Source organism: Juglans regia, chromosome 3 (genome assembly GCF_001411555.2).
Source record: "Juglans regia cultivar Chandler chromosome 3, Walnut 2.0, whole genome shotgun sequence".
Classification (NCBI taxonomy): domain Eukaryota; kingdom Viridiplantae; phylum Streptophyta; class Magnoliopsida; order Fagales; family Juglandaceae; genus Juglans; species Juglans regia.
The window spans coordinates 30,424,219-30,496,307 of record NC_049903.1 but is presented as its reverse complement, the minus strand read 5'-3'; the positions used below and the strand labels follow the sequence as shown (position 1 = coordinate 30,496,307).

Below are 72,089 nucleotides of genomic sequence, written 5' to 3'. Positions count from 1 at the left end.
GTTAAAACATGAATAGAAACTCGAAATGAATAAGCAGTGTAGAGAAAAATCTCATTCTCATTGATATGTTCTTGATACAAGAGCTACTGTTGTATATAATATATATATATATATATATATTACAAAAAGTAGAAAAGAAAAGTTCTAAAAACTAACTTTTAACCTCCTATTTAGTTACAAGTAATCGACTGCAACTTTATGGACATGAACATGGTTTAGGCAGTACTTTACATGTTGATTTCCTGACATTGCTTTGTGTTCAGCCATTTATTTCATATATGATCCATTGCTTTTCTGTGACAATACCTTCTTCTTTTTGCCGTTGCTTTTCACTTCTCTTCTGCTGCAGTGTGCTTTATTTTAACTTTGGCTGCTACATGTATTTTTTGGTCATTGCAGAGACTTCATATCTGCTTTTGCTACTGCATACATTTCTTTGTGTGTTGCAGCTTTGTTGCTCAGTATCCTCATGTCCTTCTTGCTTGCAATCATCATTCTCTTTATGTTTTATTTCATGAGATAATACCACATATGAGTCAATTTGGCGAATTAATCCTTGCAACAAGATCCACATTTTCATCCATCAATTACCATTCTATCATTTGGAGCTTGAGATAAACAGGTTACCAGCTTGAATATGCATAGATCTCACGTGCCATCACTTCAAAGAACCGCTTTTCGAAGATAGGGGAGTGGAGATCTTCTTCAAGTACTTCTCCAATTCATTAACTTTTAATACAAACATCTCAATTGAGATCTTTAGTTAATGGACTCATTTACGACGAGAATTTACTCATTTTTGTTATGATTAATCATTTTCATTACAAATAATTAGTTATAAATATCAATTTTTCTTGAAATATAAGTTAAGTTCCCTTTATACCCAAATAACTAGTTATAAGTTACAAAGAAAACCTGCACCACTCATGTCTTCCAAAGAACAAGCCAGTATGTACGTGTATTTTCAAGAGTTCCTACTTGAAATTGTAATCCAGGTGTTCAAATCGAGTTAGATATAAATTTAAAAAATTAATAACAAAAGACACAAAGCTCAATAAATTGGCTTATGACTCAGATCCAATCAAAGCAACTTTGCTAACTGTTTACACCACCCAAATTGGATAAGGAGATAAAACACTATATTTATACTGGGTTATGGTGCCAGCACAGCTTCCATATTTGGCAACATAATGTGCCAACATACCTATTTGTGCAATAGTTGACCACACCACGAGAAGAAATGAGGAATTTAGGGCATGCTTGGGTGATAATGAGATGACGATTATATGAATAATAGTAAAATAATTTATGAATAATACGTAATAAAATGATTTAAGTTAAGATGTTTTATTGAATTTTGAGAAATGAAAATTGAATAAATATTATATAAGTTAAAATTGTTTGAATATAATTTTTGTTTTGAAAATTGAAAAAGTTGAATATTTAAAATTGAAAAATATTTTGTGTTTGAAAGATGTTTGAGAAGAGAATTATAAAAAATTTTGAGATGAAATTTAAGTAGCCAAATATAGCCTTAAACAGCTCTTAAAGCTCCTAAACACTCTTGCTAAAACTTCACCTGCAGCAAGTTTCAGCTTTTAAGGTATCTCCAATGCAATGGGCCAAAGTTGGAGGCAGGGGTGAGCTAGTTCGTCTCCCCTCTGGCCCTTAGACACTATAAGAAATTTGATCTTTAGAGACGAAATTTTTTATGGACGTATTAAATTTCATCCCTAAAAGTACTTATTTGGGACGAAATTAAATTGTGTTTCAAAACGTGGAAGCAGTTTTGGCTTCGTTTGAACATACAAATATATGTTCAAACTAGACTTTCTGGGACAAAATATAGCGTCTAAAAAAACCCATTCAAACAAGATATTTAATCATTTAAACTAATTTTTTGATGGAAAGTTATAAATAAATATGGCAGGAATGATTCTGCTATACTGTTCAGCCATTCCCATACACGTTCAAAGAATATTTTAATTTATGTTCGAATGTTGACATGTTGACATAACTATTCGAATAATAGTCGTGGTGGGAACATATACACAATTGTGCCCAGGGAAAGTTCGAAACCATTCAAACGCTATATTTAATCATTCGAATGAAGTTTTTGGTGGAAAGTTATAAAAAAATCTGGCAAGGATGGTTGCTATAGCGTTCGAACGGTACTTTTATGTTTGAATGGAGTTATAAACCGTTCGAATTGTCATAAGAGGCGTTCGAACGGTAGCATAGACAATCGAAATAAGTTTAATTATAAAAATTTATTGAAAGACATTCAAATATTTTAAAAATAAATATTATTTAAGTCTATGAATTATCATTTTCAAAAGATAAAAATCTACCTATACGGATTTATTATAAATTAAAATATATCATATATGTCGTCCTAAGAATTTTATATAATTAATTTAAAAATTAATTAATGACTTTTGTTATGGTAAATAAGAATTTGCAATTAAAAAAACATTACCTTCTAGGGAATGTCATTTTTTATATTATCACGAACTGGTAAGTAAAATAAGGAATATGATTTGTTATAAGAAGCAAGCTAGCTATATATAACAAATAAAAAAGATATAATAATTAAATCGACAACTTTCGATAAAAAAACAAAGGGTCAAATAAAAAATAAAACTACTGTGTAAGATTATCCAAGTTCTCCTGGATGACAGTAATGTGTCCCTTAATCTCTTGCAGTCGAACCATGATGGGCACAGTGATCTTCTCCACAATTCTCTCCATGTCCTGGATCAAAAGTGTTTGATGCTCTGCAAGCAGGAATCGCATCTCCGTGGTAGTAGCCCCTGTAGCCTATCTATCAACATCGACATCAGTAGAAGCTAGATCACGCTTTGTGCCACTATTTTGTGCCGCTGGAACATTAATGCGAGCCTTCCGCTTGTGGCCCTCACTCTTGCTAAAGGTGATCTTGTTAAGGGGGCCGATCTGTGGTTGCTTCTGCTTTATCATTAGCACATAAACCCCAGATTGGACTACGAGGTTAGAGATCATCAATGCATATTGTAGATTACCTCCACTAGAATATCATGACTCAGATCGGATGTGGATGAGAAAGTATAAAGGCAGATCAATCGGCTCTCCTCGTACTATCCGTAACATAAATCGAGCCCGTTCAATGCCGAAGTTAGTCTTGTGTTTCTTTGGATCAATATTATGGGAGACAATCAAATTCAGCACTCGAGAAAATGCAATACAATCAAACTATTTGATCACCTTGCTGCCATCATATGGAGGATCCGAATCGTCATTCATCAACTAACAAATCTCATCGTGAGTGGGACTGTCGTCTGCTGGAGCCTCATCCTCAATGACATCTTCACCATCTATCGGTTGTTGTGCAGGGTATGCACCAAGCTCACAAGGGATCCTAAGAAAGTCAACAATAATGTTTACTAAGATAGTAATACTCACTCCTCAAATAAAAAACAAAAAGGACTCCTTATTAGCCTCCATCTGACCCATGGTCCGATAAAACTCACTGATCATGTCAGGATAGGCCACCCCCTCTGCTGACAGTTCGAGCTCCATCCTCTATCAGCTATAATAGATAATAGGCTCCCATCCCAAGCAAAATCACAGAAGTCTTCCATAATGATCTCCCGCTCAACCAATATCGGCCTCCTCGACTTACTAGTTTCACCGCTAGGTTGGCCCTCCCTTCCACGTTTCCTTCCAACATGTGCCATTAATTCACTATTCATAAAACAAATAGACAATGAATATAAATAAAGTGGAAAGTTGTACAATATTATACTAAGTACTGTTCGAATAGAAAATAATACATTCAAACGGCTTAAAAACTGTTCGAATAGTTTTTGCTAAACAGACATTTTCTAGTTCTACAAACTTTAAATGAGTTTTTTTATTTAGCAATCAATCATGTTATATATATATATATATATATATATATACACATTTACAAATAACTAATCTAATAAACGAATCGAGTCGGATAGAATCAGCCTCAAGCGAGTTGCCAAGTAGTCTTATTAATTTGAAGATCTAAACTTCTAATGACAAGTTCATCTATATCGTACACATATATATGATGATCATTATGAAAATCGCAGTTTTTTTTTTAATAAAAAAAATAGCTTATGATTTTTGTTCTATTTTAGCGGCAAAATCATGAAAAACACCTAAAAAATTGTCAAACCCCCCCCCCCCCCCCCCCAACACCCGGTGCGTACTTCGATTCCAAATATTGTGATTTAGGTATTCCCCTACAAATGAATTTTGAAACAAAAAAGTTTTTATCTAGGGGAATCTTAAAAGGCATGCATTTTTTTTTTCAACCATTTATTTTCAAGAATCAATTTCTTAATTTAATAGATTCAAGTCACGTATTGCAGGACAATTTAAGTTCTAGAATCTTGCCTTAATGAAAAATAGTTTATATACTTGCTTATCACATGCAAACAAGAGTGTTATGATCTTGAAGGTCAAAGGGTTAACCAAATTAGTATTAAACAGTCCTAGTGCTTTTAGATCAATGGTTGGGTCTTTAACAATTAGTATCAGAGCAAGGTTCTACATCACAAGTTCAAATCATGGAGGAGGCGACCTATAGGCTAGATTAAAATGCAATTTTTAAAGAATCAACCATTGATCCAAAAGCCCTAGGACTGTTAGATACTAATTTAATTAAGCTTTTAACCCTTAAGATCATAACATTTCTTCATTTTCTCTGACTTCACTGATGACTCTACTACTCCATCCAAGACAGAGGGGGCTAGAATCATGCTATGTCTGGAGCTAATTTATGGTCAGATGCCTTTTACTTTAACTAATTGGAATCCAGCTACTTTTCTTCATGCATACAATTGTCTTGGTGGTCATGGAAGGGTGAAAGAGAACGACATGACTGTGCCGAGGGAAACTTGTGGAGAGTACTCTGGTGTAGGGAAGCAAGATGGGACTATGGTGGCGATACTTACGATGTTCTGGCCTGCAGCAGTCAAGGTGGAAGTGCAGACTTATCGAATTAGTGGGACGGTGGCTCAGAAAACCTTGAGAAATGTAAGGTTCTACGTCACGAGTTTAAGTTACGAAGGGGCGACCTATAAGCTGGATTAAAATGTAATTTTTAAAGACCCAATCATTGATCCAAAAGCCCTAGGACTGTTAGATACTAATTTGGTTATGCATTTAACCCTTAAGATCATAACATTCCTTCATCTTCTCTGACTTCACTGATGACTCTACTACTCTATCCAAGACAGAGGGGGCTAGAATCATGCTATGCTTGGAGCTAATTTATGGTTAGATACCTTCTACTTTAACTAATTGGAATCCAGCTGCTTTTCTTCATGCATACAATTGTCTTGACGGTCAAGGAAAGGTGAAAGAGAATGGCAAGATTGTGCCGAGGGAAACTTGTGGAGAGTACTCTGGTGTAGGGAAGCAAGATGGGACTGTGGTGGCAATACTTATGATGTTTTGGTCTGCAACAGTCATGGTGGAAGTGCAGACTTATCAAATTAGTGGGACGGTGGCATAGAGAATTTCTTTGAGAAATGCATTCGGCCCCTCCTCGAACACAATATGTTTATCCGAGTTGCTTATTGGTGTTGTGTGTGTGGTGCGTGATGCTGTTGATATTGCAAGACGAGAAGGCATTCCAAGGATAGTGAACCTATTACTACGTTGCAGTGTCAATATTTTTCTACCAGCAGTTGATCTTCTTAACATGTTTATTATCGATTTGGTGAAAATAATGGGTGGTGAAACTTACTGCACATGTGGCTATAATGACAAGAGTAGAAAAGTGGTGCACTCATTGAAGTTGGGGCATCCCTACGACGGAAGGTACACTTCTCTTGCGAAGGTGTCGTTGAATTCACGTAATCCAAATGAGGAAGTTGTTGAAGTTTTTAGGCTTTGTAGAATCCACAAAAAGGTTGAGTTGGGTGAGGTTACTCATAGAAAATTGTGTGAAGTAGACCCAACTAATTATGGTTAATATGTCTTGCTTTTAAACATATATACTGAAGTTTTTGGGGCTTTAGAAGAACAAATTTTGAACAAGATGATGCGATTCTAAAACCAAATAGGGAAGTGATTCTTGATGAAAAACTTGGAAAGTATAGGGATTTGGCTAAAGAAGAGAAGTTGTTTGATGAAGTGCTTGGGAGAAGGGTAAAATCTGATAGAGTCAAATTCTTGACTTTGATTACTTGTGCTAGGATGTGTTCTTTGCCAAATAAGGCTGTAAAGTTTTGTAAGAAGATGGGCGAAAAGGGATGCGAGCCTACTTTGATAATTTGTAATGTATTTCTAATTGTGTATGGAAAAAGGGGTATGCCTTGGAATAATATTTTGGATATTCTGGCTGGCATGAAGAGTGCTAAGGTTTATCCTAGTTTGTAAACCTATAATATGCTTATAAACTGTTGTTGGCATGGTTCATTGTATGAAAAAGAAGCTGAGATTTTTGAGGCGTATGGGGGATTACTTGTATTCATGATTACATTGAATGGGGTTTTTTTTTGAATGGCAAGAGAATTCTAGAATTGGAGGCATAGAGTTCTCCATAGGTGAAGTGCCAGCTAGCCCTCTTGGTGATCTGCATATGTGATTTAAATGGGTTTGATTTAAAATCTCAAGGTTCAACAACACTGTTTTCGGTAACAAAGCACATTTGATTGGGGGAGTTAATGATGAACCATCATTATCACTTGGGATTCATATTTTTGACCAAACAAGAGGCGAATTGGTGAATCCTATTGTGTCAGGTTCTACCCCAAATGATTGCATATGGTTTCTTGAGGTAAACACCCAATTTGTTAGGAAACTAAGAAAAATATTGGAGACGAAAGTTTTATGGAGAGAGAGAGAAAATACAGTAAGCCATTCAATCAAATTTAACTAATGGTGTGTGGTCATTAGTTAGCTACAAGTTGTCAGTATATGTAGTGGGCTTTTCCTTTTAGAAAGACATGTTGAATTTTAATCAAAAAGTTACTTTTCCTTTCCTACCTCTCTCTCTTCTTCCCTGGAGGTTGCTCACCTCGAAAGAGTCTGATTCTAGAAAATTATCGTAAGTATTTGAGGTGTGTTACCAGGTGGAACTACCAAGTTTCATCCGAGAAGAGAGACTGAGAGGGAGCTCTAGATCTATTTTGTGCTTGGGGTGCATGGTACGACTGAGCTCCTCCACCCTGAACGCAACCTTGTAGATCTGAGATATGTGCTTTGCAACTGCAAACATAGGTTTGACAACCTCACACTTTGCAATTGCCAGGGTATTCGAAACAATGCTATCAGTTTGTTATAAGAGATAAAGACTCTGGCGATTCTTGTAAATGGCTTTTTCGAGATATGGACCCCATAGAAAGAGATAAAGGAGCATGTAAGTTTGTGGTTGGCTAGTTGGTCGTGGAGGACATTAGTGAGAGACTTTCATTGGGTGTCCTTGTCGTAGACTATGGGATATTGAGATTTTTTGGACTGAGAAACTAGGGCTTGTGATTTTTGGGGATGTTGGGATCTCTAATATATGACCGAGTTGATAGGTTTGCAAGTCTGATATGCAACTTAATTTGAAGAGGGAGTGCCAGGCGAAAGTTAGGTTAAAGGAGTGGAGGAAAATGACAAGGGACAAGGGTGTCGAAAAGAAAATGAGGGGCAAACCAGAAAATGAAAATGAGTTTTTGATGATTGTTGAAAATGGAGGAAAAAACTGTATTTTGAGAATGGGTTTTCGTGGTGAGGGAAGAAAGTCGACACCCCCACCGGGGTCAAACTCCCATCTTGGGTGTTGGAAGTAAGTGTAGGGATTTTGATGGTGGAGAATGAGGTTTTGCAGGTAGTGTGAGCCACCAAACAGATTGTTTTGAGGTCCTTCTTCCGGACGATAACTCGAATCATTTGGACCTTTATCTTTTTCTTCCACCGTAACTGCATCTTCTTCTTTCTGCATTTCACAGATTCAATCCTCCAACTGGTCGTCTTGAAAGTTGCTCACAATTTCATTTACATACTGTCGGAATACTTGGTGCGTTTCATTGTGGCTGTCCCAAAAATCATTCAAATGTTGCTGCAGAACTTGATAGCGTTGCTGAGGTTGTTCCACCATCTCCTTAATTTTGAGTGATGATGCAAACATTTCTTCCATAAATTTTGATAGCACAGAGACTGGTGTCTCTCTGATACCAACTTATAACACACCTCAAATACTTATGTTAATTTTCTAGAATCAGACTCCTTCAAGGGGAGCAACCTCCAGGGAAGATGAAGAAGAGAGAAAGAGGTAGGAAAGGAAAAGTAACTTTTTGATTAAGATTCAGCATGCCCTTCTAAAAGGAAAAACCCACTACATATACTGACAACTTATAGTTAACTAATGGTCATGCACCATTAGTTAAATTGGATTGAATGGCTTATTGTTTTTAAAGAACATAAAGACGATGGGCCAATGCCCAACCCACAATTACATAAGTAACTACGAATAAGGCCACAGGCTGTTACAAACCATACCGAGCCCATCATTACTTCGATCCACAACTGTTGAGATGAACTGAAGTGTGACAGTGAGAGGGAGGGGATTCCTTCATGCACATGGTGGAGGCACAAGGAAGATAATTTCTCATTTATTGCCTTCAACTTTTAAATGGAGAGATTGCAGCGAGAGAAATATGTGTTAGGAACTCCCTCACCTCATTTTGTAAAGGAAATGAGTTTTTATATGCAAAAGACATATTCACAAGTGGAAAGCAAATATGAGAGACTATTAGGATTTCAAAAGAAAGTTCCATACACCACATTACTATCTCACTATATAAGATATGACACATTTATCACCAATCATCTAATGGTGATAAATGTGCCACGTTTTATATAATAATATGAATGTAGAATAAAAGTGTGATGTATAGTATTATTGGGTTCCAAAACTATTTAATTTCCAACTTTACCAAATAAAAAACGGAAATAAAGAACAAAAAGAAAGGCTTGCCACTAGTGGAGCTTCCTCGAGTGAATATGAAGCAATTACAAGGGCATGCTTTTTATGTGGTAATTGTGATTATCTCTAGTTTTCCCTTGTCGTTTTAAATTGTGTTTATTATTTATGTATTAAAAATGAAGAATATTGTTTGTATAAAATATTTTTAAATAAAAATAAAATTGTTTTCGGCCACTATGATTGAGCCGAATGAAGCACGCACCCTGAATGGGCCCATGAATAGTTTAAAGCTGGGCCTAGCCCAGGGCACATGCACCCTCATTATAGGTGGCCAGCTAAGAAAATAAAGAAAAAGTCTTTCCGCGTGCTACTTTAGGAATCTTCATTTCCTTTGTTGACGGGTTGTCGTTGGCCCCTAAACTTACGGCTTAGGGACCTGAGGTCCAGAACACATTAATTTCCAGCTGTATAAAACCTGGACACTTCGAGAAGGGAAAATAATAATATAGATTTATAGATATAACACTATAAAAAATAATAAATAGCAAATTATTCAAGTTTATATTAGAATTCCCTAATTCATTCTCTTATAGAATTCTTATTGGATTAGTTAATAATTAAATTCAATGAATAATTAGTTATTAAAGAGTAAAATATACTCATATTATATTAGTCAAATTCTAAATATTTAGAATTTAGTTACAGTGACTTTCAAAAAAATTTTTTAATTTGAAGATTACTGTATATACATCAAATACATATTTTATTAATTATTTATCTTTCCTTTTCTTTCTATCACATATTTTATCACAATTAATATATTAACTTGACTTAGTGATATATTAATTTAATAAGAACATGATTATTAATTAACATATAATAAGTAGAATAATAAAATATGATAAAATTAAATAAATTAATAATTAAAAAAATTAAATATTTTTGAAATTAAAAGTTATTCATTACCATATAATGAATAAATGTATAATTTAATGTGGAGATTTAATGTGAATAACCAAAATCAAATTTATCTTATATTATTTTATTATTATATAATGAAAAAATAGATATTCCAATGTGGAGATTTATGTGAATAGAATAGTGAAAAGTCAAATTTCTCTTACATTCATCAAAACTGTCCTTTAACTTTGGCTAATCCAATGATAGTGCTCTTATAACTCTAATTTATTTTAATAAAATTCTAATTAGTAAAAGAGTAATGTTCTAAATATAATAATAGATTGTGTAAGCGTTGTGTACTCTTTTTTAAAAGAATAATACCACATCTACCGACAAATGCTAGAAAATACCTCATTTCAATACATATAATCGGTACAAATCATTGGTGGTTATATCATTTTTCTTTTGAAAAAAAATGAGGTTTATTATTAAAAATTAATTTTTTCATAAGAATTATATATATATATATATATATATATTCTTTTAAAATACGTGACATTTGGATATTTTATAACTGTAAATATTATTTCTCCTAACAAAAAAATTATAATAAATAGCCCTGTATTTTAAGAATTTGAACTTGATTAAGATATGTTAACACAAATGAGAATTTTTTTAATAAACGAATTAATTAAGCTTAAGAAAATCTTAGATCCGTTATTTAAAGAAATCAAAATCATATGTACTTATTCAACTTGTATTAATTTGCATAACTTTGAATTTCTTACATTGCAATAATAATAAAGTATTCACAAATATAATTGGATTTACGATCCTAATTGCAAATCTTATTGAATCTTCATAAATACGATCCTAATGTACATACAAATTATAGATGAATTCATTCACATGTTATATTAGAAATAATTTATTTTGTGATATTTATAAGAATAGTTTATTTATTCATCAAAGTCATAGGTAAATCTTTTTATAAGATATATGTGATCTACTTCAATTACCTCGTCATATCATGTGATCACTTGACGACTGAGTGGAGGGAGAATCAGTCCGATTTCCCGTATTCTACGCCATGTATATACCCCAACCCTATCATGAAACCCATGAACACTTCTTGCTTTTCTCTTCTAATCAATAAAAAAGAAAATTATACTTATTATTCTCAGACCACACATTAATATATAATTTATTATTTTTATTCATATATTTAAATACACATATTTACACATAAATATATGTGTTTAAATAAAAAAAATATAAAATATAAAATCTCATATTGATGTCTGGTGCAAGAATAATAAGTAGTAATATTTAGAAAACAATTACCCAATCAATCTAACTTTAATCTCATTATTGAATAAATTGTAATCTTTTTAATCACTGTTTAGATTTGTAAACTTTAATTTGAGAGATAAATACGTGAAATGAGCACTATAATATTTATTGAGTGTTTAAATAATATAGAGCGATACTATTATAGAGAATTCTTGTGTCTCTCTTATTTGAAGTTGTTTTTTTTGGTTAATGAGTCCAAACTTAGCTTCTAAGATAAAATTTAAAGATAACAACCCTAAAATTAATGTATATGAAATTTTAATATAAGAAGTGTTATAATCATAAAAAAAATTTCATAAAAATAAATTCACAAACTGAAACCATACGCTAAAACTGTGTTTGAATGTTAAACTGAGCTCAGTTAAGTTGAATTCTTTATGAATAGTAGTGAGTTGAGTAATAAAGATAATTATGTAGGATCTATCTAAATTGAGTTTAAAATATGTTTGGATGTTAAGATGAGTTCAGTACTTTTTATGAGAAATTGAAAAAAGTTGTGAGTCTCACGTATAAATATGTTTTAAGTTTAAAAAAGTTGTGTGTCTCATGTGTAAGAAGGTTTTGAGTTGATATGCATTTAGAAATTTAAGAGTTGAATGTTTAAATGTTAGATTTAGTTTAAAATTAGATTGAACTCAGTTGAGTTCAATAACCAAACGAAGCCTAAATCTATTTTAAAATCTAATATATTACATTAAATTATATTAATTTATAAATTTATTTTTACCAAGAGTTAGCATGATAACATATGATCAGATTTTCTAAATAAAAAATATAGGTTTAAAATCCATAACCTTTTTATAAAAAAATATAAAATAAAAAATTTATTTTTAATAGATTTAGTATTTTTTTTATATTACATAGATTTTATTTTTAAAAATACAATTTATGGGGAGGACCGGAGACGAGTCGACATGGACGGTGAAGGCAAACATCAAAACAATTTGAACACGTCAGTTTCCATTTGAAATCGGACGGCTCCAAAACTTAAAAAATACTGATAGAACATTCTCGAATCCTTAATCCTAACACTATAAAAATTGCGCTCAGCTACGTTCTTCTTCCACTCGTTGATAACTTGATACCCTTGCTAGCTCTTTTATTCCTTTTTTCCTTAGCTTGCTTTCAGATTTTTCTTTCTTCTCTTTCGATTCTGTTCTTTCCATTCCGTCGACAGAACCATCATAATGGCCGGCAAAGGAGAAGGCCCAGCAATCGGGATCGATCTCGGGACCACGTACTCGTGCGTGGGAGTTTGGCAACACGACCGCGTCGAGATCATCGCTAATGACCAGGGTAACAGAACAACGCCGTCCTACGTTGGCTTTACGGATACGGAGCGTTTGATCGGTGATGCGGCCAAGAACCAGGTCGCCATGAACCCTATCAACACCGTCTTTGGTGAGATCTGAGCTCCTCTGACCTTTTTTTTCTTTCGCTGTTCTTAGATCTTAATTGTTATGTTTGCTGCTATATGTCTACATTCCAGAACGCATGTAGATCTAGCTTTCTTTCTGTGTGATTCCTTTATTATTTTTGGCATTTTGAGCTCGGGTTTATGCTTTTGACATATTAGAGAAAATTCTTTGTTTGCGTTCGGTAAGTTGATATTTGTTTTAGGCTAATTAGTGTTTCTTTATAATCGTTCAGATCTTCATTGCTGAGTTTGTATTCGCATGGATTTGTTATATAGATTAGCACTGCAATCTATCTGCATAATAGTGAAGAGTACTTTTTTTATTATCTCGTTTTGAAGAGGTAGTTATTCATAATCGAGCATTTGTCACCTTTTTAAATGGATAATTGTATTGTCTAGGAGTGGCGGGAATAAGCGAATAAGTAGGTTCGAGAATGAATGATTGTTATTCATCGAAATTGATTTAAGCCATTGCATGATAATTTAATTTAAATTGAATTGTTTATGTTATTTTATTGTTATTTAATCGCATTGAAGATGAGTTGAACGAACTTTAGTAATAGTTAGAGAAATCGATAAGGACACCTGATTTGCAAATAGTGAGCTGCTTGTTGAATGTTGAATCGTACAGCGCTAGATATAAAATTCCAGGAGAAACTTGATTTGCTCTTGCAGTTTTCTAACTGCGTGATGGAAGTTGTATGCGTTGGTAGTGGTAGCGCACATTTTCTATATATGTAGAAGAATAAGCTATGATTCATTGAAAATGACATGTCTAATATTCGTAATTACCTATCTCTGCAGATGCAAAGAGGTTAATTGGCCGGAGATTTAGTGATGCCCCAGTTCAGGGTGACATGAAATTGTGGCCATTCAAGGTCATTCCCGGCCCCGCAGACAAGCCGATGATTGTGGTCAACTACAAGGGTGAGGAGAAGCAATTTGCTGCTGAAGAAATCTCTTCCATGGTTCTTATGAAGATGCGGGAGATTGCAGAGGCTTACCTTGGTTCGACAATAAAGAATGCTGTGGTCACTGTACCCGCATACTTCAATGATTCTCAGCGTCAGGCTACGAAGGACGCTGGTGTTATTGCAGGTCTCAATGTTATGCGGATCATCAATGAGCCCACCGCAGCTGCCATTGCTTACGGTCTTGACAAGAAGGCAACCAGTGTTGGCGAGAAAAATGTATTGATTTTTGATCTTGGTGGTGGTACCTTTGATGTCTCCCTTCTCACTATTGAAGAGGGTATCTTTGAGGTGAAGGCTACAGCTGGTGACACCCATCTTGGTGGCGAGGATTTTGATAATAGAATGGTGAACCACTTTGTTCAGGAGTTCAAGAGAAAGAACAAGAAGGACATCAGTGGTAATCCAAGAGCTCTTAGGAGGTTGAGGACAGCATGTGAGAGGGCAAAGAGAACTCTCTCTTCCACTGCCCAGACTACCATTGAAATTGATTCTTTGTATGAAGGCATTGATTTCTACTCCACCATTACTCGTGCCCGATTTGAAGAGCTCAACATGGATCTCTTCAGAAAGTGCATGGAGCCTGTTGAGAAGTGTCTGAGGGATGCCAAGATGGACAAGAGCACCGTCCATGATGTTGTCCTTGTCGGTGGCTCGACCAGAATTCCCAAGGTCCAACAGCTTTTGCAAGACTTCTTCAATGGGAAGGAGCTATGCAAGAGCATCAATCCTGATGAGGCCGTTGCTTATGGTGCTGCAGTCCAGGCTGCTATTTTGAGTGGCGAGGGTAATGAGAAGGTGCAGGATCTCCTGCTCTTGGATGTCACCCCTCTCTCCTTGGGTCTGGAAACTGCCGGTGGTGTCATGACCGTGTTGATTCCCAGGAACACTACCATCCCCACAAAGAAGGAACAGGTGTTCTCTACTTATTCCGACAACCAGCCTGGTGTGTTGATCCAGGTCTACGAGGGTGAGAGAACAAGGACCAGGGACAACAACTTGCTCGGTAAATTTGAGCTTTCAGGAATCCCTCCTGCTCCCAGGGGTGTTCCTCAGATCACAGTATGCTTCGATATTGATGCCAACGGTATTTTGAATGTATCTGCGGAGGACAAGACCACGGGTCAAAAGAACAAGATCACCATCACAAATGACAAGGGTAGACTCTCAAAGGAGGAGATCGAAAAGATGGTTCAAGAGGCAGAGAAGTACAAATCTGAGGATGAAGAGCACAAAAAGAAGGTGGAGGCCAAGAATGCACTGGAGAATTACGCATACAACATGAGGAACACGGTAAAGGATGAGAAGATTGGTGCCAAGCTTGGTTCAGATGATAAGAAGAAGATTGACGACGCCATCGAGCAGGCCATCCAATGGCTGGACAACAACCAATTGGCGGAGGCAGATGAGTTTGAGGACAAGATGAAGGAGTTGGAGAGCATCTGCAACCCAATCATTGCAAAAATGTACCAAGGTGCTGGTGCTGACATGGGCGGTGGAGTCGATGATGATGATCACGGTCACGGTCACGGTCACGCTGGAGGAAGTGGTGCTGGCCCCAAGATCGAGGAAGTTGACTAATTTATGGTTTTTCTTATTTGCATCTACCGGAATTCGGGGCTTTGAACATTTATCAGTATTTTTTGTTCAAAGCCAAAATTTAATGTCCTATGCCGCTGCTACTACTTAGATTTTATTTTACCCACGCGATTTAGTCGTGGCATTGTTGCCAGGCATTCTTTTTGCCAAGCTAAATTTCTTTACTTCTTGGGATATGATATTTCCTTTAGACGATTCTTCCTCGTAAATTGATTATCTTCCCCCTATTTTTATTTTCTTTTTATTTAACCTTAAGTTTGGAGCTTTCTTTGTTGCGGTTACCATTATACATTTTGAACACCTGGTGGAGCACATGATTTATTGAATGTTTGGTATATATAAGAATATATACTTGACAGAATTTGCTCTTCATGCTTAACTAACACCTTTAGTTTTGTCTCTTCTGTTTAAATTCAAACTTCATGTTGACTTAATTGCCAAAGTAAAGAAAAAAAAAATTGTTTAATGCCTTAAAAGAGCCTATAAAAGATGAAAGGTCAGAAATGGAAGAGAAAATGTGAAAAACAAACAGATAAAATATGATGCATTTAAATTTTAACCACTATGAAAAACTCCCTCTTGACTGTAAATTGTAATCCTTCTTCTATCTCAATCTCTCACCTCAAAAGTCATTATTGGGGACTACATCGCCTTCCGAGTCTATTATTTTCTACATTGTTTTGCTTGGAGCTCTACCCAAAAACCCATACCATCTCTCCACTATCGATAAAAAGAAATCAATATGTGTGTATTGAAATGGGGAAAGCTCACGACGAAGCAGGCCTCGATCAGTAGCCTCTTAGGTTGGAGGATGAATCCTTGGCTTTTTGGGTCAATCTGGAATGAGAACATTACATTATTTTCAACTTCTTTATTTGTCAGTACCACAAATAGATTGCAGCGCAACTATAGATTATCAAACACGCAGACGCCATCCTTGACTTTCGTTCACCTGACCTTATACATTCTTTTTATCCTCTAGTCCTCTCTCCACACACGCAAAAAGACTTTAAAAGCTGACTCAAGCGTCCATTTTAGTAAGATGTTTAGCATTTTCTAACCAGTAATATTGCTTTAATTAAAAGGACAAATATAAAACTTTAGTCCAGACCCTGTTCCTAGAATGAGCCCTTGATAGAATGACTCACTCCTCTCATTTCTCTTCCAACCTGTTGCCTTTTCTTCTCTCTCCATTCTCTTCTTTTCTCTTCTCTTCTTCCCCTTCCTCTCACAATGGCGACCCTCACGGTTCGCTTGATATACTTTATCTTCTTTCTTTTTCTTTCTCATTTTTCTTCTTTTTCTCCTATTCTCAACCTGTTTCTTCTTCTCCACCCACAGCCAAGCCGTAGTCTACGATGGTATAACCACAGCTTGATAGTAGATCTCTATGACCTAATACCACAGTCGCCATTGTGGATTTGTAAGTTTTATGACCTACGATCGCAACATAAGTATATGAAAGTTTTATGACCCACAATATGGTCCACAAACTCGTATTTATATATTTCTAGTCAAATGACAGAGACTCGAAAAATCTAATTTAATTGTCATTCTCAAATACTTATTTGTCATTGCTCTCAGTGGCAATACCTATGATTACAAGGATTAATCTTATAAGAGCACATTGCCAATTACTACTAAGGAATTATGTGTCTTTTACCATTCTCTCTCCAAACACTTGTCTAAAACTTGAAGAGAGAAACACTTGTCCATTAATAATCATGAAACGATGTGATTCGCTTGCCCCTCTCAAGTAGACCCACTTTTGCTCAAGGGTGGTGATAGCGTTATTATCATATTACTACCTATTAATTTATAGTTTATTTTAAATTTTTTATTTTTTTATCATTTTTTAAGTATTTTTTTAACATCTTTAACCATTAAGAAAAAATTAAAAAAATATATAATTTTACTAGTAATCACTATCTTAACAATTAAGTAAAATAAAAAATTAAAAAAAAAATTCAAATATAAAATAAATAGTAAAAAGATAGTAACCCTATCATTTTCCTTTGCTTAATCCTAGTGATAGATTACACGATTACACGTTTTTCTTTTCTTTCCTTTTTTTTTCCTTTTCTGTAAAGATAGATTCTATAAACGATCAGGACCATCCCGGCATATTCAGAAGCATACTGTTGCTGGGAATGAAGATGATGTTACACGAATTCTACACCACTCAATGGACCAAAATATCTGAATGCAAAAAAACCGTGGCGCTGCATCTCTCTGGGCTGGTCGACATATCCAAGCAGCACAAGATTTCACGAGTATACGTACGTTTATTCTTTGGCCCCACTACTGAACTTCATGGCTGAAAATATACAAGCAATTCATACCGACCGATAATTAAATAGTAGGCAAAATCGAAAAATTATAGTACAAATGACGTAGTACTCGCATCTTATTACTATTAAATTGCTTTACGTACGTAAGCACCAATTTTAATCAACATGACATTTTATAATAAGATGGAAATACCACATGTTGGTACTATGAAAGCACCTAATTATTATTCAGCAAGAACGCCTGTGATCAGAAGATAACTGATGGACAAAACTCGCTGTATAATCCTCTCAGTTGGAAACCATACTTATCCCGCATAATCACATCAGAACCAAATGCGTTCTTAAATGTGTCATTAAATTATACGGCACCTCAATATTGAACCTTCATGAGCAGTCTTAAGCGCATGATCAAAGTGATGGAAAGATACACAATATATATATATATATCTCTCCCTCCAAGCCAAGCAAGAAGGTAATTTAGAAGCGGATATAATAATTTCTGAATAATTAGAATCCATTATAAGTTCAAAAATCAAGAATCATTACAGGCAAGAACTAATCTGCAGATTCATGGACACAAATACCATAACAATTAGTGAGCCAAAATTGCAACAGACAAATGTGAGGTGCACATTTGATATCATAGAATACACTGTATGGTACAAAGTAAAACAATGAATCACCATCCATGGCAATAACCATTACAGTTCTCAATGAACGCATATCTCAAGTCAACATAAGATCATTGCCTCCTAGATGAGGGCGAAGGCAAACACGAACCTCATGTTCTTCTGGCCCCACACGAAGTTTTGGCACCATAATCTCGAGCACTGATCCTGGGCCATCATAATAAGCTTCTATATTTGCGTCTTCGGGAATTCGGGTTGAAAGTGGGATTTCTCTAACAAATTCCCCGGGAGGGCAGTGTTCAGAATATGGATCTCTAAGCTTGAAAGTCCTATCATGTCTCTTGATGAATGGCATGCAAGATACGCTCACACAAGATACCTTTATGATACCATGAGTGAGAGTATTTCTCCAAGAGACTTTCACTTTCTGAAGATCCACAAAGGGCAAGCTGATAATGATCAGATATCCTTCTTTATCCTCATATATTGTTTTTGCAGCAGTAACAGGTCCATACACATTCTTCATTACGCCACTAAAGTCACTCAACCATTGTGGCTCATTAGGGTGAGCTTCCATATCTGGTATCCGATCCAAGGGGGGATTAACAGCCAAGTAGCAATCATCATCGTTCCCATGAGGGAAAAAATCTCTCCTCCTCTTGCCGCTGACAGGTGATAGGTCCATTACATCACCATTGCTATGGTGGGATGGCTGAGTTGACAAATTCAGGCCAGAACCATTGAGCAATTTCTTTGAGTGGGCATTTGTGGTACCCTTTATCGGAGGAGCCAGCCTCTCAAGCTCAAAATCTGTGTTCGGAAGGTTTCTCCATGAACTAAAAGCACTTGCTTCAAGTGGAATTGAGAAGTTCAAGTCCCTGCCCGTGAGATCCATCCACCTCTTCCGCTCTTCCTCATCAAGACCCAAAAGATTGGGTGATGGAACAACTTCGATCCCATGCACACACTGGGGGTTTGACAGACCCCTATAATGCTTTCGTTGCATCCTGTGAGATCGTACAAAACCCTTATCAACACTAAATGGAAATGGACGCTCTCCTTGACGAGAATGCCCATTCATGTAACTCCTAAGTTGCATCTTACCTAATGCATTTTCCGGTCTCTCCTTGAAAACCCACATGTACATATTCTCCATGTCATGCTGAACCATGAAAACATCGAGCTTGAGATCAGATTTGTCAAACCCGGATACCCCATTGCTGTCCCGCAAAATCTTGGCCTTTGATTTCTCATTCAATGAGGGTTTAAAGTAAAAGCTGAAGAAAACCCAGGCACCCCAAATACTATCAACCCGCTTGGCGCATTTCCTTCCAGCCTTAGGGATAGTAAGGAAACTCTCGGTCTCGTAAACTTGTGAACCAAGCCCAACATCTAAAATATCACAGGCGTCCGGATTCCATGGCTGCGGAGGTGGGCTACGCTCGGCCGACAAGGGTAAATTGATATCCGGTGGACGGGGAAGAATGATTTGTCGATTCATCTCCAAATCCAAATCGTCGTGTGGGGAGGTGCTGGAGTCCATGGACAAGAGCGTGGATGGGTGGTGATTCTCCATAGAAAGGGCTGTGAGGAGAGAATCTCCCATTTCTCAGCTCATCTCCTGGGTGATGGTTTCTGTTGCTGGTGGGGTTGAATATTTTGCCATTCCCAATACAAACAATTCAAGAAAACAACCTTATAAACACCTTCAATCAAATGAATCAATCCCCAGTATATCTCCCCTCCATCAAAACCCTAGATTTATCAATCAGATAACAAATTCCCCACAAACCCACATCAATAATCAACAATATTACTCAATAAACCCAACTCAAACAAAAGGAAAAGGTAAATCTTTTGTTGTATTAACAATTTAAAAGGGGATAAAACTTATCAGTTCAATTTTTACCTAGCCCAGGAAAGAAATTCAGAAAACGCTAAAGAGAGGCAATATATAACCCCATCCCAAGAATCTCCCAAAATCCTCCAAACAAAGGTGGGAAACACGGAATAAAAACCATAAAATCCTTAAAAACCAATGTTTTTTTCTTTTTCTTCACTTACACACACACACACACACACAAAAAGAGTAAAAAAATCTAAGAATCCAGAAACCCAAGAAGAAGATTGGGGATCTTCAAAGATTACCTTTTGGGATAAGCACCAGGGAATCGAGCGGAAGAAGAAGCTCCAAAGACGACCATTATGCTCATTTCCACCATATCATCATCTACAACGACCATTTCCTTGCCCCCCCTCCCCTTGTTTTTGTTTTGTTTTTTTTTTTCCCTTAAATTTTGTTTTCCGTCAAAAGAAAACAGAGAAGAACCGAGAGCGTGTGGGAAGAGGGTGGACTGAAGAGAGAGAATAAGCCGTGACTTTTCGTCTCACTATAAAGACGACATTCGTGAGTAAAAGCCCGCACTAGATATCACCGCACAATTTCGCCGTTTGTATATACGGTGACGGTTTCCCTTCTCCGCCCGTGTGTAGGTGCGCGCGCGCGCGCGTGCGCGTGATCTCTGAGGTCAGTATACTACACAGGGTCCTGTGGGCTGCGTCTTAGGGTAGTAGTATGTTGACAGTGATAATCTCTAACAAATATATATTTTATTTTTATATAAAAAAAAAAGGTAGTTATTCATTATGTATTAATTATGATAATTTTATTGTCACTGATTATCAGTAAATAAATAAAAAATTCGAGTGTTGACGAAGGGATAGAACTTAGAGTTATTATATTATCAAATATCGTAAATATTATTTAAATGATAAAATTTAATTTTTAAAATTTAACTTTTTAGATTTTTTTTAACTAAAATATATAATCACTTTATTAATTATCCTGCGTACCGATTTAAAACTAAATTTTTTCTAAAAGTTATAGGATGATAATGACTTTTCCCAAAAATTTTATTTATAAATTGGCATGAATGATGTAATTTTTTCACACTTGCATATCAAATTTAAAATAAAAAAAAAGAACATCTTGAATTTTTTTTAATAAATTGGCTCATATCATATTAGCGTGTGAAGTATATAGTTTTCAACTTCCCCCAAATTATTTATAAAAATCGCAAGTGTTTATTGAGCATGTGATATGCACATGTAGTTTTAAAAGTCTAAGTTAAAAACTTGCCATGTGTCTTTCATTAAAAATTTATGTGAGTCTCAATTTTTTAAAGAAAAATTATATACATCAGTCATTATTTACTTTCACACTTCACGTTTATAATTTTTTTTTCATAAAATGTGAAGTGTGTTTCATAGGATGTGGGATAGTGAATAGTAATTTATGAGAAGAATTTATCTTTTTTAAATAGATTGAAAAAAGTTATTTCAAACAAATTATGAGTTATTTTATTCTTAAATTAGTGTGTAGAGCAGTACACATTCTACTTTACTTAAATGGTAAGATTTAATTTGTAAGCTTTTAAGTGTATTCTACACACTGACTTAAAAATATAATTTTTCATAAATTAAAGATATTTTTTGTTCTTCCTTCCTTCTTTCTGTTAATTTTAGTTTTCATAAATGTAGTTCTTTACCTTTTTATCATCCTAGATAATTTCATACATCAGCTACTTAAATGAACACTCATTTTAAAATGTGACACATCGTTAGGTTTGGTTATAAATGATAAAATCTACGATAAAGTGTAGTATTACTATATTGTGAAAAAATAAATTTATAGTAAAGAGAAAATATAATGTCGAAAGGAAATATATGGTCAAAAGTAATTAATATATGGTACAATTACAGAGTCGTAAGGTACTTGTCAATTTTGGATTAATACAAGACAATCAAAGTATATCTGAACGACGACAAGTACACCCTGAGATTATTACCAAAACAAAAAACACGACCAATATTTAGGGATAAAGGAAAAGCCAGGCTTTGCCCACTGACAAGATTTGCCATAAAGGAAAATAAAATGGATGTGGGTATAATTTACGAAAAAGTGAAAAATTATATAAACCTTACATTTGAATGGTCAGTGGGAAAAAACTAGATGGTTTATTCGGTATACGGAATATAAGATTGGGAGTGTTACACTCACAAAAAAATCGTATAAAAATAATTTTATAAATTGATTTGATTTTATATAATTTGATAAATCTATTCTCAATTTATGTAATTATTTTATATAATCATTTTATGATTAAAGTATTTCTCATATAAGATGCAAATTGCTTTCAACAAAAAGAAGACGTTCATTCACACTAATAGGCAGTATCCTGAATTTTGGATATTATATGACTTTTTTTTTCATCAATATGACATTTTTAATCGAGGGAGAGGAGAGGAGAGATAGAGGGGAAAGGTAATAGATGTGGAAATAAAAATATGCCTCCATGCATGAGTGTTGGGTTGTATGTGAAATTGGTTTGTGAGCCAAAAATTGAGAAATAGAGAGTTTGCTCAACTGTCATTCGACCTAGCCCTCGAACGAAGTTTAACTTGGGAGTTCGCTTGAGTCTCACGCGACAGTAATCTCGAGAGAGATACAAATACTAATGTTCGCTCGACGCGCCGCTCGAGCAAAGAACCCAGTTTTTGCCTATTGGGATTTATAGCGCCATTTACTATAAATATTGTGTACGATTTTTAGCATATTTTCAAATAGAACAATAGTCAAGTGAGTGCATATTATGTGAGAGAGCAAAATCTCTAAAAAAAGTGAGTTAATATTGAGTTATTATAATCTCATCTGGTTAATAAGATTTCTGTAGTTCGGTGGATGTAGGCAAGTTGACAAACCACGTAAATTGTGTGTCGTGTATTTGCTTTATCGTGTACTTATTTACTTTGGTTGCCATCTTTGGTGTGTGTTGTTGCACAATAATTAGCTCTACAAGAAGAAAGGGAGTAGGGAGGTGTGTATAATAAAATTTCAGCAATAGAAAAGAGGAGGAAAAAAGGGCAATTTTATTCATAACCTTATAACACAATTAAGCTAACATGGTAGAGTACGATCGATCAAACCTAATGTAGAATACCAGACAACAAATTTCTCATGCACATTTTCATGCATCATTTTTAGCATTCCATTAGTACATTGATAAATATGTTTGCGTGGCGTGCTACGTGTCAGAAAAATTATTTTAAAAAAAAAACACAAATAATAGTATTTAATTTTGTGTTTTTATTTTTCTTAGTTTTGCATTTTTTAGTTTTATATTATTTTTAAGTTTTAAGGGAAGGATGAATATGATTAAACTTTGAAACGACAGAGAGTGAAAACTTCAGTTAAACCACAGAGACCATTTTAGTATTTAAGCATATTAATAAAGAAAAATTAGCTCGGTGGCACCAAACTTTGCTTTGGGTACGTAGCCTATTAGGGTTTGTTATTTATTTAAAAAAAATACATTTTTTTATTTTTCTAACTTTTTTTTTTTCAATTTTAGAGGTACCGCCTGTAGGTAGCCGTTGGGACAATTGTCTAATGATTATTAACGGTTGACTGACAAAACATTGGATGGTTCGCATTTAAAATTCACATCAGTTTATTTCATTTTATCATTATAATTTTTTTAAATTTTTAAATAAAATATAATAAATAATTCAATTTTTTCAAATCTCTAAATAACTTTATCAAATTTTTACACAAAATATAATAAATAATTTAACTTTTATTCTACTATTTACGACTCATCTCTGAATCCAAACCACTCCATTGATCAAAGTTAAAAGCATAGGAAGTAAAAAAAAAAAAAAAAAAAACAAAATTAAAATATGTCGAAAAGGCAAATCATAGAGACTATTTTAGCTTTTAATCATATTTAAAATTTTTGTTCCATTATATTACGATCGAGATTTCATGCATGCCATTGCATTTCAAAAATTACTGTTGCCTTAGATCGATGTTAAAAACATTAACATGTGTTTAAGGGTTTGCAATTTATGATGAGTAAAATATTCTAACCTAAGTGCAGTTTCCTAATAATAATTTAAAGCAGAAAAAGGATTTGATTAAAGTATTAATTGATTGATTTAATGATGAAGGAATTAATTAAGTAGCTTTCTAAAAAGCTAAAAGAGGAAAGTAATGTTGTCCACCATGAGACCCCCGGCCACTCTCTTTTAAATTTGATGTTTGGGTGTGGCTATCATAATTGGTATCACACAAACGACCTAGTGCCCAAACCTCTCATGCATCTCTCTTTCTCCATCCAATGAAAAGTGGGATTGCTTTTTATAATGTTTTGAAGCATATTGACTTTGTGGAGGACATGCATGCTTTTGTTGGGCTACTACTTCATGTAACTAAGGAATATCTCACCTCTATATATATATATATATATATATAATAAAATAACAACAACAATTTAGCTATCTATAAATGAACCCAAAATAGTAGCTTCCCCACATAGATAGCTAAGTTGTTGTTGTTATTATATATATAAATATAGATATATATAATAGAGAGAGAGAGAGAGAAATGCTTTAATTTAAAAAAATATATAATCATCATTTTTCTCATCGTCTTCTTATCATCTCATGATGTGGCATTAAATGATAGGTTCATAAGTGAAATATAATAAATAGTCTTCAATCATCTAATGTCATACATAGGATGATGAGATGATGATGGGAATTGAGATGATGAGTAGCATTACTTAATAGATCTAATATTATACACGACCGGCTCTTCCATTAGGCAAGTTAGGCAATTGCCTAAGGCTCCTAATAGAAGAAGGCCCTCCAAAAAAGAAATATGTAAAGTAGAATTTAAAAAATATATATATATATACCGAATAAAAACTTTAATTAACTCAATGAGAATGAGAATATAAATAAGATCAAATAGATATTATATCATTATTAATTTTTAAAAGTAACACATATAATAATTATTTTACCTAAGAATACACTTCTCTTTTGTAATTATTAGTTTAATATATAATCAATGTGAAAATTATAAATATCAAAATTTAATTTTTCAGTGTTCATAAAAAGTTTTTGTATAATCTTTTGAAGAGGCAAGGGCCCATTTTTTTTCAAATGTGTAAGTTGCTTATAGAACTTTATTGACAATAATAATTATAATTGCGTCTAAGAGTCTAAAGTACTCGTAAAACTAGATTTGATAAAATTCTCTCTAAATAAAAAATTTCCTAATAAAGATTAAAATCAGTTATTAATTAAAAATGTGATATAAAATCTTAATCAATAATTTTACTTCACAAAATGATAGGAATTATTTTTCAATAAAAATATAATATAAAAATAAAAATAAATTTATTTGATTTTATTTTTAAAAAAATAATAAAAAAACCACACTCAGAATTTTAGCTTTAGGTCCGGAACGTATTGAGCTGGTCCTACTAATATATCATATGAAACTATATTTTTTATTAAATTTCTTTGTAGCTGAAGCAAGCAATATTTAAGTCCATAAAGAAATGTCTTCTTGGCCCCATCAAGGCACTGAAGAAAAGCGTGAAAAGCGACATAAGGAACAACATGCATGGTAACCTTAAGCCACAATTATGGTGTCAAATTTATAGAATATTTCTTCAATATAAGGCTATGATCAGTGATCAATAAAGACCACTAATCAATAAAGGTAGTATCCAATATTAGTGGTTTATACAAACTATTGCATTTCTTGATAAAAGGGTATCGATATTATAATATATTATAAATGCGCATGAAATTGTTGTATCTAATCTAACACAATTTCATTAATCAAGCTCGTCTACTTCATTTAATTATGAGAGTTGATGATGAAGACGAATGGGTTAGAAGAATTCTTTTAGAATTGGAGTTACTTCTTTCTACACGAGATTTTTGGTAATACTTTGAATAAAAGAAAATGCTAAATGTACTTACAAAAAATTTATTTCTCCATATGTCAGTTAATGATATGCTGAAAATCATAAAATTTAAATTTAAAAAAAAAAAATAAGAAAATGAGTATTGTAAGTAAAATTATAAGTATAAATGTAAGTATATATAGTACTACTCTTGAATAAAACGTATCACTCAAAGTACGAAAATAATTTACCCATTTTTTCCGTCACATATTTTTGTTAGAATTTCTTGTTAATATATACGAGAGTAGTTGGAAACAAAACTTTGCTAAATACAGGAGTTTGACCTCACTTATTTTATTTTAAAAAAGTAGAAAAAATTTGAGATTTATATATAAAATTATTATTTTTATTTTTTTAATAATAGACACTATTTTTTTCAGAGACTTTAAAAGAATATCAGTTAATGGACATTCTCAAAACCCACCAATCCATCCAATTTTTTTCTCAAAAAAAGAAAAACTATAAAACAAATCAAGGAAATAACCAACAAGTCATGACCATTCTTTCTTTTTAAATTCCAATAATAAAACAGTGGAAAAAAATCAATAAATTAAACACACAAAAAAGGGGGTGGTTGGGGACAGTCGAATATCGAAACAATTCCAACTTCTAAGGCTGGTTTATTTTCATAAATTATTTCATTTTAAAATAAAATAAAAAAATTTAATTTTTTTAATTTTTAAAATAAAAATTATATTAAAAAATTATATTTTAATAATATTTTATTTAATTTTTATCTTATTTCATATATATAACCAAGTTAGATAGTGATCATGAGCTATGAACATCCTTTCAAGTTCAAGATAGATAACATTTTCAGTAAAAAAAGGAATTAAACACAGTCTAGAAGACCAAAATAAGACAAAAACAGTACTGTAATATTAGTATATCGTTTCAAACCTCCAATGAATTTAAAAGTTAAAACATGATCTTTAGGTTAAATAATTGTAGATTCTTTGTTTGTTTTTAGCAGATTAATAAATAATTCTAGACACCCACACACACACTATCTAATTCGTTCTTAAAAGACAAGAATTGACAAAGTGCAATGCACTCTACTTAGGATGAATGCTTTTTTGGCACTGATTGCATTATTTATTAAGAGAAATAATTAAAAGTAGCAACAAAACCAGAACGTGTCATTCATCACTGTGTACTTTACAGAGACCAAGAACTTTTTATGTTTGAAATTTATATAGTAATTGATAAGGGGAGATGAAACTGCACGCAGTTGTTTAGTCCATCCACCTATAAAAAAAAAGAGTGAGTGTTTGGCTTATTTAATAGGAAAAGGTGCAGATCAAGATATCACCTTTTTTACTTTCTTAAAGTCTACATTTTCCTCAGATAAAACCTGTGCGTTTTCGGGTGCTTCTGTCTTGTGTTTGAAACTTTCCTTGTGGTTTCTAGACGTTCCAGATACGTACGAGTCGGAAATGGTAATTATAAGGGAGAGCCACATGATGATGGCCCTAAAATTATTTAATTTGATAAGGCATCCTGCCACTGATCTATTTGATATATTGACTAGTGCAGTACTGCCGGAATAATGATTAAGAGAGAGAAGCATGATCAGAAAATCCTCCCCCAGTAAGTTCCTTATAAGGTTTCATGGGACTTTTATATTGATGGATATGAAATGAACTAAAGTATAACCTGTTGAAGTCCATTGAAGGAGAAAAAAATAAGAAGAGATAATAAACTGATAAAGACAAAGACAATTGATGGATAAAAGTGATATAAAGTAAGTATGACTTAATTATTATTATTTTTTTTAAAAAAAAAACAAAGAGAGCTCTGTAAAATGAGTAAATCTCTACAAATCAAAGGAGATGGATCGGCTCTTTCCTCTCCAAATTTCTACAAGGACAGCATCTTTTTCAACCTTCAGCAAACCCTATTTATCCATTATATTGAGAGCTATATATATAAGAAGTCATGAAAGACTGTAAGCCCATTTGATATAGTGGATTCGTCTCCAAATGTAGACGTAAGATACGTATATAAAACTAGACTATTCCAAAAGAGCAGGTAAATTGGACAGAAAAAAGGGTGAACCAAGCATTTCCTGTTTAAAATAAGAAAGTTGGAACAGTTTTGTTATCCTTTTCTTGGAGCTGTGGTAATAAATTGTTGCAAATGACATCAATGGTGGTGCTTGTGCAGGACAATCATAGAGACATACATAGATAGATCATGAGGTTTGAGAAAGCTCTTGTGTTCATTTTTTTTTATACCCATTTATTAAAAAATATAGAAAAACTTGGAGGAGAGTTGTTTTGGCCAAATGCAGTTGGTAGATTTGGTTTTAGCATCAGAAATAATTGCAGAGATTTGTTTCCTTTAAATATTGTGGATGACTGTAGTTCTCTTATGCAGATTAAAATATAAGCCTTACTATATTGACACTTAATTAGACACGTGATGGAGTTTCAAAGTCATAGTGATGAGACATTATAAAAAGAAGACACTTGAGAAGATCAAGTTGAATTTTGGAAGAGAAAAGAGAGGGCAGAAAAATTATTTGGTTTAGAGGTAAAAAAATAATCCAATAATTGAAACATTAACTGTGTGCAGATGTTGACAGAGATTGGTGGCATTTGGGATCCTGCTCGTATCACAGATCATCCAAAAGCACAAGCTTTAATAATGGAAAAGCAACCATCTCTCTTAGTTGGTGGGTATCAAATCTTGCATCATTCACACAGCCTTTGATTGGTTCTTGAGCACCGAAAGAGTTGTTGAGCATTTGATTCACCAATCGGAGGGCAAGGTCTGAAGTTTATTGACCAGGCTGTGAATGTAATAAACTAAAAGTTGGAAATGGAAAGAGCAGGGAAAGTGCTTGCAAAACGTTTTCTGTGAACTTCCTCTGTTTTTCAATATGTTTGTCATTACATTCTTGAGATGTATTTATTAGGCCTGTGCAAAATGTTCGATGGGCCGATCAACCCAAGTGACCCGATTAGACCCAACCCGAAAAAGTCAGGTGACATCAAAAGTCAGTTTCGACTTTATCAGACCCGATGAATGTCGGGCTGTCAATTGGACCCCGCTATTTAACCTTCACTTTCACTTCTACATCGAACCCTATCCCCTGCGCCATCTTCTTCTTCCCCGTTCATGCTCACTGTTGCGCATATTTGCTGCTCACTTTCTCTTCGTTCCATTTTCTATAACAGGACTCTTTATCTCTTTATCGGGGTACCAAATTTTGTATTCTCACTGTCTTCCTCTTCTATCTTCTCAACGTCTTCATCATCAATTTCATCTTTTAGAGGTTTCCTTTCTTAGTTTTCATTATTGGGTTTCTGACTCTTCAAAAAATGGAGGTCACGAAGGTTTAGCAAGGCCAGGTTTCATGGAGCCTCTTTTGGTAGTTCTGGTTTCTGGATTTTTTTGTGTGAGTGTTATTTAGCCCGTGTCGTAAATCTCATGTCAATTCTTCTCTATGAGTCCACGGCTGCTGCAGTTATCCTCGTCTCTCCTAGTGTTCTAATGTTGCAAAAGAGGCTGATCCAAAGGCTCAAGCCTTTAAGGCTGCCAAGGTTGTGAAATAAGGCCCTGTTTCTAAGAAGAAAGCTAAGAAGATCAGGACAACAGTCACAATTCATCGACCAAAGACATTGAAGGAGAGGAACCCTAAATATCCCCGCATTAGTGCTCCACCGAGAAATAAGTTGGACCATTATCAGATTCTCAAGTATCATTTGACTACGGAGTCTGCAATGAAGAAGATTGAGGACAATAATACCCTGGTTTTCATTGTTGACATTCGTGCCGACAAGAAGAAGATCAAAGATGCTGTGAAGAAGATGTATGACGTAAAGGCCAAGAAGTTAAACACTTTGATCAGGCCCGATGGAACCAAGAAGGCTTATGTTAAGTTGACCCAGACTATAATACCTTGGATCTAGACTCAATATCAATTTGTTATTTAAATTTTTATCTGGACCAATGTTTTCTATATGCAGCATGTGTTTGGATGCCAAAAAAAAAAAACCGGCATTTTTTTTTAATAACTAAAGACGGTTCAACCCGGCCCGAATAGTTCGGGTCGGTTCGGTTCGAGTTGGCACTTTCACATGTATTGGGCCGGGTCGGATTGGGTCCAAACTCGGCTTGACATGATCAGGTTGCAGGCCTAGTATTTATAGAGATTCTCAAAGGATCAAATACAAATCCCAAGTTGATCCTACGACTTCTATTCATTCATTATGTTACATGAAAATATTCTAGAGCTAGGACAGGTGTAGCTCTTTCATTTGTCACTTGGAGAATCTTCTTCCAGAAGTTGCAGGTCCTTTGAGCATGCCATCTGTGTGTGTGAGGAGTCTATTACAGCCACAACTCCTTGATCAATGACTGCCTTAATAACCTCCCTCGAGTCAAGTTGTACCGGAGATATGGTGAGGTTTGATCGAAGCAAGTTAAGATGAGGAGTTGAAAGTGGTTTAGTGAAGATGTCCGCAAGCTTATCTTTACTTGAAACGAATGAAACTTTAAGTGTCTTTGCAGCGACATGCTCACGCACAAAATGATAGTCTAGAGCCACATGTTTTATACGAGAATGCATGACTGGATTTACAGATAAATACGTTGCACCCATATTATCATACTAGGGGGATCAGCCAAAAAAATTACAAGTTCACCAAGTAAGGATTGAATCCAAAGTAGCTCACAAGTGGTATTAGCAACCGCTTTGTACTCAGCTTCTATGGAAGATCGAGCAATAGTAGGTTGCTTTTTGGATCCCCAAGATATAAGATGAGAACCAAAATACACGCAAAAACCACCAATGGATTTGCAATCATCCGGACAACCGGCCCAATCAGCATCAGAAAATGCAGATAGAGTAAATGAAGAGATAAGAGAAAAATGAAAACCAAAATGTGGAATGAGACGTAAGTATTGAAGAATTCTTTTAATAGCTTGCCAATGAGAAATTCTAGGAAAATGTATAAATTGACAAACTTTGTTAACTGAAAAGGAAATGCCAAGACGCGTGAAAGCTAGACGCTGGAGACTCCCTACAATGCTATGGTATAGTTGAGGATCTTCAAAAGAGGATCCTTCTACTGCAATGAGCTTAGCCAAAGTGGAAATTGGAGTTGACACTGACTTTGAATTATGCATGTTTGTTTTCTTGAGTAAGTCAGTTATATATTTTGTCTGAGATAGAAACAAACCTTGAGAATTTCTTATTACTTCTATACGTAAGAAGTAATGCAAAGAGCCTAAGTCTTTGACAGGGAATGAATCATGCAGGGAAGCAATAAACTCAGAAATCAGACTTTCACTATATCTAGTGACAATAATGTCATCCACATAAATTAACGCATAGACAGAATCATTATTTTTACAAAAAAAGAATAATGAGGAGTCTGATTTGATGCAAAAAAATCCAAGAGAGAGAAATTTATTGCTTAATTTCGAAAACCAAGCCCTTGTAGCTTGTTTGAAACCATAGATGGACTTATGTAGCTTGCATATGTGGGTAGGATAGTCCGAATCTGCAAACCCCTGTGGTTGGCGCATGTAAATAGCTTCCTCCAGATCTCCATGCAAGAAGGCATTTTGAATTTTCAACTGATGTAAGGACCAAGAAGAACTGACGGCAATGGAGAGGAGAATTTGGATGGTCACAGGTTTTACAACTGGGCTAAAAGTTTCTGTGAAATCGACCCCAGCTTGCTGATGAAACCCTTTACCAACAAGACGGGCTTTGCAGCGTTCCAAGGTTCCATTGGCAAGCCTTTTGGTCTTGAGGACCCATTTTGATCCAAGGATATTAAGGTTAGCCGAATAAGGAATGAGGTCCCAGGTTCGGTTATTAAGTAATGCCTCAAACTCAGAGCACATGGTTGCTATCCACTCAGGAAATTTCGAAGCCTCCATGAAGGGAGTGGGTTCTTCGGGAATGGGTAATGAGGCAGAGTTGGTGAGGTGAAGTGAAGGTTTTGAAGGCCACGGTATGGTTTCATCTGAACGTTGTAGAGGACAATGGATTTGATCTCTTGATCGTGTAACCATAGGATGTGTAGAGGATGATTAAGGTGGAAGAGGCAAGGTTAGGTCTGGGTGCGGCTCAAAGAGGTGTTCCATTGAAGAAGATGACCTAACTATCGTGGAAGGGTCAGGTTGAGTGATATGGGCCGAAGAAACATGTTGAAGAGGATAGGATATGTGATGAGAGGAAGTGGGCTAAGTGTTTGATGAGGGCCCATGCAAGTGTGTGTGTGAAGTTGGTAAAGAAGATGATGGGTTAGTGTCAAGGGATGAGTCCAGGATGGGATTGGGTATCAAAACCGAAGGAGAGGGAAAGGCTGACTCAGGTGGGGAGTTATTTTGAGCAAAAGGAAGTTTATTCTCATGGAATTGAACATCATGTGAAGTATAAACACGACCAGTGGGAATGTGAAGGCAAGAGTATCCCTTATGGTCCGGAGTGTAACCTAGAAAAACACAAGGCTTGGAGCGGAAGTCTAGTTTGTGTCGATTGAATGGCCGCAAATTGGGCCAACATAGACACCCAAAAGTCCTTAAAAACGTATAGTCTGGAATTTGAAGAAAAAGAATTTTGTAGGGGGATTGATGATTGAGAATTGGGGTAGGCATTCGATTAATAAGAAAAACGGCCGTGAGAAAAGCTTCGGCCCAAAATTTTTGTGAACCAAAGGCATGGGCTAGATGTGAAAGGCCAGTTTCCACAATATGATGATGTCGCCTTTCAACCGTGCCATTTGGGCATGTGAATAGGGACACGTGACGCGATGATTAATGCCATTATTTTGAAAAAAAATTTGTAAGGGCCGAAATTCCCCACCCCAATCCGTTTGGACTGACAAAATATTATAAGAGAAACAATTATTAACATATTTATGAAAGGCCAAAAATATAGGAGAAACATCAAATTTTCCTTGAAGTGGAAAGAGCCAAATGTATTTAGAATAATCATCAACTATAGATAAGTAATAACGACACCCAGTAGAGGAGGGCATAGGCACCGATCCCCATACATCCAAAAATAAAAGGCTAAAAGACTTGGTTGACTGAGAGGGGGTGAGAGGATGGGGTAGAGAGTGTGATTTTGCTTGTGGATATGTAGAACATGGATCTAATTTGGTACGTGCATTAACTGGAAGATTAAAATGATTAATGGTAAAACTGGTTGTGTAAGAACTAGGATGACCCAGGCGAGAGTGTCAACTTTGTGTAGAGGTTCGTTCATCGAGCATAGCTTGGGGAGAAAAGGTGGTGTGAGCCGAGTTCATTTGGGTCGAGACATCATAAGGCATTTCATAAACTCCATTCCTAACATGGCCCTAAAGAAGAGCAACCCGGGTGTGCAAATCCTTCACAACAACAAAATTGGAATGAAACTCAAAGAAAACAGAATTATCAAGACAAAATTGACGAACATAAAGTAAATTGCGAGTAATAGATGGAACATGAAGAAGTTTGTCAAGTAAGAATTTTCCAGAGGGAGAATGTAAGTGAGCAGATCCAAAATTCTGGATGGGAAGGGAAGATCCATCTCCAATGCTAACTTGGTCAGTTCCCTGGTAAGAGGCAGCATTCAAATTTAAGTTGGCAAAATCCGCAGTAAAGTGGTTCGAAGCTACAGTATCTGGAAACCATGTATTGGCATTCGAAACAGATGAAGCAACTGAGGTATAATTAGCAGTAAGAGAGCTGGGGGAAGGAGCTTGATAGCTTTGATTGAACCTGTGATAACAGGTAGCAATCGTATGACCTAGTTTCTGACATAACTGGCACACTGGTCAATTGATGGACTAAGCAGAAGAAGGTGTAAAGCTACCACGATGGCCACCACGACCAAGAAAGTTAAACACTTTGATCAGGCCCCGATGGAACCAAGAAGGCTTATGTAAAGTTGACCCAGACTATAATGCCTTGGATATGGACTCAATATCAGTTTGTTATTTAAATTTGTATCGGACCAATGTTTTCTATACATGTAGCATGTGTTTGGATGCCAAAAACAAAACAAAAAAATTGGCATTTTTTTTTAATAAATAAAGACGGTTCGACCCGACCCGAATAGTTCGGGTCGGTTCGGTTCGGGCTGGCACTTTCACATGTATCGGGCCAGGTCGGATCGGGTCCAAACTCGGCTTGACATGATAGGGTTGCAGGCCTAGTATTTATAGAGATTTCTCAAAGAATCAAATACAAATCACAAATTGATCCTACGGCTTCTATTCATTCATTCTGTTACATGGAAATATTCTAGAGCTAGGACAGGTGTAGCTCTTTCATTTGTCACTTGGAGAATCTTCTTCCAAAAGTTGCAAGTCCTTTGAGCGTGCCTTCTGTGTGTGTGAGGAGTCTATTACAGCCACAACTCCTTTATCAATGACTGCCTTAATAGAATAGATGGTAGTCCAATATTTAATACATATATAGCTTGAGATTTAATTTGGAGTCATTTGATTTTAACAAAAGACTAAATTATATGTCTGGTTATAAAATGTAGATATAAGTTTTTTTTTTTTTTTAAGTTTATAAATCGGGTGTTGTAAATGTCAATACAATTTGCATGAAAACGACCTCCATCAAATTGACAGTGTCAACTACACAGAGATGTTCCTTCCTGTCATCAAGCCCGGCACCATTCGGATCTTCCTCAGTATAGCTCTTGTCCACTATTGGGATATTGGCCAGCTCAATGTCAAGAATGTCTTCCTTCATGGTGATCTTTATGAAGCTATTTTTATGGACCAACCTCCACGTTTTATCCATCCTATTATTTTCCTCTTTGCAAGTTAAACAAAGCCTTATATGGATTAAAACAAGCACTTCGTACCTGGTTCGATAAATTTAATAATTTTCTCATTACTTATGGTTTTGCATGTAGTTTCGCTAATCCTTCCCTATTCATATATCACTCTTCTAAGGGTAACCTTTTTTTATAACTTTATGTGGATGATATTCTCGTAACTGGTTCAAACTCCACACATCTCAATAACTTTATAGTGTTCTTACTCAGCAGTTTGCTATAAAAGACCTTGTCCTATTCACTATGTTTTGGGAAATCAACCCTCTCGTAATCCTGAGGGTCTTATCTTATCTCAAGTTAAGTATGCTCTTGAGATTATTGGATCAGGCGCAAATGCGAGATTGTAAACCCATGGGTACTCCCATGATGCCCAAAACCAAAGGCCTTAGTAGTTATGTCCATTTTCCTTATCTGGCCCACTATCAACGCATTGTTGGTGCACTTCAATATCTCTCTTACTCATCCTAACTTGACTTACGGTGTTAATTTTGTATCTCAATTTATGCATTCCCTTACTATGGCTGATTACAAAATAGTGAAACATATCCTTTGTTATTTACATGGTACTATTGATACTAATATTTATTTTAGTTCCCACTCTACACTTGATTTTTATGTCTTTTCTTATGCAGTTTGGGTAGGTCGTCCTCATACTCTATGCTCTACCACAGGCTACCATATTTTCTTGGGAAGCAACTATATTTTCTGGTCTGCGAAGAAACAAAACATTGGTTCTTGATCTAACTCTGAAATAGAATATCATGCCATGACACATACCACTGCATAAATAGATTTCATTTCTTCTACATGATCTTGATGTCCTTCCCTAGACTCCAATTCTCTTTTGTTACAATCTCAATGCCCTAACTATCAATCCAGTCTTTCATGCATGTAGCAAGTACATTGAGATTGATTACCAACCACTACGTACGTCAACATGTCGCTCTTGGCCTACTCCATACATTGCACATTTTTGCCTCTTCTCAACTTGATGACTTTCTAACAAAACCTCTCAGCGTCCTACACTCCTATCACACGCACTAAACTTAACCTTCTATCTTGACTCAATTTGTGGGAGACTATTGAAAATACACAATCAAGCAACCAAGTCAACCAAGAAACAGACCTAATAACTACAATTTCACATAAGCAAAACCACTCATTAAAAAATACTTCATTAGCCATTAAGTAAAAAAAAAATACAATCAGTACACTTTATCGGTGGGTTTATCAATGAGAATATCATTTCCCATATGGAAAATAATAGGTATAGAATCCTTTTTACAACCATTTACACAATTCTATTGCATATTGCCAAGTCATTATATTGTAATTTATCTATTATCTATAATACCTTGGTATTGTAAAATGTTACTAATTACGAAAAAGTTACGGGTTGAATATTTATCTTGTAGCTCCCTTTGAAAACTAATTTCTATTTTTGGTACACATCTATTTGTTGCAAGCCCTTTATGAGGGACAAGTGTTAGAGTGCAAGAATGCCTCAAGCACAACTTTTCAAGTTACTCCACAAGTTTATCTAATCTAACCAAATAATTCAGCAAGTCTCAAGCATCTCCTCTTGGTAGTGAAGTGTACTACATAGAATAAACTAGAGTAATATTCAACAAACTCCACAGCCTAAATGCTTACTTAGGAGAGAATAATAATAGAGAGATTCTATACTGATCTAGGATGGATGTGGGAACCTGCTAAGGAGGGCTATATAAAGCCCTTCCTATGCACCACTCACGGTTGGCCTTAAAGGCTAGCCTTCAATCCTCGTATTAAAGTGGTTGTTGCCACTTTTCATCTGAAGCATATGCATGTCCATTAAGCCATAAGTTACATGCCGTTACGGCATAGGAGGGGGTCTACCCATGTGGGCACCCCTCCATCTTACATCTTCCACTTGTACACAGTGGGCATAGCCTCAGGCCTACATCTCTCAAACGTTCTCAATCTTGTTCATATAAGGAAATGGGTTGTACAACCACCAAGCACACTTGCAAAAGAAAAGTGAGCACTATACCAAATCTCTTCCAGAGAAGACCATCATAGCAACATCCTTAAAATGTCTTGTCATGTCCTAGACTCATTCCATTGCATCAAATCAATCATTTTTTAACTCTTTTGGGTTTAAAAAAAGTCAAAACAATGATTGACTACCTCCAAATCATTTCAATGTATTTACAATTTTAATCCCTACCAATGTGTTGCGCTATAATTTGACGTCAGCAAACACCATCGAAGATACGATGTCGAATAGCTTTCCCTTAGCCCTCATGTCATTTAACTTTTGTCAAACCGCTCTCCCAACAATGTCTCTTTAGACCGTATCAATCATGGCCATAAACAACATGCCAAAGTAATAAATATCACAACTTTCATCTTATGACATAGTCAAAGGTAAATTAAGAACACTTAATAAAATATGAGACTCTCATAGTGAGAAAGAAGGAAACCATTTACTCACTTTCTCATTTGGTCGAATAAGCACATGTAGTAGGAAATCCATGCAACGGTGAATTTCTCTTTCTTAAAGAGCATATGTCTATATCAAAACTGTACAGATCTTAATCTAGCCGCTCCTTAAGTGTCTAACCGGAGTCCCTCCATTTACTCACTTACAAAGTGCCAAAGAGAATCTCGCATCTGGCTAACCATAGGCTACATGGATTGTGGAATACCCATGCATGGTCCTCTTAATACAATAGACCTCATCTTAGCTCCCATTAAGGCAACATATATTTGTGTCAACCGACTTATCCTCTTGGACAAATACTTAGGGACACAATGTCTCATCTCCACTCACTACTCAAGCGCCAGAGGCGATCGTTTGTGTGAGTGAGCCGATTTAAGCCTATTGACAAACTTTGTGTGTGTATCCAGAAAACAATACGATAAAAACGAGAACTGAGTAAAATGATATTGCATTAATATCCCAAAGAAAAATTTACATCTCAATGTCAATTGAAACATAAATTACATTCACAATTTGCGCAGTCCTAAATTCCTAACATGAGCCAGAAAAGCATCTCTTGCTATTAGCTTTGTTAGGGGATCAGTAATCATGCGACTCGTAGAAAGGTATTTCAAGACTACTTCTTTTTGCGCCACCATATCTCTAGTATAATCATATCTGATATCTATGTGTTTGGTTCTTCCATAATACTTTGAGTCCTTAGCATATGCGAGAGCTGCCATGCTATCATAGAATATTGTCACCAGATCTGAAATATTCATGCTAATGTTTAGATGCTTGAAAAACTTTCGTAACCAAACAACTTCTTGAAATGCTACTGAACAAGTTATGTACTCTGCCTTCATGGTGGATAAGGCTATACTGGGTTGTTTCTTGTTGTTCCATGTAATGGCGCCATTGTTGAGTAGAAAGACATACACAGTAGTTGATTTACGCTCATCTAGATCACTATCTCAATCAGCTTCGTTGTAACCTTTCAGCTACAAATCTGAACCTTAATAGCACAACACATAGTCTGCAGTTCCCTTGAAATATCTCAAAATCCTCTTGACTACTTTCCAGTAAGTCAGTCCAGAGTTAGATTAGAATCTATTCACCAAACCAACTGCATAGCATATGTCTGGCAGAATACACATCATTGCGTAAATCAGGCTACCCACAATATTAGCATAAGGGATACGAGCTATCTTTTCTATTTTACTTTGAGTCTTAGGACACATCTCTTTGGACAAGTTCTTGCCTCTAGCAATAGGTGTGTCAATGGGTTTACATTCACTCATTTGGAAGCCCTCGAGAAATTTCTTTATGTAAATTTGTTGAGACAAATACATAAGTTTCTTTGATTGATCTCTGTAGATTTTAATTCCCAAAATGTATTATGCCTCACACATATCCTTCATCTCAAAATTTAAGGATAACCAATTTTTTGTGGCAACTATCAACCCTTTGTTATTTACAGCCAGTAATATATCGTCAACATACAATGACAATATAATGTGGCTCTTCTTGAACTATTTAACATAGACACAATGGTCCTCTGTGATCATCGTAAACCCATTCCAGAGACTAGCTCAATGGAATCTGAGATACCTTTGTCTAGATGACTACTTTAGGTCATATATAGATCGTTTGAGCTTACACATTTTACACTCTTGACCTTTGACCACAAAGTCCATGGATTGATCCATATAGATCTTCTCATCTAATTCTCCATTGAGAAATGTTGTCTTTACGTCCTTCTGATAGAGTTCCAAATCTATATACGCTACTATGGCTAAAATCATGCGATTGAGACAAACTTACCACTAGTGAGAAGGTTTCTTCATAGTCTATACCCTCCTATCGGGTATATCCTTTCCCCACTAAGCGAGCTTTATACCTTTCTATTAATCCATCTGACTTTAGAACTCTTTTGTTCCCAATAGCCTTGTGCCCTGAAGGTAGATCTTCTAGATCCTAAACCTGGTTAGTCCTCATAGACTCTATCTCATCATTTAGTACTTTCATCCACTAATCTTTAATAGAAAACGAAAGAGCCTCATTAATTGTCTTAGGCTTATCATCATCTTGCAGAGCTACTATGAAAGCTTCCCCTTCAATCTCAAAATGACGATGGGGAACACTTTCATGCGTGCTTCTACAAGACAAAGGTGGTTGTGATTGATTAACAAGTGGTGTGCTCCCACTCGGAGGGAAGTCATTACCACAATCTGTAGGAGCTTGAGGAATTTCTTCCTCATTCTCAACTAAACCCTTTGGAGTGATCCACGATCTTATGGAGTTCCAAACTCCTATCAAACCTCACCCCTACTTGGAAACTCATCTTCTATGAAATCCACATCCCGTGATTCAATCTCAATCACACTTCTATCAAATTGTTCACCTATTAGTACATACCCTTTAGAGTTGTGAGCAACCACTCTTTTTCCTCTCGATTGATTACGAGTCTTGTCTTTATTTTTTAAACTTTGAATTTGTGTTTTAAATTTAGCAAATGAATTTTTAAAGTGAGTCGAGTATTTTAAAATCTTCAAAATATTTTAAAAGTAAAAAAAAAAAAATAGATGGGGTATTTTAGTATTATTGAACCAAGGCTAATTTTCAAGTAAGCCTCTTTATATTTTGGGAGCCAAAAAAAAATTATATAGTTTTAAAAAATTATTTTATTTAAATGATTTTATTTCTTTAGGAATATTTTTTTAATATCCATAATTTTATTTTATGTTAAAATTCTATTTATTCAGATGATTTTATTTCTCCTAAGAAATATTTATTAAATTCATCATTTTATTTTATGATCAAAATTATTATTTTTAGATCACGAATAAAAGTTTGATTTTAAATTTATTCTCATTGCATTTCTATTTCATTTTCCTATTATTTAGTTAGTTTATTTCTCCATTTTAATATCCACAGTTGGATCTAGGTTCAGAACTCAGAAGGCCTAGATTAATTGCCCGAGAACCCTAATTTCCCCTTCTCTTTCCTTTCTCCCCCCTCCCACCTGTGTCGTCCCCTCTCTCCCTCAATCTCTACCTCTCTCTCACCTCTACATTGCGTCTCGTCTCATCACGTCTTGTCGGCGACAACCCCTCCTCCCTCAACAGCATCGTTGCGTCTCGTCGATGACAACCCTTCCTCCCTCTCTGCTTCTTACCCTCCTAATCCCTCTCTTTCCCACTGAATCTCACCCTGATTTCTCTTCTTCTCTCTTTTAACAACCCAACGTCGCTGCGTCTCCTCAGTCGGCAACACCACCTCCAGCCACTGGCGTAGAAACCCACAACGGCTCAACCCCCACGTCTCTCTCTCTCTCTCTCTCTCTCTCTCTCTCTCTCTCTCTCTCTCTCTCTCCTACTCCCCCTCTGGGTTTGGGCTCCACCTCCGCTATCCTCCACGACGCACCACCATGCGTCTCAAGCAGCCCCTCTGCCTGCCTCTCTCGTATCTCTCTTCTCCCTCACCTACACTATATTTCCTTCTATTCTCTCTATTACCGCCGTGCGCCTCCGCATCTCAAGCCGCCACCGTTCAACAACCCTTGAAAGGTAAGCCTCATCGCACCCTCCAGCCACCGTTGTTCACCCCAACTCAGTTCGATGCCTCTGTCTCCCTCTTTGTTCCTCTCTTTTCTTGGCCTCCACCACAACCGTCAAACCCTAGCTTTAGCCACTGCACTGAGCCTCCTCCTAGGCCGAGCCACCTTCGAGCAGCTCTGCTGCATCATTTCCCCCACTAGGTAGTTTCCTCTGGCTTTCATCACATTGGGTCCTTCCCCTCTAAACAGATCAGTTCCTCTACTGCTCAGCCCAGCACCACTCGTAGGGCTCCCCCAAACCCAAATGCACCTTTTGTTTCTACAAACAGAGTAGAGCACCACCTGTAACCAAAATTGAACCACCATGGATTAGTAGGCAGCAAGCTGCCCGAGCTCATCACTGTCGCCTCCAGCTGGTTGCACCGCTGCTCAGTTCAACCCCTAATCATGGTATTATTTCTTTCTCAATATCTCGATAATTAATATGTTTGTGAAGCTGATATTGTGTAGTTGTGATATGGTGGTATGCTATGAAGTGATGGAATGTTGTGAAATGTTCCTTGTATTGTGAATTGTGAATGTGCTCTGTGTTGTGAACTATGGATGTGAAGTGATGGGATTAATGTAAAGGTTGTGATGTGGTTGTGCTTTGTGAAGTGATGAGCTTAATTATGGATCATTGTGCAGTTTGTGGAGTGGTTGGATGCCTGTGAAGTGATGAAATTATTGTGCAGTTTGAAAAGTGGTTGACAACTGTGTGAAGTGATGAAATGAAGGGACTACATAAAATGAAAATAACATGGAGTCCAGGTAAGTATTATGGTCATATTCTTCTAGAATTTTCTAAATGATATGAAATGAAAAATTTTGGAAAAAATTTTATGAAAAATTTTATTTTATGCAATGAAGGAAATGACATGATATTTATGAAAGTATGTTAAGTACTAATGTTTAAAGATATATGTATGTAATGGCCTTTTTTTTACAGCCTCTATTGATGCACCTCAAAGAATAGTTGTATGCATGTGAATGGATGTTATATGTAGTATTTATTGTATTTATGTTCCATGAAATGAATCGTTGAGGTTTATGTTTGATGCTAAGAAATTATGTTTAAATGAGCCTATGAAATTATATTTAAATGACGCTATGAAAAGATATTTAAATGAGGCTATGAAATGAAGTTTAAATGATGCTATGAAATGATGTTTAAGGGATGCTATGAAATGATATTTGCTGATGATATTTATGCTTATGCTTTGAAATGATGTTTATGAAATGAATGAAAAAGAAAAAAATGAAATGAATGAAAGGAAAGGAAATGAATGAATGTTTTAATGTATGAAATTACGTAACGGTCATGACTTAATGAATGAATGATGGTATCAATGGACTGGGCAGATTGTAATGTTGGGTAAGTAGTACCGGTAGTGCACCCAGTGCTACCCCCTGACTGAAAGGGATTTCCAACCTGTGGTCACGGGCATAATCTAGGTCCAAAAGACCGCTAACCCCAACACACGGAGCGTAACAGTGTGTATCGGCTAAAGGAAAAGTGATAAGAGTTAAATTGAATATTGTATAATCATTTAGCTCTTTATGAATGAATGTATGAGGTGTGGGAAATATTTTATGAGATATGAAAAAATTTCTTTAAAAAAACCCCACCTTGTAATATTTTCAAATGAAATGAATGTTTTACATAACGTATATAGAGGAATGATGAATGCATGAATGAAAACCTATATTAGTATATTTTTACAGTATGAAGTAATGCTTATCGAGTATTCGACTTTTTTTCTTTTATGTATGTCCCTCTTCTTTCTAGGAACAAAATGATAATGGAGCGTAAGGACAGACATGGCCCAAGGGAAGAGTGATAGAAGCTTAGGTAATGTTTATGTAATGTATGAAAGAGTAAATTTTTGTAGAATGACTTTTAATTTAATTAAAGAATTTCCGTTGTAAACTCTCTTTTAATTGCAAAGCATGTTTTAATTTTAAACATAAAATATTTTATATCCTGGGAAGGAAAGGAAAAAATTTTAAAAGGTTTAATAATTTTCGTCTCATTTTCTAAAATTATTTATTAAATTCTCACCACAAGAACAGGCATTACAAGAGTGTTCTGGGTATTTTATAAAGATACATTTCTTTTCTCTATGGCCTAACTTCTCATATTTATAAGAAGTATTGTGTACAAAACCCACTGAACCCCATGGCTGCTAGTTACTCAAATTGGGTTTCTCACCGGTTCATAGTTCATACGGGGTGAAAGGTATTAATTTGGAGGGCACTCGATTAAGAATGTAGGTAGCAGTCAAAAGTGCATCCTCCAATATGAAATTAGTAGGTTTGATTGCGCCATCATTGACTTAACCATTTCAAGCAATGTCCGATTTCTCATTTCTACCATGCCATTTTATTGTGGCGTACTTGGCATCATCAACTACCTCTTGATTTTTTTTTCATCATAAAACATTTTAAATTGTTCAGACAGATATTCACATACGGGTCAGTTCTCAGAGCTTTTAAGTTTTTGTCTAACTGATTCTCCACCATTTTAAAATATCGCCTAAAGCACTCCAATGTTTCAGACTTATGAGAGATTAAGTAGACATGACTATAAAGTGAAAAATCATCTATAAATATGATGAAGTAGACACCCCGTGTCTTGACCTCACACTCATTGAGCCACAGATATCTAAGTGGAGTGGACTAATTGCAATGGAAATGATGCGCTTGTGGCTTTTTCAAATGGTTTTCTTTTAGCTTTTCCCATCAGACAATGTTCACATGTGGACAATGTAACCTTAAAGAGATTGCTTATAAGGCCTTCTCTAGCTAACCTAGTCATTCTCTCTTGCCCTATATGGCCAAGCCTAGCATGCCGTTTATATGAATCCAAATTATCAAATGCAGAAAGAAAATCAATAGTATCATTCATACTTGAATAATCTAAATCCATTATCATAAAACCGCTTGATAGAAAAGCACAACAAAAAAAAATATTGTCCAAATATAAGGAAACACCATTATTTTCAAATACAATCTGAAAACCAAGTATAATAAAGTAAGTATAAAAAGTAAGTTTTGTCAGATCTCGAGAGCGTATAGCACATCGTGAAAAAATAAAGTATAGTCACCCTGCAAGTCCAGCTTGTAGGTACCAAGTTCCAACACCTCCACGCTAGTTTCATTCCCCACCTTGGACTTCTTGCGCTTAGGCCTAAATGTCTTGTTCGACCAGACTCAGTCATATAGGCCGAATGTTTAGGCTCATCAGCCTCTAGGTGCTCAGCCTCAAGTTTCAAGTGACGCGAGACATCATCAAAGTCCTTGATGTTCTTATTGTGCATCAAATTTTGACTCATTGTCTCCCAAGAATTGGGTAGCCAGAGTATCATTGCTTGGACTTGTTGCTCATCAGTGAGGTTGATTCTTGCTGTCTTGAGTTCGCAGATCATGGTCAACTGCCCTAGGATGATGCTTGATAGTGTGGTCAAAGCGCATCTTGTAGGAGTCAAACCTCATAGTCAATCTGCGCAATCTCATGGCTAAAGTTCCCCCAAAATTCATCTTAAGTGCTTTCCACATGTTCTGGGCAGTGTCATAGGCCTCGAACTCACACATGAGATCATTGTGCATGTTGCTAAACATGATAATGTGCGTACAACAATTCTTCTTAGCCCATTAATTATAGGCTTCACGATCTCTCTTTTTTGGTCTGAGTCCCCATTCTCGGGCTCAGTTAGGGAGTGAGTTAAGGCCTCCAATATCTCCTGCTCTTTTGAGACATTGGATTTTACAATGCCAAATATCATAGTTCTCCTTATCCAATTTTTTCCCTTTGTTCAAATCGGCAACTATATTCTTTGATGTTATTTCATTACAAAATACGCAAAATGGGATATTACACATACACCTAAGAAATTTGCCACATTCATCCAAGTTAGAAGAAAAATAATATAAACACGTCGCAATATTGAAAATTTGGTAGGTTTCATAATCATCTCTTAGGACACACTGTCTAATTATTAATTTCTAACCCAATTTTGGAGCAAATTTTAATATATATATATATATGTATGTATGTATGTATGTATGTATGTATAGAAGATCAAATCCTCTTTAATCTTGACCATACTTCCACTATCTCAAGTAGTCATCTAAGTAAAAACAGATCCTACTCAAACGACAGTAACCTTTTAGGTCAGTCTACAAGGACAGCTACTCAGACTGCGATAACTTGTTGGGCAAGTGTACAAAGATAGCTACTCAGACTACGACAACCTGTTGGGCCAGTCTACAATGATAGTTCTTTTAAGGCCATTACAGTCCATTATTTTTGCAGCCTAGTAGCGCGCTCAACTTCTTGTTTTATGAGGTGGTCTTGGGTTCGAAACCTAGTGTGCCACTTTCTTTGAAGATGTAAAAAAAAATGGGCTCAAAATAACACTGGGCCACGAAATTGGACCAGCATTCTATTTTTTTTTTTTTTTAAAAAAAAGAAGTATGGGTCGTAGTGCCCAAGCCCATTGCCACATATGCTGCCACAGTAGTCGCCACATCTCAACGTTCCTCCAGCATTTGGGTGCACGCTGCACCTGGCTGCGTGCAACGGCGGGGTGTGCGCTGCACCACCATAGTGAACACAACACCACCATGGTGCGCGCAGCACAGCTGTCGATGCACTTGGTGAGAGCTACAACTCCCAGATGTGCGTAGCACCGCTGTCAGTGCGCACGACACTATTGGTGCTTGCAGCATCTTAGCCAACACAGGTTTTTTGAAACTCAAAACAAATAAATGGCACTCTTCGCAGTTAAAATATATGCAAGAAAAGAAAAAACAGGCTTTTGGTAGACTGGAAGCAACTATTAAAAAAATGCTCTAATACCAATGTTAGAGTGTACAATGAAATACCTCAAGCACAACTTTTCAAATTGCTCCACAAGTTTATCTAGTCTGACCAAATAATCCAGCAAGCCTCAAGCATCTCCTCTTAGTGGTAAAGTGTACTACATAAAATAAACTAAAGTAACACTCAACTAACTCCATAGCCTAAATGCTTACTCAAGAGAAAACAAAAATAGACAGATTCTATACTAATCTAGGATGGATGTGGGAACCTGCTAAGGAGGATTGTGCACCACTTAAGGCCAACCTTCAATCCTCGTATTAAAGGGGCCGTTGCCACTTTTCATCTGAAGCTTGTAACATGCCGTTACGACATATGGGAGCTTGCCCATGTGGGCGCCCCTCCATCTTACAATAGATATGAATAATTAATGTAATCTGCACTGTTTCTAATTTATTATCTCCCTAACATCTATCACCTCCTCCCTCCACCACTGACTTTTTTTTTTTTTTCTAAAAATACATGAAAAATGCGTAAAAGAGCAGTCATGCGCGCATGGATATATAATTAATGGCATGATAGTTAAAAGTAACTTAAGTACTATAACGAGAGAAGGAAAATAATAAACTATAATCATTTTACAACTATTTTTATAACTATTTTACAAATGAAGGGTAGTACCAATATATGTAAAATTGATATTATTTTTAAGAATATTACACAATTACATTAGTTAGTTGTAAAATGAGTTGTAAAATAATTATAAGTGTATCATTACCCTTAATGCTTTAAGTGTGAGAGAGATGGATCATACAGGATATAGGTCTTATAACATTTATTACTACCCGTGTAGATTTCTCTAATACCATTGAATGCTTAATAAGAATTGTATCATTTCATCTGTTTATTTCTCTCTCACTTGAAACTTTTAAATTCAAGAAAGAACTCTGAGAGGATCTTTTTCAAATAAGCCCCAACAGTTAACGTAATATGAATATGATCCCTACCAAAGTAATGCTGCTTTTGTAATGAATTTTATCATCACATAGTTTGATGTGCCACATTTTAAGCGAATTTATAAATCATCCTCTAGCAATACAAGTTGGTTTTTTCATGCCTGTGTTTTTCTGTGTGGATATCAATTCTCAATAAGCAATTAGTTTTACGAGAAATATTAGCCCTGTATTTAGAAATGAACTGAGATAGTTTTATATGAGTTAATAAAATATTGTTAGAATATTATTTTTTAATATTATTATTTTTTTAGAATTTAAAAAAGTTGAATTTTTTATTATATTTTGTGTAAAAATTTAAAAAATTTGTAATGATGAGATAAGTTAAAATGAGTTGAGATGAGTTTCGAATACAAATGGGGCCGAAAAAATCTTATACAATGATGTTTACACACAAACGTAGCACAATATAATATGTCAGATCTATTAAATAATAAAGAATTTCACAATTTGATGAATTACGTTAAACCATGTCTGTATAAACTTTATTCTGTATGATATTTGTGTAGATCGACTAAAAATTTATCTTGGTTTATGATGGTTAATCGGTGGGTACACACCTAAGTAATTCCCAAGAAATGGGATAGGCATTGAGCCTATTATTACCCAACCCAATCTTCATTTGGTAGGCCTTGCTGTCATTCTCTAAAGGCGATCAAGTTAATGTTAGCTTTGCATGGTGCTCATGAGCCGCAATCCACTACCATCGACCGAAACATAAAAGATTCTATACCCCTTGAAGAATGAAGAATTTGCATGTGCAAGATGCTCGTCCGGCTTGTTTATGTAATTCATGTAACATTCAATTCAATGGGAAATTATTTATTGTGTGTCATTTGTGTTCTTACCTTAGTTTGGTAGATATAAGGGTGTGGGGTTTACATACAGTTGACAAAAATGGGATATGGCCAAGGTATCTTATAGGGTAAAAGAAGACGAAAAGTTGCTCTTGCTGGCCCTGCAGACTTGAAACCTTTTCGATAAAACCATTTTAAGGGCATTTCATCAACAAATGTAATGAAACAGAACCAGATCTTATACCAAAATATAAATCTTAAAGGTCATTTTCCTTCTCCCTTAATTCGACCATGTCCGTGTCGCCCACGAAAACAAGTGACACAGAGCTTTTCTTTTGTTTACATATATAGGCAAATGTACAAAGAAACAACATTATAAAAAGATCAAGCATGAACCCCTAGTCACCTAGGTTTCTTCACCAAGATAATGTTCTTTCTTCCCTCATGGATGGAGACCACCGAAAGTTTCAATTTAGCCCAGTTTTTATTGGCATTCTTGGTGTTATTGCAGGGGCAATTGTGGTTGCAACATACCATTACATTGCTGTTGCCTGCTGCAACCGGAGGCTGGCAGCACCAAGCCCACCTAGCAGACACCAGTTAGCCCCTCAAACCAACCAAGAAGATAGGCCTAACAGCACAAGCAATTCAATGGTACAACTCCTTCCAGTTTTCAGATACTGCAAAGAAACTGAACAAGAAACATGTGCTGTGTGTTTGTGTGAGTTTAAGGAAGCCGAGGAGATTCGAGTATTGCCTGAATGCCTACACTTGTTTCATGTCACTTGTATTGATACATGGCTCAACTGCCACTCTAATTGCCCCCTCTGTCGTGCTGATACTATGCCTTCGCCGCATGCAATCCCGTCTATGCCAAATATTCCGGCAAGGCCGCCACTGGAGGTCCATGGCTTGCAGGATTCTGGAGCTTGATTTTCTTCTTCAAATGATTGATAGATGGCTTTGCATTTCAAGCCTGCCAATCCTGTTAGCACGATTGAATGTATAGTTAAACGGCTCGTACTGCTCGTGGCAATAGGTAGATTGTGCATTTGAAAGATAGAGGTAAGCGTTTGGTCAATTGCAAACATGTTAAAATCATCGTCATATATATACGTTTTGGTATTAATTATTTCAGCAATCCGTTAGTCTTCATATCTAGAAAAACTATTCTTGTTATCTATTCATATATATCTCTTTATCATTTGAAGTTGACAAATTCAAACAAGAAGTTGGGGTAACCTTGATCTGAAATATTGATAGGATTAAATTTTGATAGAATTAGAAGTGATGAATCCAAATATTAGGCGAACTTTGGATCTATTCAAGGGATCGTCCTGCCTGTCCGACCCAATGATGCTTTATCAGGCAAAGAAGATCTTTTTAAAGGGCTTTTGTTTCTCGTTTTTTGATATATTGGGAAGGGGGTCGAACAATAATCTCTATTTTGGAGATATGGATCTTGTACGATCAGCCGGCATGCCCTTGAGTCCTTGACAGGTTAAAAGGTCCTTTGTTAGTCTATATTAGAGGTCAAAGCCTCAGCCCAGGTAGCCTTTCACAACCTGATTATGGCTTTCTGTTCTGGGTCGTACAAACCCACAACTGCTGCAAGAAAATAAGGGCAGCTTAGCCCAATTGCTTGTGTCTTGAACCCATAGAGAGGATACTGATGATAAATAATATTATTATATTCATAAAAAAATTATATAAAAATAATTTTTTAAATTAACGTAATTTTATTTAATTTATTATATTTATTTTATAATAAAAATAATTTTATAATATGATGAAGTCTATAAAATTATTTTTATTTATAGAATTTTTTTTATGTAATCGGATTATTCGATTTTTTATTTTTGCACAGAAATATAAATTCTAGGTAAGAGAGTTTTGGTGTGTTGCGATCATGATGGTACGTGAGCTTTGTCTTCTATATCCTCCACCTTTCCCGTCAATTATTGCACATAAAAATTCCAGAGAACCCCACCGTTCGCAGATGCTAACGTCTTCATCTCTAACTCTAAGCTCCTAAAAAAAACCAGAGGTAAAAAAAGAAAAAAAAAAACTCAAAAGCATAAGCTGCAGCAAGACCCACTCTCCCCCGCCATGGAGAGCGCCCCTACCATTATCAGCCGACCACCGCCTCCCTTCCCTGCACCGCCCCGCAGCGTCGATTTGTCCCCGCTTGAATTCGTTCTCGCTCTCGTCGCCGTGGTCACCATCCCCGCCTTGGTCTACACCTTCTTCTTCGCCGTGAAGTGCCCTCCCAACCCTTTTCGACGACGCCACCGGAGCTTCTCCGGGAGACTCTCCAGCGACAACGAGGGGAGCATCAGCAGCAGAGAGGTGGTTTCGGATGTGAAGTTTGAGAAGGAAACCCATGTCAAAGACGTTGAAGGTGAGTGTCCGGTGTGTTTGTCAGTCTTTGCCAACGGCGAAGAAGTGAAGCAGTTGAGCGTCTGCAAACACTCTTTCCATGCTTCTTGCATCGATTTGTGGCTCAATTCTCATTCTAATTGTCCGGTTTGTCGTGCTTCTATCGCCGTTAAGCGTCCTAAAGGCACGGCCTCGGCCAGAGATGAAGATAATCAGCAAGGTTTGCCGGATGCCTCTGCCTTGGTTTGACAGTATTTACCAAGATTATTCTTGATCTTCCTCTCCTTTATTTTTCTTCTTCTTTTGGAAAAGTGAGTGCTTTTTTGTTTGGCGAGAAGGCAATTAACTGTTTTGCTTTTTCACTACTTCACCGAAAAAAAAAATGTAGTTAAGTGTTGGAATTATGAGAGGCTTCGAGCACCAAGAAAATGAGGGAATTCAAGGCAGGCAATTAATTAGGGTTACAGATCTCTGACATTCTGTTTTGATCGATCCTAAATAATTTATGTTCTAAAACTTGAGAAATAACAAGTTTGAAGCCCTTTACATCAAGATAGCTAGACAGAGAATCAAATATATTTGATCAGTGGGCAATCCAAAAAAAAAAAAAAACAAGGCACTAAAGCTGTATTAATGTCGAAAACGGGGTACTTCAGATCGATAAAGAACAAAAACTGCCATTAATGCTGAGGAATCTGAGAAATGGAAGAGAAGGAAACGTGTGCAATCCCATAGTTATGGAACTCGGAGAAATCCCAGCTCTAAAATCTCATCCAAGTGTCAGAAATATCTCCATATGGATGGAGTTTCATATTCACCTTTAATCATGGATGCTTGTAATTAAATGAAGTGGCACGTTAGTGGGAAAGAGCCAAATCAGTTTCTGGGCTCTTTTGCCTCTTCTTTTTGTCCTACTTTTCCAACCCTCTTGAAAAAATGGATTACAAAGTGACCTTAATGTTCATACTTCTGCATAGCTTCTTGAGATGCAACATATGATTGAACACTGAGAAATGATCCTTGTCCAGTGCTCCCATCACTGTGTTTATATCCAAATTTTACTGTATTTAATGTTGAAATTATATTTATCTGCTTCCTTCCTTCCTTCCTTCCTACCTAAATGTTCAGAGTTTAAACAAACAGAGAAAATAGTAAAAAGGGCAATGGGTAACTGGAATCAGCCTTTTCTTTTCTGGAGAACCCTAGAATCAAGCCGCTGCAACCGGTGGCCCCTACATATACAGTGAAGAGAAGAGAGTATGGGAATCTTATCACAAAGGCAATACAGTATGATTACTGGGAGATGAGATGAGCAAGTGGGACGTCTCATTCATTTTAGAATTTTCTTGCTTCCAAAGTCTTGTTTAGGTAGACCAGTACAATTAATTATAAAACCCCCCTATAAACCTGAGAGAAAAAGTTGATTGACAGACAGCTCACCCAATTCTCTTAAATTAAGGTTTCAGGAAAGTGTTTGATTTGATCAGGAAATTTGCACCTGTTTTTCAATGATTCGACTGATGACTTCGTCCCTAGAGATCATGATCAATTTAATTTTATAGGGTTATAATTTAGGGTACTTCTACAAAGACCAAGGGTTGCACCAATTAAATATACAGTGTTATTAATCGGACGGTCAGACCATAGATTATTATATTTTTGGTTCTTTGAGGTGCATGATAACTATGCTATATATCCAATTAATGATGGTTATTTTTATAGCAGTTTCGTGTAGGAAAATTTTCGAAAGTGCGCTGTACGTGATTGGAGTTTGCTCGGTAGGGGTGGATTCCGACATAAAAAATAAATAAATTGAGAAAAAGATTGATTATTTTATAAAAATATATTCTATTTAAAACAAAATAATAACAAAAAAATTTGTAAAAGTATTCATGTCTTTCATTTTCCTCCCGTCCCTTTCGATCACCTTCTCCCTTCCATACAATTCATTTACGTTGTTTTACCCCCCGGCCTCTTGCAATCCCCTACACTCTCCACCCTGTTCTTGAAAATGAAGCACAACCACTCAAGATAAAAGCCTTAAACCCCAAGAAAATGCATCACATGAAAACCCATCATTAATCATTGCCACCCAAAATTCTCACTCACCAAACAAAGTAGTACTATCACCGGCCAGTTACTCATGGATTCCATTAATATAGCATGCACAACAAATTCATATAAAGGTATCATCTTTATAACCTTTTAAAGCATAACTCATACAATTAAATTCTCTTTTTTTATTATAAAAGATAACCCCAAGATAATGATAATGATTGCTGTTAAATTTTAATAATTCGTGATCTTGATGCTTAGTGATGAAGCTAGCTAGCTTTTATAATCATGTATTTGTTTGAATGTAACATGATTTTTGGATATTTAGACAAGTGCTTAGAAAATGGATATGTCTATTGATGATGGTTATTGATAGTGATTTTTAATATTGATTTTATCAAGAATTCCTATAATTTATATCATTATTCTAATTTCTTATCATCTATGAAAATATGTTTGTTAATTTGATTAGAAAAATTAAAATGAATTGATACATGTAGTGTTCGAGTCAATCGAACATAACTGATTTATTAAATTAGAGTTATAGGTAACACGACTCAACCAGTTATTAACTAGTAATGTAAGTGTTAAAGAATTTGACGGATTTAATTAAAAAGATCAGATTAATGTTAAGCCATGTAGCCACATTATATCCATATCTTGACACAACTACACAAATATGACTCATGGATCCAAATTGCATCCCTACCCAAAATAATACTTTTTTTTTTTATCTATTTTAATTAAATAATACTTTTTTCTATTGATATTGAGTGTCTAAGAACAGCATCCTGACTAATCTCAGTCTGAAATTAATTCTATGCGCATATGAAGGGCCCATCAAATGTTTGGTTTTGTGAGAATTAACAGGTTTGTAGAAGATTATGTTTTCTGTAATATCCTAGCTAGCTAGATTGTGAAGACAATGGGTTGAATCTCATGATCATATTGGTTGGTTCACTTGTGAAAGCATTGCTTAAGTGCCATATATGTATATTAGTGTCATGTTTTGTGTAAAGTAAAAGTTAGCTTTATAAGTAATTATATATTTTGCTTCTTTTAAATAAAAATTATAATTAATGATCATTCTTGAAGATCTTTAATATCTTACATGTGCATAAATTACAAAATAAATAAAGAACAATGCTACGTACCGATTTACAAAGAGAGTGAAGTTTAATCAAATTTTTTGATGAATACTGATACAATGATTGAATTATTTCATACTTCTGATCTTCAAATAAGATATACAGACCGACTCCATCGTCTCTACCCCATAGAAATTACGAACTACGAGATCACCCTAAGGACAGTATTAGCATAAAATCTTATGTGCTATATATAAGTCCCCACATCTTACTAAAATACACTGAAATGTACATATAATAAATAGATATGGATTTAAATATTAAGGGCTCGTTTGTTTTCAGAGATGAGATGAGATGAATTGAGATTAAAGTTAAAAAGTTGAATAAAATATTGTTAGAATATATTTTTTAATATTATTGTTGTTTTAGAATTTGAAAAAGTTGAATTGTTTATTTTATTTTGTGTGGGGATTTGGAAAAGTTGTAATGATGAGGTGAGATGAGATGAGATGTTTTTGGAAAACAAACAAGGCCTAAGTTGTTCAATGTGTTAGATAAATTCTCAAATCTTATTAAAAATATTAAAATATAGACAAAAAGCTTTATTTTTATGTATATATTATACACTCTACTAATATGATTGGTTGTGTCATTTTTTTTAATATAAAATAATTATTTTAATTAATTACATCAATAAAATATATAAAAAATACACAAAAATAACTATATATAACACAACTCTAATATATATTATGAATGTAAATATAGTTGGTCGCCATTCTTCCCCAACTTCAAGAAAATGGCTTTCAATTATATTATAGCCACCTTGCCTACACTCGGCACTATGTCCCACTTTTCCCCTCTTTTCTCTTGACGTGAATTGTTGTTGACATCTTCCCTTATCAAGTTTTTGTTTAGATTCAAAACTTACGTCAGTTTATTTTATTTTATTTTATTATTATAATTTTTTTAAATTTATATATAAAATATAATAAATAATTTAATTTTTTAAATTTTTAAATAATAATAATATTAAAAAATAATATTTTATTATTTACAAATTATTTTAACTCATCTCAACTAATCTCTAAATTTAAACCGGACTAATTCTTCCTCTAGGAAGGAAAGACATCATTCTTTAAGCTCCTTTTTAAAAACGTGTCATTAATTCGATGTTATATCCTCGTTGATTGTAATAACAACACGGTATTGCATAAAGATAAAGTTGTTGGGGTTTGCTTTAGCTGTACGTAAATCAGGATTAAAGTAAATAAAATGAATACATTTATTAAAAAAAACTTTCTTAATTATGAATTAAAAATAAAAAATAAAATAAAATAAAATTCGATAGACAAATTTAATGGGAATAGTGTTTCTCTTCAAGTTTTTTTTTTTTTTTTTTTGAGAGAATGTTTCTCTTCAAATATGTGAAGTTTTTATATTATTTATTTTTTTAATGCAATATTATTCGAAATGTAGTCTTTACATGTGAATAGCTAAGAGCCTAAGAGCCTAGAGGAGGAAATTTCCTAATGTCACTTGTCTTAACATGTGATCATTATGTGGTCTTATCTTGTAGTGTACACGTGGGATCCACATGGTTGGTGCCGTGGGGTCCAACACCATATGTTATACTTCTTATATGATTATATCTTTTCTTCTATTCTCTTAAAAAGAGAGATACATAGTTCATAAATAAATTAAATTTATCTTAATAGGACAATGTTAGGGATCCCGTTGAGATCTCATTCAAGTATTCCGTTACTTTTTTCTTTTTTTTTTATAGTTTTTTTAATATAATTATTAAAAAATGTTATTTAATATTATTATGAATTTTTTCTTTTTTTAAAAATATTTAAAAGTGTTAAAAAATAATGTAAAAAAAAATTTATAATATTATTAAACAACATTTTTTTAACCACTACATAAAAAAAAAAAAAAACTAAGAAAAAAAAATTGAAACAGGACAAATGAACGGGATCCCTCAGCAGGATCCCTATCATTTCCCTATCTCATAAAAATAAATTTATATGTTAATTTGGCTTGATATGTTATGTTAGATTATATTGTATTTTTTTATAAAATAAATATATCGTATCACATTAAATCATATTAATTTATAAATTTATTTTTATAAAATGCTTTTTGAATTTAGCACTTCTTTTTTAAAATTTGCTTAATTTTCATTTTATATTCTCATATTCTTCTTTGTCTCTCTAGGAACAAATTAAAGAGCACTTAATTAAATATTCTGAAGGGAGTTTTCGGAGCTGGGGTTTTGGGGGTCTTAAACTATTATTAATCAAAAAGTCGAAACCCCTATACCACACACACCAACTTAAAAAAACTATATAAAAAAAAAAAAAAACTATTATAGACTCATTTTTTTTCAAAGTACTTATATGAAATTTGTCTATTTAAGACTTGTATATAATATATTCTTTTATTTTTTAGTTTTTGTATTTCTCTCTATTTTCTTTTAAAAATACTTTTTAAGTATTTGCTTGCTAAAGATTGAATCCTTTTTATGCGTCAGATTTTAGGCACCATGATGCATGTTTATTTGGGTATTATTGATTTTAAGTCCACTATAGTACTGATTCCACTAGATTTTTTAATTATTTTGAAGATTTTGGATGTTGAATTAAGTTGTGTTGAGATGATAAAATATTATTATAATATTATTTATTATTATTATTATTATTATTATTATTATTATTATTATGAGATTTGAAAAAATTAAATTATTTATTATATTTTGTGTTGAAATTTGAAAAAGTTGTAATGATGAGTTGAGAATCGAGATGAATTTACTTTCCAAACAAAAAAAATAATAAAATTTGGATGATCATAATATACCTCTTAATTTTCTTGCAAACATTAAGGCTCCATTTAGATATAATAAATATTTCATTTTATCTCATTATTACAATTTTATCAAATTTTTATATAAAATATAATAAATAATTTAATTTTTTTTAATTTTAAAATAATAAAAATAATAAAAAATAATATTTTATTAAATTTTTAATTTTTAATTTAATTATTTCATCTCAACTCACTATTAAAACTGCACGTAACTAATCTTCATTACCAATTCATAATAATATTACCACTTCTCTTCTGTTACTGTTTTGCTTTTATTACTTCCGTCATTTATTATCACTTTATTACTTGTCTTCTACACTTTCTATATGTCATCGTTTTGTTGATTGTTGCTTCTACCCTTTATTAACATTTTGTCTAAGTCTTGTTTATTTTTATATTTTTTTCTAATTCATCTCATCTCATTATGAAAAAGAATGAGGCCTTCCACTTCTCTTTAGTTACTATTTTAGATTCCGTTTGGATAATAAGATGAGTTGAGATAGTTTCAAATGAAAATTAAAAGTTAAAAATTAAATAAAATATTATTAAAATATTATTTTTTAATATTATTATTATTTTAAGATTTGAAATAATTAAATTATTTATTATATTTTATGTAAGAATTTTAAAAAATTATGATGATGATATGATATAAGAATAAACCGTTTCTATATCCAACGATATCTTATTCATTATTATGGTTTCATCTTCTTTTGTCCATAATAATTTTATTTTTCATTTATGTATTCTGTTAGGTTCGATAATACAAAAACATCATGTATAATAAATTTTTCCAATAAATTTTCCGCAATCAAGTTATAAAAAAAATTAAACACAAATATAGGTTTTTTTGTTCCCTCCATTTTCTAGGCATGCAATCAATATACAGAAAAAAAAAAGAGGGCTTCATATTACATGATGAGATTGAGAGGCAAATTGAGTGAAGAGTTATTTATTAGTTTTTAATTATTTGACAATAATTTGATACCAGATAAAAAGACAGTGAAATGATTTATAATCGAAAAAGATGATAAATAATTTTTTTTTTCTCTTATAATCTCATTAGAAAAACATGGATTGACTGGCATGTCAATGCCAATCTGAGAATAATTTCATTAAGCACTTATTTGGTTTCACAAACTTTTAAAATCACTTCATTTTATTCCATCTCAACATTCAAATACCATTTAAATATAAACATTTTTTAATTTCAAAATTTTTAATTTTTAATTTTTATCATTTTTATCTAATTATTATAATTTTTTTAAATTTTCAAATAAAACACAAAAAATAATTTAACTTTTTCATATTTCAAAACAAAAATTATATTCTAAACCTCTCTTAATTTACTAACTTTTTTACTTAACTTTTTCTTTCTCATTTTTTAAAATTTTATAAAATTTTAATTTAAATTATTTAATTATTATTCATAAATTATCTCTCTAATATTTATAAATTTATCAACTTTATAAGTAAACATGCCTAATGTTACGAAAAGTTTTGGTAATTATATAAAATTCAATTACTTTTTATTTTTTAAAAAGAAAAGTAGAATCGTAACCATAGGTGGTACGTCTGAACGACAATAGTTTGGAGGGTACACGACAACGAATTCTACAGTGCGACATCTTTGTACGAACCATTCAACTGCGTTCAGGAAGACCAGACCCTATTACGACCGAATCGACAAAGTATATACTCTTCTGTTTTTGTTTTTTTTTTGGAGCAAAAAATTCAAACTTAATTCGAGGAGGCCCGTACGTATGATTTCCCCCTCTCCACCCACTGACAACCCCATTCAAACCCACTCATAACCAGACTAACTTCTTTACGCCACTGCCGACACAACAACTCTCTCCTCTCTCCTCTCTCCTCGATTCATCCCACCGGCGACACCCTCCACAAATCTTTACACTTTCTGAGCTTCGGTTACGCTTATCTGTACTGAAATCTACTTTTTCTGAGCTTCCGATTCCCCATTATAGCAATGAAAAAAAGTCACATTCCGTCTTACCTGGATCGAAAATGGTTTATGCCCTTGCTTACTGTTGCCGTACTCTCTGTCATCCTTCTTGCTATGCTAACCCTAGGGCAGAGTAAGATTTCTTCGGCGGCCGAATTTTCTTATGAACGGCCGAGTTTCTTGGCTCTGGACCGGAGTTTCGGGTCGGGGAATGACCGGCTAGGGCTTCCGAAGTTGCCGAGATTGGCGTACTTGTTATCGGGCACAAGCGGGGATGGTCCGCGCCTGAGGCGGCTTCTTCAGGCGGTGTATCACCCGAGGAATTATTATCTGTTGCATCTTGATCTGGAGGCTTCTGATGCCGAAAGGCTTGAGCTTGCCAAATTTGTGAAATCGGAGAATGTGATTAGGGAGTTCAGGAATGTGATGGTGGTTGGGAAGGCCAATTTGGTCACGTATAAGGGCCCGACGATGATTGCTTGCACGCTGCACGCGATTGCGCTACTGTTGAAGCGAGCAAAGGATTGGGATTGGTTTATTAATCTCAGCGCCTCGGATTATCCTCTCGTTGCGCAAGATGGTAATGCCAATGCTAAATTTCCAAGTTTCTGGTTTTATGTATCGTTTTAGTGCTGAATGATTTTCATTGAATCTGATGTGCGTTTGTTGTTGATTGGGCCATCTTTTGTATAGCTTGTTATACAAACTAAATCTGTGGGTTCCTGTAATGTCTTGTTCTACGCTTCTACTTTTGCTTAGTTTGAACATTTAATGGACGTGTAATGTTGTTTATGATTAATTGAATAAGAAAAATGAGTTTTAAATGGTGTGACAGACACTTGTAACAATATATGAAATCTGGGAGTAGGAATGGGATATAATTGCATTGTGTCTCAGCTGTTGGGTTACATTTTGAGAGATGACGTGAATTGTGTTTGTCCCACACTGGCATATTTTTGCTTTTGATAAATTTATTCAGATTTGTGTTTGTCCCACTATGTAAAAATTAATCTGTTTTTCTAACGTTTCTATTCATCTTGATAATAGATCTCTTGCATATTTTCTCATACTTGCCCAAGGATCTGAACTTCCTCGAGCATGCAAGTGATATTGGATGGAAAGAGTGAGCCTACCATTCTTTCTCTTGATCTTGTCTCTGTCGATCTCGGGGTTATAATATCTTTTTGTGCTTATACATATGTGCTACTTACTTTATCCTCACAGAAATCAGAGAGCAAGACCTATCATAATAGATCCGGGTTTGTATCATGCCAAGAAATCGGGTGTTTTCTGGGCTAAGGAGAAAAGGTCTATTCCTGCTTCTTTCAAGTTATTCACAGGTAATGCTTGACACTGTCTTATTGTTGAATTACTTATCTGGTTATTCAAGTAATGTTCTACTTTGATATGCTAGTATGAAGGATCCAATGATAGTTTTCTTTGTATATGCTATTCGGCTGAATTAATGTAGACTGGTACCAAGTAGTTCCTATCAGATATAATGGACATGAGACGTATTACTTATTAGATATTCTGATGGCAGCCTACTAAGGTTGTGGAAGTCTTAGGCAGGTTCTCAGTTCTACTGCTGTAGTTTAGTATTGTAGTTGATAGGAAACTATGTAATTTAAAATGGACACAACCTCCTGTTATTCTCAGATTCAAGTTCTTACCATTCTGGATGCTAATTTCCTGTACAGCATAGATATAAAGATTATGTCAATATCCTTAAAGCCTGATACGTTTCTAATATTTTCAGAGATTCTTCCGCAAAAGCTTACTTGATAATATGAGTTTTCATTTCAAGAACTAAAATCTCGTAGTCATTTGTGATTGTTTTCAAAGAATGTTATCCTCTATGGTGTTGTGATATTGTCTTGTATAAAGATTGCTCTAGCAACCCACAACCAACTTCTGCGCTGGCCTCCTGCTTGTGTTTGATTAATATTTGTATCATGGTGTTGGTTGTCATCTAATTTTGGCCATCCATTAGAACAGGGAGCCATTATTTACAATATGCTCTGTAGTTCTTCACTCTAAATACCTCAAATTTGATTCTGAACTGGAATGTTACTTGGAAATGATAGGAATGAACTAGGTTATAGTGATTGGGATTTGAGAATTGTTAGAGGACATGGTTGTTGTTGTACATATAACATATCTGTTTGGAGATTGAATAATCATAAGATTGGTCATCTTAAACATCTTAAATAGAAAATACAGGGGAGAGAGGGGCTGCGTGATGTTGTTTGGTCTGATTTTTTTTCTGTGTAAGATGAAAACATATTTTCTCAAATATATGATTAATGATATATTTCTGTTTTAGTGATAGTAAAACAGCCACAAGTTGAGTTAATGAGTTTGTATTGTGCTTTTGGGGCTGTGTAACTGTGGGCTGTTTTAGTGATTATCTTAAACATACTATTTTGTTTGTTTGTTGTGTTCTAGTTCTTAAATCATGAATATAGAAGGTACAAGCACTCCTACATCCACAGCTGCATCTTGTCTTGGCATCCTAGAACCAAAATAGCCTATTGATACTCCCAGTCCCATAGTTGAAGAGTCTAGCGGACCAATAGACTCTTTGATAGACACTTCTAGTGCCTTCTGTTCTAACTCTCGCCCTCTACCTGGTAGTAGAGTTCCTAGGAATAGGTCTTTGGTATGGGCCCACTTCACTAGAGTGCCCAATTGTGATCCCGAAGAGCCTATAGCTACTTGTAATTGTGAGGATTTTGCCAATGCCCCAATCCAGCTTAAACTCCTCCAACTTCCTCCCAATCGTTGCTCCCTTGTGGTTGCTAATCCGAACAAATGAAATGATCCGCTTATGCAACTTCCAATTACTATCAATAAAGTGAGCAGTCACATATATGTAATTAATATTTTGGATAGAAGTCCAAGTGTCGGTGGTCAGGCTCACTCTTTATTTGGTAGTAAAAAAACATTTTCTTCAAGCTATCCTTCTCTCTCTCAAGAATAGTTTCATACAGTCACACATTACGGTAAATCGAGAAGGAATTGGAAACCTAGGATCAAGGGATTTAGCGTATTCCCGAAACCCTTGGCCCTCAGCAACTCTAAAGGGTAACTCATCCACTATTACCATCCTAGCAAGGGCAACCCAGATTTTTTTTTCATTGTACTTGGTTATTTCTAAGCTCTTCTCCCCTTACCCTCCTTCAGTTCTTGCTTCCGGGACCAAGAATATTTGACTCTTGTCTAACTTACTCTTATGGTTTTTGGGGCAAAATTGGATGTATGCTTTCATGGCTGAAGTGCCTTGCCTTTTGAGATGACATTTCTATTGCCTCCTACAATGGTTACAAGTAGTTATAGGCTCTTCGAGATCACAATCAGACACTCTTGTGAAGTGAGCCCATACTAAAGACCTATTCTTAGGAACTCTACTACCAGGTGGAGGGCGAATGTTAGAACATAAGGCATTAGGAGTGCCTATTGAAGAGTCTATTAGTCCGCTAGACTCTTCAACTATGAGATTGGGAGCATCAATAGGTTGTTCTGGTTCTGGGATGCCAGGACAAGATGCAGATGTAATTAATATAAGATATTGTTATATAAAATTTATATGATTAATACTTTAGTTATTATACATTAGTATTACTGTATTATATGTTATTATAAATTTATAGATTAGTGTTTATCCATTAGTATTACATGTTATTATATATTAGTATTACATATTATTATGCATTTTAGTGTTTATAGTATATACATTAGTATTACATGTTACTATATTTATACATTAGTAATTTAATGTTACATGGTAGTAATATTGTAATGGTATGATATTTACATATACTAAAATATTATTAGTCTATATATATTATAGTATAAATATATTATTTTATAATAATTCATGCTAGTATATTATTGAGTTTAATTAACTATATAAGATATAGTTATATAAAATTTAAGAGTTCGTTTGGTTCCTTAACTCATCTCAACTCATCATTACAATTTTTTCAAATTCCAACACAAAATATAATAAACAATTCAACTTTTTCAAATCTCAAAATAATAATAATATTAAAAAATAATATTCTAACAATATTTTATCATCTCAACTCAGTTCAACATCCAAACGTAGCCTAAATGATTAATATATAGAAAAACACATTTTTATAAAATTGAACTTGTAGTCGGGGGGCAAAGTCTGATGCGGATTGTCGGAGTCGAATCGGAGCAGAGTCGGTTCATCAACAACTCCAACTTCGACTTCCAAGGGGAAAAAGAACTCTGACTTTGAGTTGGATTTGGAGTCGAATTTTCGGATTTTTGCTTAGCCATACCTAAGACAGTTCAGGATGCTTTAGGAGATGTTTGGATTCGAAGATGACTTGAGATGAGCTGAGATGAGTTGAGATGGATTGTGAATAGTAATGAGATGAGTTGTGAATAGTAGTGAGATTTGTGAGTTAAAGTTGCTGAATAGTAATGAATAGTAGTGAGATGAGTTGAGATGAGTTGAGATGAGCTGAGATAACTTGTGAATCCAAACAAGTCCTTATTTGATCCGGGATGGAGAACATCTATGCAAAATAAAATGGATGCTCTTCACCATAATGGGACGTAGGATCTTGTCCAACTACCACTTGGTAAACAACTCATTGGTTGTAAATGAGTATATATAATCAAATTTCATCCTATTGGTTCTATGGAATGTCTGAAAGTCTGCTTGGTTGCTAAGGGTTACACTTAAACATATGTCATTGATTACGATGAGACTTCTCCCCAGTCTCCAAAATCTCCGCTAAAAGCCTGCTTCGTTGCTAAGGGTTACACTCAAACAAGAGTGTTGATCTCTCTTGTTGCTAATTTAGATTGAACCTTATTTCAGCTGGATGTTAAAAATGCATTTCTACATGGTGACTTGCATGAAGAAGTTTATCAAGGTATTGTATGCAAGTTAAAAAAGACATTATATGGTTTGAAACAATCTCCTTGAGCATGATTTGGGAGGTTTTCTGATGTTGTATTGGCATTTGATCTTCATAGATGCCAAACAGACCATTTGGTATTTCACATATATAGTGATGCAAGTCACATATTGTTGGTTGTGTATGTAGATGACATTGTAATTACTGTGAGTGATTTTACTGGAATTGCTAGGCTGAAACAGTTTTTACATGATCAGTTTCAGACAAAAGACTTGGGTAAACTTAAATATTTTCTTGGAATTGAAGTCAAAAGATCTAAAAAAGGTATCAACCTATCTCAAAGGTTATATGTACTTGACTTTTTGAAAGAAACTGGCATGTTCACAACCTATTGACACTCTTATGGACCCAAATTGTAAATTCTTGAAAGAGGAAGGGGAGTTGTTTGAAGATTCAAGTAGGTATCAAAGACTTGTTGGGAAATTGAATTATCTCACTATCACTAGATCAGACATCTCTTATGCAGTTAGTGTACTGAGTTAATTTTTACAAATGCCTAGAGTCTCACACTGGGATGTTGTAATTCATATTCTTCGTCAGCTTAAGCGAGCGCTTGGTCTTAGATTGATGTATCAACCAAATGAACATTTTAAGGTTGAAGCCTTTTCAAATGTTGATTGGGTAGGATCCCTTTTAGATAGAAGATCTACCACTAGATAGTGTACCTTTGTGAGAGGTAACTTGGTTACATGAAAGAGTAAGAAACAAGCAATAGTAGCTCGGTCTAATGTAGAAGTTGAATACAGGGCAATGGCTCACACTACTAGTGAGTTGACATGGTTGCAGCACTTCAAAAGATTGGGTTTCCAGCTTCTGTCTCTCTTCAGTTATTTTTTGATAATCAAGCTGCAGTGCATATTGCCTCTAATTCTGTGTTCCATGAGAGGATTAAACACATAAAGATTGATTGTCACTTCATTCAATATAAGATATTAAGTGGTGACATTTCTATACCTTTTGTGAAGTCTGCAGATCAACTCGCAGATATGTTTACTAAGTCATTGTGTTGTAGTCGGTTAAAGTTATTTGTTTCAAGCTGGGTTTGTATGATATATTTGTCCCAGCTTAAGGAGGAGTGTTAGAGGACATGGTTGTAATAAGTGTAACTTGTGAGGATATAATCGCCAATTGTATGTAGTATATATATTGTTGTAAATCAATGAATGAAAGAAAGGATTCCCTCCATGAATGTCTACAAGAATGATACTGAGCTTTTCTTTATTGTTCTTTTTAAGATAATGGTGCTTGAAAGCTAATTTACTGAACCCAAAACTTTATTTGACAGGTTCTGCAGGGGTGGTGCTGACCAAATCGTTTCTAGAGTTCTGTGTTTGGGGATGGGATAATCTTCCTCGCACTTTGCTTATGTACTACACAAATTACCTTTCATCGCCTGAGGGCTACTTTCACACTGTTGCTTGCAACCACAAAGACTATCAGAACACAACTGTAAACCATGATTTGCGATATACAAAGTGGGACAACCCTCCAAAGGAACACCCGATGAATTTGACACGAGAACACTTCAATGACATGCTCCAGAGTGGTGCTCCTTTTGCACATAGGTTTGCCAAAGATGATCCTGTTCTAAAAAAAATCGATGAAGAGATATTAAGGAGATCAGATGGACAGTTTACACCAGGTGGCTGGTGTGTGGGGAGTTCTGTATTAGGTAAAGATCCTTGTGTTTTTTACGGAAATCCTAATGCAGTTAAACCAACTGTAAAGTCAAAGAGACTAGAAAAACTAATAGTGAAACTTCTTGATTTAGAAAATTTCAGGTCTAAACAGTGTAAATAATCTTGCAATGCTTCAAATTTTCCCACCATTTTTATTCAACCTGCAATGTTGGGTTATTATCTGGAGAACTACTTTGTTTTCAGTGAAATGCATGTGTACAGGTTCTTTCCAATTGAATACAGTGAAACAGCTGTGCTGATGAGGAGTATAATGATTTTCTAGTGCCTATTTCCATCTTTTCTCATTTTAAATATAAATCCTCATCCATCATAGGGGATTGAAGCCTCTTTATGCATTCATATATATATTCTGAGCAAACAAGAATCCCATCTTCTAATCGAGATAATGGATGATTCTGTAAATTTTGCTTCTTTCCAGTGGCTGGCTATTGTTTTGGATGGGCCTGAATGATTCTGAGTCATTGTTTTAATTTTAAGATTATATATCTTATCAGGTCTCGGTTCACTCGGAAGATGGTCATAAGTGCTGCTTTTGCATTCCTTCCTTCAACTGACAAAAATAAAAATAAAACAGTTTCTCCAACTGTAGGCTGGAAAATCTAAGCTTTATACATTCAAATCCTAAGCAACTACTTCATTGTTCTATCATTTTTATTATAAGCAAAACCTCATCCGATCAAAATTAATTACAAAGGTAAAATTTTAAACCCTAACAACTCTTAAAATCCCCAATGCCAATTATTTTTAAGACAACTTTCGGCCACCAATATGACTGTTATTCAAGGTGGTGGCCACAACCATCTCAAAATACAATTAGTTTGGTCGTTGCTTGGGATGGCGGTTGCCACCTACGATTGTGGCTACCACCATCATGATCGACGGTGAAAAACAATCATTAGTACTGTTTTTGGCAATCGAAAAAATCTCTAATGTTGGGGTTGCTTGTAGTAGGGGTGTAACCGGTCTGATTTTTCTTGTTTTACGTATTGTTTATATTAGTAATAATAAGATGTTTACATATATTAAATTATTAGTATATTTATATTATAGTATAAGTACTTATTTTCTAATAATTAATATGTATTGGTATAATATTGAATTTAACTATAGTCTATATCAATTCTAAACTTTTTATATTAGTATATATTATGATCAAATGTATAAAATTGTATTTACAAAAAGAATATATATTATAATTTATTATGCCAAGAATGTATTTATCATTGATATATGTATATATATATATCAAAAGTAATTTTATGTTAATAACTTAATATTAATGTTTATGTTGAAGATTAGAATTTATATGCTATATCAATGTTATATTACAAATTATAAGATTAATTTTATGTTATATCACATATTATATTACTTTATGTTATAAGATTAATAGACTTGAATAATAAGATTATGATTTCATGTTATATAAATTAGCAATTTAACATATAATATATGTAATATAATATAAAAAATTATAAATATATATACCGATCCGGTTCGGTTTAAACTGGTTTTCAAAATATAAAAATCGATACCGTGCTGGTTTAAGACCGATTTTGATATTTAAGAATCAGTATCATATTGAACAGCTTACAAATCAGATCGAATCCACTAATTAAGTCCAGTTCGATTTGTTTCAACTGATTTTTTAATTTTTTTACTATCCATTTGATGGATCCGGCCAGATGCTTGATCCGATGCTTTGTAGCGCTAGCATCAAGAATCGAATGTAGATTTTGGCGCCAAATCAGGTATTTCTGGTGATGAGGTGGCCGAACTGCAATGTCTTGTTTCTAGTTTTATTTATTTTGAATTTCAAAATTTTTAATCTAGTATGGGTGAGGTTATTGTACCCTTCAAAGAAAAACTAATGTGAAGGATGGGTGGCGGAAGAAGATCGGGCTAAGGAGGAAGCGTTTTGGGCGACAGAGGAAGAAGAAAAGGAAGAAGAAAAGAAAAGAGAAGGAAGAGGAAAAAGAAACTTGAAGAAGGGTGGCGGCCATAAGTTAGAGATGAAACCCTAGGGCTGCCCTTTTTTAGGCTGGGCTCTTTCAAGCTGGATTTTGTGTTTTGTTTATTTGTGTAGGTGCAAGGTTTTAATTGGTGTTTGTATTTTGTTTATTTTTTTTTTTTAATAAAAAAAATAGGCTATTAGACTTATGTCCAAAGCTGGATGGTTGGATACCCCTCCCCTTATGGAGGATGAGGTTGGTTGGGATACCTCTCCTCCTTTGAAGGATGGGGGTGGTTGAGATACCCTTTCCAACTTTAGAGGTAAAGATGTGTTTTATCTCTGTTTTATACAGAAAGTGATACTCTCTTATGAGAGTTTCTAGAAATTTAGACAATATTCGTCGTAAAGTAATTTGTGTGTTGGGAGGCGTACAACAGATGTGTAGTTTGGCTTGTATTCAGAGTTTTCTTTGTATTGCCTAGTCACATATGTAATTTCCTTCATGGATGAAATGAAGTCTATTTCCTATAAAAAAAAAAATGTAAATGATGTAAAGGACTTGATTTAATGGAAAGTTAGTTAGAGTATTCTCAATAGTTTCTTTATCCCGTTCTTTAATATACATTATCAAAATTCGTATTTTTTATTTTTTCTCTATATCATTTAAATATTTTTTTTTATTTCAAATATTTCCTCTAACTATCAATGAGTTTGTAATATTTTCATATTTTTTGATATTTACAATATCTTTTCATATACAATGTGATATAATAAAAGCCAAACAAAGACTATAAATAAAATCGAAAGATGAAAAAATAGGATTACATTATGAGAATATTCTTAATAAATTCTTGGGTATATGATGAGAAACTAGAATATGAAGTGAAAATAGGAGAGAATAAAGGAAAATGAGGATAAAAAGAAAAATAATAATAATAAAAGTTTAGATAATGAACAATACCCGCTACATGTAGCGGATTTACTGTAGACAAATGGGAAATACATATTGGATGCATAATCCATTGGACATTCATTTTGGACAAATATGTATACTTTTTTAACCCATTGACAATGCTCTAATCCTGATTAAAATCTTTTTCTTCAATTAAAACTCAGACAAAGATAAGACGACCATTGTTGGTTTGAAACAAGAGTTAGGCTCACATATTTTGTTTAAAAGTAAATACAATTTTTCTTGTTAATTATAATACATTACTTGTATAAAAGTTGCAAATAGAAAGAAAAATACAAAGCGTGTTCATTATAAGTCTCGTATAAGTTTTTTTAAAAACGACACTTAGGCCCCATTTGGATAGAGTGTTTCATCTCGTCTCATTTTATCATTATAATTTTTTAAAATTTCCACACAAAATATGATAAATAACTTAACTTTTTCAAATTCTAAAATAATATTAATATTTTATTCAACTTTTACTTTCATCTAAGAGAAAATATGCTTAGCTCCCAGTCTCCCACCGCACTCCACACACTCTCCAACACGGCAAACCGGGTCTAATTCCACGTCACGGTTCTTTCATCCAACACAAACGCGAATTCAATCTTCTCTCAGCTCTGTCTTCTCTATCTCTTCGAAGTTGTCCTAACCCGCTAAGCGTTCCCTCCCCATTATGCACTCTTCTCTCTCTCTCTCTCAACGTTGTTGGCATCAACTCAGCTCATCCCCTCTCTCTCCCCCCATTGCTTGGCACTTGAATATAGGGCAAACTCGATCCATAGTTTGGAATCTAGGGCAAGCGGCAAGCTCGAATCGACAGCAAACTCGACCCCCATCCGTGTGTCTTTGCATCCAGAAATAGACCTTCACATGTGTCACTGGTTTCTTCTCCATCGTGTGTCCCTTAGGCAGAATTCAAACCTTCATGTGCGTCCAGATTTGCAGCACTGTTAGGCAAGTTTCCTTCCAATGCTTTGTTCATCTTCCCAATGCTTCATCTTATGTCATCATTCATTTGGCTTGCCCAAGTTCTTAACTAGTAAGGCGTTTGTTAAGCAAGCCACTTGAAGATGAAATTAGATAGGAGATTATTGTCGCAAATATCGTATGAAATTGGGAAAAAGACATTCTGCTATGTTCACAATTGCAGACAGTGATACAAAAGTTTTGTGTGCTTATGTTGAATATTTGTAATTAATTAGTTTGCCTGAGTGCAATTAGCTTGATCCCCATCAAGTAGATGCATTGGAATATTTGTTGAACTGATTTTGTGTGTAATTTCCCTGTTTGGAGGTTGTTCTCCTTGATTTATCTTCTGATCCTTTGATATTTGTTCTTGCCCATCATGTGTTTAACAGAAATACAAAAGCAAACAGCTTGAGATTATTTGTTCTTGCCCATCATCAAGCTTTGATTTATCAAAGACTGACTTCCGTTCATGCAATACATGTAAAAAATTTAACCACAACAAAAGCATACAATCCTTTTTTAATGAGTATTTAAACCCAATAGGGAGTATTTGAAAAACATAATTTGAAAGCTATTAAAAGTCCTCACTTTTTAAAACAAGACAATTGGTGAACTTTCTTCGTTTAAGCTATTTAAGCAATGCTCATTGTCCCTTGTTTTGTTTTATGGTGCAGGAGATGAAGATACAATGTGATGAAAAGAGGTCCTTCAATGGAGAAGCTGCGGCCATTTCAGAATTTGTGTTGTTTTCATTTAATTGTTATTGTGGAGTAGTTGGTAGTAATTGAATTTGTAGCTTGTTGTAATACTCTTTCTTGGCATGGGTTTTATATTCTAGCCTCGTGTTTGCCACTGTATGCCAAAACATGATATTTGTGTGATTGGTAAGTAAATGTAATGGTTGGAGACTCCGGATTAGATTTTGATGCTTGCTAGTTGTTGGTTGTTGCACTTTATTTTTTATGTGACCATGATTTGTTGTTCAGTCATGGTTGCTTTTGCAAAGATTAACCAGATTTAACTTGTGCTTAATATATTAAAAAATTCAGGCGAAATCCATGGGACCTCCTTTAGTACATTACAATCACAATCTTAGTCACATCCTGAGCTTTGCACTCTTGTGAAGCAATTGAGAGAAAAAAAAGGTACTAAATTCATCTTCAGCAATTTCTAGATTATTCTAAAAGCTCTTGGTGAAACAAACCTAATTTAAGTAAAGGAATGAAATAAATAATTATGTATCCTATATAAAACCTCAACCAACGTGGAGTTCTAGCACTTGAATCGTCTTAGTATGGTGGGAGAGGTAAAACATAATGTATTCAATCACTTTCAGCACCGAGCATAAGCAATACATTACAAGAAAAATTATATTTATCAAATCTGTAGAAGTAATCCAAAATGCTTACAAGAAAAATTATATCCATCAACTCTAACATTCAAAACTACATTCATCAACTGACAAATAATTCTCCAACTCATCTGCAACCCATAATTTGCCTATGCATTCACATCCATCTATTCTTAAAATCAAAATAATTACACCAAGGTTGGATACAATAATTCTCAAACTACTACAAACAACAAAATACCAAGTTTGGATATAACCCAATGCCAAACAGTTCACACTACAAATTCAAACATCTCAAAATTGTTCAACTTCCAATTTGAGAGCTGCAGTGACATAGTTCCATAAAATATGCATTATCAAGTGAGCATCAATCCTCTCGTTGGAAAGCAGGCCTTTGAACTTCTAGTGTCTTTGCATATTGAAGCTTCATTGTTTATACATGTATCAACAAAGGGAAAAAAAAGAAGTCGTGATCACAATAATACATACACTAATTGTCACGTATATACCTGTAGCTACAATTTGCTACAAAAAACTCATATTTACTAATAGGAAAATGCTATTCCTACAGAATATTTTCACCGAAAATTTCTACCGAAATTATATTATATTTTTTTTTAATTTTTTAATTTTTACTTAGTGATTAAGGAATGTTTTTAAATGAATTTATGATTTTTTTATATTTTTTAAAAATATTTAAAGTGTTTAAAAAAATGATTGAAAAAAAAACAAAAAAAAAAAAAAACATTTGCCTTTCGGTAGAAGATTTCGGTGGAAATCTTCTGTGGATGTAGCAGGGCTCTTACTAATATGTAAACACTAACAACTATGCAAATAATTCACAGGAATTGATTCGCACCAAGTTCGAAGTGGCATGCATGACATATCATCAGAAAACTAATTTAACAGCCAATGCCACCAAAGTTTCTTTTTATTAGTGATAACATATTCCTTAAATAGAAAAAATGCAGTTGATATTTTGGTTTCAACCCTGCTTCATCATCAAATTCCAGTGTTGATATTTAGGGAAGAAAAAAATGGCTATAAATCCTTTTGCTGCAGCTAGCAAAGATAACAATTAACATCAAAGTATTTGGAAAATGTGTCTAGTTATGATATGGGGCATAATGTTCACTCTTCACCCATCACACTATTTAACTCAAATTCAATTACTGGTGACAAAAATCCACCCCCTTCAACTGCAAATGCAAAAATAAAGATATAAATAATATAAATAATAGAGATTTCCTTTTGTGCCTAAGCAAAGGCTAATATAATAGCATCCATCATATAATTTACCTTGGTCCCTTCTCTCTTGTCCTATTGGGAGGGGGGGTTGATATGCTTTTGCTAATTAAATTGACAAAAATAAAATTAAATTGGCCAAGTTTAAAGTGAATTGTTAAGGTTTTGAAGCAACATTGAGGTCATCAAAACCCCACAAACTCACAGATCAACCAATGCCATGATTTCTGGACTTGCACAACAATGACATATCTAGTTGCAGTCTTTAACGTTACAGACAAATATATAATGAACACAAATCACAGATTAACAAAAAACCCCACAAAAATTGCGAAAAAATCTGCAAGCTTTTCGGTTATTTATGCAAACTCACAGATCAAACAAAAACCCCACAAAACACACTTTAGTACCACACAAAACACAGATCAAAAAATAAAAACAAACTCACAGATCCATAAAATATACTAGAAATGGAGAGACCTCATTTCAAAAAGAAAAATAAAAATAAAAATAAAAATAAAAATAAAAATCCTTTCTTTCATTTCTTACCGGTCTTGTCTGTAGAGCACCAGGAGATTGATGGTGGGTATCAGTAGCAAGATCAAGTAGATGGGCATAAGAGAAGATGAGGTGGGTGGTGGGGGGAGAAAAATGCCGAAGAGAAAATGGGGGGAGAACAACGCGGGAAGGGGAGGAGGTTACTACAAAATGGTTCCTAGACTAATAAAATGCTGCACGGTTTGTTAAAAAACCAAAAAAAAAAAAAAAAGAGGAAAAGTCACGTAGGCTGATGTGTGGAAGTTGAGGGAATAGTAGGAAGTTGTATAGCACTAACTTTCATCTAAAATTACCTCATCTCATTTCACTATCCAAACGGAACCTTATTCAAAAAGATTTAGGTCCCATTTGGATAATGAAAGTGTTTTATTTCATCTTATTTCAACTCATTATTATAATTTTTTTAAATTTTCACATAAAATATAATAAACAATTCAATTTTTTCAAATTTCAAAACAATAATAATATTAAAAAATAATATTTTAACAATATTTTATTCAACTTTTAATTTTCATCTAAAACTATTTCATCTCATCTCATTTCACTATCTAAATAGCATTTAATCATTCTATTCACAATCCAGTATGTAGAATATATTATCCATATTATTGATGTGACATAATATGAT

At 34.5% G+C, this 72,089-nt stretch overlaps 4 protein-coding genes across 5 annotated transcripts; 3 read left to right on the top strand and 1 right to left on the bottom strand.

Annotated features, from left to right (window-relative positions):
- The first annotated feature begins 12,226 nt into the window (after positions 1–12,226).
- On the top strand, positions 12,227–15,439 carry LOC108999011 (heat shock cognate 70 kDa protein 2-like). The gene is made up of 2 exons (XM_018975795.2): positions 12,227–12,589; positions 13,410–15,439. Exons 1-2 carry the CDS (start codon positions 12,376–12,378, stop codon positions 15,155–15,157), a joined length of 1,962 nt encoding a protein of 653 aa, XP_018831340.1. The 5' UTR covers positions 12,227–12,375; the 3' UTR covers positions 15,158–15,439.
- Positions 15,440–17,956: 2,517 nt separating this feature from the next.
- LOC108999015 lies at positions 17,957–20,637 on the bottom strand. Of its 2 annotated transcripts, none has more exons than XM_018975799.2 (2): positions 20,244–20,637; positions 17,957–19,850 (listed from the first exon to the last, which is right to left on the bottom strand). In XM_018975799.2, exon 2 carries the CDS (start codon positions 19,699–19,701, stop codon positions 18,193–18,195), a length of 1,509 nt encoding a protein of 502 aa, XP_018831344.1. In that variant the 5' UTR covers positions 19,702–19,850; positions 20,244–20,637; the 3' UTR covers positions 17,957–18,192. The 2 variants fall into 2 exon arrangements, with proteins under 2 accessions (XP_018831344.1, XP_018831345.1); XM_018975800.2 differs by having other exon boundaries at positions 17,957–19,736; positions 20,244–20,473.
- Positions 20,638–49,321: 28,684 nt separating this feature from the next.
- LOC108999023 (RING-H2 finger protein ATL33) lies at positions 49,322–50,177 on the top strand. Its single transcript, XM_018975819.2, has one exon. The coding sequence runs from the start codon at positions 49,525–49,527 to the stop codon at positions 50,041–50,043; it is 519 nt and encodes a 172-aa protein (XP_018831364.1). The 5' UTR covers positions 49,322–49,524; the 3' UTR covers positions 50,044–50,177.
- Positions 50,178–57,550: 7,373 nt separating this feature from the next.
- On the top strand, positions 57,551–64,701 carry LOC108999002 (beta-glucuronosyltransferase GlcAT14C-like). Its single transcript, XM_035688010.1, has 4 exons — positions 57,551–58,348; positions 58,816–58,891; positions 58,993–59,108; positions 64,015–64,701. The coding sequence occupies exons 1-4, from the start codon at positions 57,793–57,795 to the stop codon at positions 64,527–64,529; spliced, it is 1,263 nt and encodes a 420-aa protein (XP_035543903.1). The 5' UTR covers positions 57,551–57,792; the 3' UTR covers positions 64,530–64,701.
- The last annotated feature ends 7,388 nt before the right edge of the window (positions 64,702–72,089 follow it).

Excerpts from the sequence above, each read along its gene's own strand:
- LOC108999011 (XM_018975795.2), top strand. The coding sequence starts at position 12,376 with ATGGCCGGCAAAGGAGAAGGCCCAGCAATCGGGATCGATCTCGGGACC. Across the intron at positions 12,590-13,409 it reads CCCTATCAACACCGTCTTTG|ATGCAAAGAGGTTAATTGGC; the intron begins GTGAGATCTGAG and ends CTATCTCTGCAG.
- LOC108999015 (XM_018975799.2), bottom strand. The coding sequence starts at position 19,701 with ATGGGAGATTCTCTCCTCACAGCCCTTTCTATGGAGAATCACCACCCA.
- LOC108999023 (XM_018975819.2), top strand. The coding sequence starts at position 49,525 with ATGGAGAGCGCCCCTACCATTATCAGCCGACCACCGCCTCCCTTCCCT.
- LOC108999002 (XM_035688010.1), top strand. The coding sequence starts at position 57,793 with ATGAAAAAAAGTCACATTCCGTCTTACCTGGATCGAAAATGGTTTATG. Across the intron at positions 58,349-58,815 it reads TCCTCTCGTTGCGCAAGATG|ATCTCTTGCATATTTTCTCA; the intron begins GTAATGCCAATG and ends TCTTGATAATAG. Across the intron at positions 59,109-64,014 it reads TTCTTTCAAGTTATTCACAG|GTTCTGCAGGGGTGGTGCTG; the intron begins GTAATGCTTGAC and ends TTTATTTGACAG.